Source organism: Nipponia nippon, unplaced genomic scaffold (genome assembly GCF_047370975.1).
Source record: "Nipponia nippon isolate SJK-2023a ecotype South Korea unplaced genomic scaffold, ASM4737097v1 scaffold_2, whole genome shotgun sequence".
NCBI classification, from domain to species: domain Eukaryota; kingdom Metazoa; phylum Chordata; class Aves; order Pelecaniformes; family Threskiornithidae; genus Nipponia; species Nipponia nippon.
Genome location: NW_028262336.1, coordinates 104,826,460 through 104,898,548, shown reverse-complemented (window position 1 = coordinate 104,898,548; position 72,089 = coordinate 104,826,460). Strand labels below are relative to the sequence as shown.

The 72,089-nt window shown below is 40.7% G+C and overlaps 2 protein-coding genes across 5 annotated transcripts; both read right to left on the bottom strand.

Moving 5' to 3' along the window:
- Positions 1 to 14,143: 14,143 nt before the first annotated feature.
- On the bottom strand, positions 14,144 to 46,404 carry CCDC169 (coiled-coil domain containing 169). The gene is made up of 8 exons (XM_087759198.1): positions 46,328 to 46,404; positions 37,311 to 37,393; positions 36,760 to 36,870; positions 36,627 to 36,667; positions 22,616 to 22,714; positions 22,363 to 22,416; positions 18,422 to 18,498; positions 14,144 to 14,338 (listed from the first exon to the last, which is right to left on the bottom strand). The coding sequence occupies exons 1-8, from the start codon at positions 46,402 to 46,404 to the stop codon at positions 14,236 to 14,238; spliced, it is 645 nt and encodes a 214-aa protein (XP_087615324.1). The 3' UTR covers positions 14,144 to 14,235.
- Positions 46,405 to 51,688: 5,284 nt separating this feature from the next.
- On the bottom strand, positions 51,689 to 68,565 carry SPART (spartin). 4 transcript variants are annotated; one of them, XM_087758688.1, is made up of 9 exons: positions 68,440 to 68,565; positions 63,089 to 63,921; positions 61,788 to 61,985; positions 60,640 to 60,744; positions 58,740 to 58,869; positions 57,754 to 57,948; positions 56,650 to 56,808; positions 56,476 to 56,566; positions 51,689 to 53,309 (listed from the first exon to the last, which is right to left on the bottom strand). In XM_087758688.1, the coding sequence occupies exons 2-9, from the start codon at positions 63,917 to 63,919 to the stop codon at positions 53,123 to 53,125; spliced, it is 1,896 nt and encodes a 631-aa protein (XP_087614814.1). In that variant the 5' UTR covers positions 63,920 to 63,921; positions 68,440 to 68,565; the 3' UTR covers positions 51,689 to 53,122. The 4 variants fall into 4 exon arrangements, with proteins under 4 accessions (XP_087614814.1, XP_087614816.1, XP_087614815.1 ...); XM_087758690.1 differs by lacking the exon at positions 68,440 to 68,565 and adding an exon at positions 68,241 to 68,364; XM_087758689.1 differs by lacking the exon at positions 68,440 to 68,565 and adding an exon at positions 68,100 to 68,239.
- Positions 68,566 to 72,089: the final 3,524 nt, after the last annotated feature.

Here is a 72,089-nt window from a genome sequence, read left to right as displayed (position 1 = left end):
CTTAAAATTGAGGAGGTGCATCCAAAAGCAAAGTGAGCCCACTGTTTTAAAAAAAAAAAGTAAATATTTACCCTCTAGAAGAATTGCTTGTTACTTCCCTTTTACTTTGCTTCCATGTATTTTACTGCTTTTTCCCCTACTCAGCATGATCAAAATTTCTCAGGTTAAATCAACTTAAATATATTGCTTCCTCTTCTATGTCTTTTACAAAGCAGACACTAACATTGAAACATTCATCTGTAGTGTTAATTCTTTACCGTTTTAATTATTCTGCATTAAATATGGGACTGTAAAACCAGCATTTAGAAACTTCGTAAACATAACAACAGCCATACCAATTATGAGTTTGAAAATCCTTTATCCTTCATTTTACGTGCTCCATAATGCAGTGACTACTCATAATCTAGCAGTTAGAGACCTTTCGCTTTGATTTTTTTTTTTCTAGAAGTCTTACATATTGGAAGTTATTTAAGGTGCATTGCCTCTTTTCCCTGCCAACACGTGGTAAAGTTTCAAACCAGCCCTGCTGATTTACATGGCAGTTCTGTAAGGAACTCTGCAGTGGCAGTCGTGGTGTTTTGTTTGGGGGATACATTTCTTGCTAACTCATTACTGGAAGTTTGAAAATGCTTTGAAAGAAGACAGGCCTCTCCTTTCATTCTTCCAAAAGCTGGGGGAGAAAGAGTGTGCGCTATCGTTACAGTCATGCAGTTTTTCTTCCCATCTAGCTAAATGTCGGCCTTTTAAAAATCCCGCTTAAAGATGCATTTTAACAACACGTGTCAAAGGCAGATTCTCAGGTGAGCTGGATGCTGTGGAAAAGTAGATGTTAAATAGTGACTTACAGACATAAAACCATGGAGGGCGTGAAGTTGAGAAACCACACGTGTGTTAATCACAAATGGACTTCCAGAAAATTTAGAGTTTAATCTCTTCTTTGTACTTTTGGTCTATTTTGTTCTGGAATGAGGGAAAAGTTGGTTTCACCTTTCAGTTCTTATGCAAGAGAACAAATTTAGAAAAATGTTTACATTTCTTCCTGAAGGTTTTTGCTCTGCCTATGGCTATTATAAAGGTGCTGTAACAACAAGAGCTCAGAAAAAAAATGTTTCATTTCCCTTATGTTGTGCAAATGACAGCATTGTGTGCATATCCAGTCCCCTCTGCCAGCACAGCTCAGTGAGCTTTAAGCTGAATAAGAAGCCCTTTACAACTCAGCTGGTTCTCCTTGCTGAATAACCACATTCTCCTAAAACTACCAGTTTTCTGTCTGATGAAAAAAAAAAAAATTTTCAAAGAAAAAAAGGGAAGCGAAGAGATGGAGGAAAGCATGGACCAGAGGCGAGGTTAGTTCACTTGCCAGCTCTTTGAAGAAGGAAGCAGAAGGCAGCAACAGCAGAGCTGTGTCATGTAATTTTTTTGTTGTTTCCTCTGCTTTTCAAAGTGCCTTGACTATTTGATCTCTAGCAGACAGGTGCTGTAGCCATTTTCCAGCAAAAGGCTTATCTTTATATGCCACTTTTAGAACTATATTTCATAGTGAACGGCAAGACAAACTTTCCCTATTGATCTTCAAAACAACTTGCAAGCAAAATGGCAAGCTATCACACTATCATTCTCTTCATTTCTCTCTCTGAGGCTCACTTTTACATATCTTTTTTTTTTGATCGTGCTCTCTCAATGAATGTTGGTGCTACTTGACCTTTAAATGTCAAAATCCATTTGAATGGCATTTACTGTGAACTCTGCAGCCATATACTATATATGAATGGCTAATATACATAAGAATCAAGAGATACATTTCATGATTCACAGCTAGGCTTATGAATTCATTTTATTATTCCTATCACCTCCCCACCCCCATGAAAATAAATTTTCAACTAGCTACTGCTATTTTAAGAAGAGAGTAGGGAAAGTATATACAGGCAAGCTGATTGACATAAGTCAGCTAACTCTTCCAGCTAAAGGTCTGAGTCTGCAAGCTGTTTCTTGTGGGTGGATCTCTGTGCTTAGATTGAGAAGCCTGCAGAATTTAAACTGAAATCAGCTATAGCTAAGCTATAAGGCATAAACCCTTACTTTAAAAGTTCTTCAAATGAAGATCCACCTACAAAGTGAAGTCACTTTACATATTATTATTACCACTTTCCGTTTGCTCCCAATCAGTTTTAACACACAAATGTTCTCTGTATTTTAATTTTTTGTGTTTGCCTCACATAATAAGAATAAGAAGAGGTTTCCACCACTGCATCTACCTGGATGAAATCTGAAATCTGAACCAGATATCCAATCTTTTTCCTTGAAAAGTTATGAAGAGGGGCAGAGCAGGGGAGCCAGTCATGAGGAGGGAACTGAAAATATTCCCAGTTCAGTCAACAGTTTCATTCAGGCTCATTTCTCTAACCCAGAGCTGTCTGGCAATGATTCAGTTATAATAGATGTTCTGTACCCATATCAGCTAGGACAAAATAGCAGATTTTGTCCAGTCCTCATGCCAGTAATAAAAAGAAGATAAAATGTCCCCTTCCTCCATCAATTACTGAAGCAGAACGTGACAGATTTTGAAGCCATTTATTCAAAATTATGCCCGTGGCATGCAGCAGAAGAGAGTATGGATTTCCACTTGTGGCTGTCCTTTTGCTTGCAAAAGTGGACAGGCCTGTTTTACCCATTGAAAGGTCTTTCTGCCTGCAGAGAAGAGGTTTAGCCTTCAGGAAGGGAGAATAAAAAATACTGATTAACTTGCCACTATTTCTCTCACTCACTTGGTCTTGACTGGCAGAAATGGCTGTCACAAAGAAGCAGGATCAGGGCTCTGCTGTACTATGGAAGCAGTCCGTGGCCTGAACGGCCTGCAGGAAACTAGTCATTGTAGAAATCTGGGTATAACATCTTGCTGGGTGGCCAGCCAATAAACACAAATAATTCCGTTTCTTGATGTACAAAAAATGCAAGCATACACAATTTCCACCATTCATTCAGTTTTCGTGTTTCCTCTTTCTGAGTTAGAAGGCACAGACTCATTTGCAGGTTTTTACTGGTGATGCCTGTCATGTTGAGATGGAGACACCTCTAGAACATGACAGAATTATAGTGCTTACAACACCCACAGGAAACAGTTGTTATCCCACAGGCAAGTGAGAAATTGAGTCACCGTATCACCATCATCTCCTACAGCCCAGTCAAGTGTCCTAATTATAACATCATTCCCTATTCAGAATCATCTAAGTAAAATGAAGCCTTAAAGGTAAGTACCTCAGTAGTATTGCGGAGCCTTGCTGGCACAACAAGCAATCTCACATTTGAATTATGGACATCTAGGCTAGATCACGACCTGCAGGATGACCTCAGGAGATACTGTAGGCCAAAGCAAGGACTGTTCAATATTCCCCTGATGAAGCGCCTTATCCTGAAGTAAATGGGGCATGGCCATTACTGGGAACTTTCCACCCAGCCATGCAGAGCTCCCTCCTCTCTGTTCGCTAGTACACATACTGACCCAGCGCTACATAGGTTTACTGAGCCTTCCTCCCAATCAAAGGAGCTAATTTGATTACTTAATGGCCTTTAGAAAGCAACTTTAAAACTAATCATCTATTCTTAGCTGAACCACTTCTCCATTAAAAAATGTTTTCCCAAGAGCTCAGCTCGGATGAATGGGATGTTGTCCACGGAGCTGTATGGCTTGCCTGCAAATTCCACTCACCATCCTGAAAAGTGTACCTGATAGTTAAAGGTACAATACAGCAAAAACAAAGAAAATCCTCATATTAAAAAAAAGCAAGAAAATCCTCTTTCAGTTAGGTAGCTGTCACAGGTATTGCAGATTTTTGTGGTTTTGTGATATATTAGCCTCAAGTTTTCTCACTTGGTGCAAATCTCCTCCAAGTGGGTATGCATACTGAACGTCCACTCCTTGCTGAGCACTGCTGCACTGGGAACACTGGTAACAACGGTGATGGCAATAGGTACTCCCAGCAAGCAATACCTCTGTTTCTCCATGCTGAAAACATTGCTTTTGACAGCTGAAATTGTGCCTTCTACATGAAAATTCAAAGACAAAACCAAGACTCATAAATAGAATACAAGTCATTAAAAACCTTTGGTATGAAGTATTTCCCCCAGGTTTGTTTTCATGGGCTTTTTTTTGAAAGTAAAGTATTTTAGTACAATAAGTATCAGCATTTGGTACTGTGTTTCCATTTTTTTCCATAGCAAATAGTGTCCTTATTCCAGGGAAGCTGCAATCCTAGGCATGGTGCACGTCCTCTAAGCTGACTTTGATTTCCTACCTTTTCTACCAGGGAGAGGGTGAAAAGGTTACAGAAAACCTCTTCAGCATTCCTTATTAAAGCGACCTTTTCCTTTCACTTGATTATGATTACTCTCGGTCTTCTTGTATACGCATACATTTAATAACAGAAAGTGGTATTTAAAAAAAACCAACCTATTTTATTTAACCATTCTAGCAGAGCATTTTCTGTTTGTCAAACACCAAAGACTTCTGGATGACTGTGGAAAACATGTATGTATGTTGTCAATGTATGTGCAATGACATCAGTGATGCATTTATTTCTGCACTGTAGAAAAGTCTATTAACAAGAAATCATCAAAAGGCTGAACTGTTCCAAAGACATTTGAGGGATCTGAAATGGCGTACAGCAGAGAATTTTCTGGTTAAGCGGCGTTTCGTCATGAAGTGGCCAATAACTGAAACGGAAGCTCTCCCCAGAAATAGCTTCCCTACTTGGCTTGGATAAGTTAAAGCAGAGTTGATGGGAGTTCTCCACTGTTCCTGGTCATCATCCTGATACTTGGACTACTGGCTGGCTGGCTTAGGCTTCCCCCCATTCAGCGTCTGAGCGCTGCAAATCTCATCCTTCGATTTCCAACTTTCCCCTTTTAATGTACAGAGAGCATGAGTAGCAGATTTAGCATCACAGATTCCCCTTCTGGAACATAACTTTCAAGCTCTATAAAATTTAGTTGCTCTTTGAATCTACTCTGTAAAGTCCTTTGAAAATCTGGCTCTTAATGTAAACCTTAACAACACATTCTGTATTATTTTCTGTTTCACTCCCTTTTTGATATGCCCCTGAAAACATCTCCAGGAATCCACTGGATACTGTTAGACAGTCTTTGCACAGATATATTGGGTAAGTACCTCATCTGGGCTTACACTCCACAGCTCAAAAGGAACGCCAACAGTGTACAGGTTTACTTTAGAACATCTTCTCTTTCTTTTTTCTTTATATGAGAATTCAACCAGTCCATTAAACTCGTTAAGCTTTATCTCGGCAAGTAAATAAATTATGCCCTCAGCAAGCCTCTTTTCTTCTGTAGCAGAAGTATCTTCCTTGCCTCTGAGCACATTTTTAGATTTAAAATAGTACCTCAAAGGTATTTCTTAAGTAAACCTTTCAAAGGCATTTATAGAGCAACCTTCCTCCTCTCCCCCCGCTTCGTACCAATGCTTGTTTTAAATCGAAGTTTATATGAAGTTTGGTACTACAATGTTTGTGTAGAAATGATGAACTTTCCCTCAAAATAACTCAAGCCAAATCTTGTATGGACCAGTTTTGTCTTTAATTGCATAAATCTATCATTTAGATTTTAGGGGGCATTGTTTTGGGTTTGTTTTGTTGTTTTTTTTTCTGTTGGCGGTGGGGTTTTTTTTTGCACGTCAGAGCTTTGGCTGATAAAGCAGCAGAGTGCTGTTTGTCCTCTGTAGTGTTAGCATCCTCCGTTTTCCATTTTCTGGATCTTTGAGCACAGACCGTTCCTTCTTTCCTCCTTGGTAAATGTCATGGGCACTTCTCCTAAATGCTAGTTCCCTGAGACCAGACAAGTAGTCCATAGACCCACACTAAGCAGTAAAACTCAAGAAATTTCCAGTTAAAGTTTTGATGGTGAGAGGAGAGAGGGCAGACAGTTCAAAAAGGGCATAGCAGGCACTGCTGCAGCCAGCGCTGGCATTAGGGAACAAATGGTGCTGGGAAATTGCCAGGCCAGAAAATAATAAATGAACTCTTCTATGGATCAGGCTTGCAGGTGACCAACTTTAATAAAATGAGATGAAGGAATAAGTTTGCAGTACTCTGAAATGCTACAGTGAGAACGTATGTGCTGCAGATACCAGAGAACAGAAGAACAAGCAATTAAAGCAATTAAGTAGGCAGGGGAGACTACTAGGAGGAGGGATGCAGGTATTTTTGCCAAGGTTTTTGGAATATCTGCCATGAAAACTGCTATAAATCCCTCCACTGAATACCAGCCCAGAGGGACAGTGTGAAGTGCCAAATCACTGCAGAGGCTTTAGCACAGGTTCAGATTTCTTCCACTCGTATTTTTCTTAGCTTTTCCAAGAAACGCTAATTGCAGTGGTGTCCACATAGTGATAAAGTAAGCCAACCATGGAGAATGCTCTGCTGTTCTGAGTCATGAGATACCATCAAACACTGATGTCTAACACTACAAGCATGCATGTTGCTATAACTGTTGAATTTTCTCCTAATCATCCCACCTCCAATATGTGTGACTTCAAGTTACATGTGAGCCCTTAACACGCAGGCCAGGGGCTGGGGCGAGGACAGAGCAAGTGCATGAACCCATCACTGTAAGGTAACTGGTACACATGTGCCATGCACTAAAACTGTAAACCCTGGACTGCCAGTAACAATCTGGGGCATGATAATCCTTTAATGAGCAACAGCAGGTGCTAAAGTGCTTAAAGTAAATCACTCCTGCATTTTAGCGAGTTGTTATTTATGTCATCGCTACCACAAGTGCAAATCTGACAGGACTGGCGGCAGCCAGTGACCTCTGCTACTGAGGGCTGGGAGCCGCAAGGGATCCCCAGGCAGGCAGGGCAGAGCAGGCAGGGCAGGGCCTGGCAGGCAGGGCCCGTCCCACCGCACCAGCCAGGAGCAGGGCAGCCGGAGGCACCGGGGACAGCCCCAGCCCCAGGCACCAGGCACCTCCCTGGGGATGGGGAGAGCTGAGGCTGGGACAGGCCATCAGCCTGCAACTGGGGTTGGGGATCAGGCCCAGTGAGGGGAACCAGGATCAGACACAGCCCGGGATGGTCAAGGCACCAGTCGAGCCAAGGAATTCGAGTGTGTTTTTGTAACACCAAGTTTTCGCTCTTCTAATTTTGATTGGGTTGGAAAGAGGTATTTTTCTGTCTCCGGCAAGCATTTTGTTGATTTGGATTGTTAGGAGTTCCCATTACTCCTCCAGTTTAGCACGTCTGTGGGTACACTGAGAAACACCAGCCTCTTAATGTTTTCATACAAATTAAGAAACATTAGCCGAGGCAGCAATGAGCACAGCACAATAAGTTTTCAGACTTGATGCTTCACTGCAGATGTCCAGAGTGGAAAGCACAGCACAGACGTACGGTCTTCCGCTCATCTCCTCACCAGCCACGCGAAGGACGCACGGTTCTTGCACCCCTCCGAGCCAGGACAGCCGCAGCGGCACAGGAGCAGCGTCCGTCCTCACTGTTCAGGTGCCAGTGAGAGACCAAAGGTTTGGCCTGAGACATGATTTCTAATGGCAATCTAAGGCAAGGCAGATAATTTAATCCAAAAATTTTAAGTGTATTTGGACAAATTATCCTTGCCCTAGAAATATGTTACACTAATGAAGTTACGCTGTCAGCCACTGCAGGCCTGGCAGGACTTGCAAACTATTTTAATCCTCCAAGAACACATTTGCCCAGCCAATAATTCGACTTGTCATTAGTAAATTCCTAGCTCAGCTTTTTAAGAGGCAGGAACACACAAAAGTATCCATCTCTAGATTATTGATTCCTGTCACGATTGCATGAGTTTTCTTCTAAGGTCTGTAGCAAATTGATCTATGTGCTATATTTTCCCACCTGTATGTTGAAGGTCCATAGGCTTTAGAGAGAGCCTTTTAGAATAATGCAGCAGCTTGTTGGTTTGATTTCAAAAGAGCATGGAGCCTGCCAAATCTCTTCAAAGGCAAGGGGAAAAAACAGAAGGTAATTTGTCCTTGTAAGTGCTGATGCAACATGAGAATAGATCCGAGGGCCTTGTAAATACGGCGCTTAAATAATAAGTCCTCTGTTGTGTGCTGGGCTGTTGCAAGAGGAAAAGATCACCCCAAAGCAGAGTCAAATTGCAGCTCAGTATTTCTTCTTGGCTCAGACTCTCTACTGATCTTGGGTGTCACTCTCCCTAACCAGACCAAGAAAAGTAAAGACGTTTTCAAGAACAGGATTCAACCTACCTAGCTACACGTTAGACAGGTTATTCTGAATTTGTTATCCTGTTTTCTCTTTCTAATCAGTGGAGTGAAACCCAGTAGATGTGTCCTCTGATCCATTTTAAGCATCTTTGTTGGGATGAGAGGAACTGCTCTCTGAAGGTTTCTGGTTTTTCCTATTGACTACACACGGAGTGCATGGTGATTAGCTCAGACTTAGGTGTATGAGTTTTAAGCCCCAAGTTGGGACAGATGATTCCCACACTTACATTTCCTTCTTTTCCCCTTCTGCTCTTTTTTAAGATGTCTCAGTATCCTATTCCTAATCAGCACAGGACGAGTCAAGGGGGCACTCCCTTGTTGCTTCATCCTTCCTCCAAAATAACCCTTCAGCTGTCCACGATTCCTCTGGCCCCAGCCCGCGTTGCTCTGTTACACCACATCATTCCTTAGCAGATTCCCCACAAGACACCTGCTAGTTGTGAGGAGGGATCGGGCAGCTGCAGGAGGAAGCGCCTGTTGTACGGAGTGGGGGGAGCAAGGCGTGTCCTCGGCCACACCTCACAAGGGGGCCTTCTCTTTCCAGGGCTGACATTTTTGCCTTTGACAAGATTTGCACAGCAACTGGTGACATTGCCGGGCTGTGTTCATTGGAAATACCCCGACATGAATCTTTACTGGTAATTCTTTTCAGTAAGACGCAGCAGCCAGAGCTGTTAAGTTTCTGCACCAACATAGCACCAATGTTATCCATTTTCACTGTAAGACAAAAGAAAACCCGTTTGCTTTAGGTCAGGCTTACTTAGGCTCATTGTGTTTTTACCAGTTGGCTTCCTTCCAGCACTGGTGTATTATCTTCGTACCACTTTTCAGCACCAGAAACATACTATTCTCCCCACAGATTCACAGATGGGTTCCTGAAGCAGAGTTCACCTTCTCCCAGGCAACACAGGGAGGGGTGAGGAAGTTACATGGGAACCAGAGCACGGGAACTTCACCAGCCGGGAAATGAAGCTCTGTTGCTTACACCAGGGAAGACAGCACCAAGCAAGTCTTTGATATGGAATCCTGATGGAGTAGTGGTGATCCCCAAACATGGGCCAGACCGTGGCAACAGAGCACTCCTAGCTGCAAAATTTGAAGAAACTGCATTGCCTACACCTGGCAGCCCAGTTCCAATTTAGGAACTGCCCAGGTACCCCTGGGCACAAGCACAAGCAGCTGATAAGCCTCTCCTAGCTAGGTGCAGTGAAGCACCTGCAACAAGTCAGTGCTGTGTTCTCAGCCCTGTTTTGTCCCTGGTTATAACGGGCAAAGGAACTTCAGCTGGGGGTAGTGCCCCTCAGATAATCTGCCTTTCTAGAGGGAGAACCAGAGATGCTCAAAATGGTCCTGTGCTAAGCAGAGCAGACTGTTGTCCATCTCAGTCCTTAGCTCTATACTGTGGGTGGACAGAGTGCAACTCTTGTTACCGCGTTACTACCATCAGGCATACATCTCTCTTGCCATTGCTATCAGGTGATGGGCCAACATCTCTGGTCATGGAAAGCATGTCTGAGAGCTTGGTAAAGAGAGTCACAAGCACCATGGGAAATTTCTATGCAATAATGGGAAGGGCACAGCTAAGCCAGCTAGCTGTTACCTGTTCTGCCAGCCGGAGGACACAAAACGCACCTTGATTCTCCTTCATGAGAAAACTTGTGGAGTCTTGACAGTCTTCTTCAGGGGATGCTGCCAGCTACACAGAGCATGCCACATGGAGGACAGGAGCATGGTGAAAACCACCTGTGCATCAGGCAGCTTCCCCAGGATGGGTTCAGAGGTTAAACCCATTCCGGTAGCTCAGCTGTTGCTGGTTCTTGCTGAAAGGACAGCACAGGCTGGGTGAGCCCTTTCTGTAGAGCGGTGCATCGGTTTGCACGCAGAACCATAGGGAAAGCCTGGTCCCGTCCGCATGCTGCTCCTGTAGACGTGAGATACTCATTTGGGCTCTACGTAGTTCTTAGTCAGCAGTTTATGGGACAGATTAGTGAAGTTCAGGAGAGCTGGATTCCAAGCTGTAACCTACAAGGAACAACATCATACAATGTTTGTATCTTTGGAAGAGAGGGTTAAGCTGATCTGCCAAGTTAAACAACATACTGCCACCTTTGAAAAAAACTCATTATCTGGTCTAGAAATGTCTGCCATTAGTGCGCCACTTGTATGTAAAGAGACAAAACTGTTGCAATTAGCTGTGATTTTCATTCATGCACTTTACTTTTGCTTCCAACCAGAGTTAGTTCAAATTACTGTTTGTTTGACACCAGCCTGGCAGCAACAGCAGAAGCTTGATAACATAGAGGTTCAATTATTTATTTATTTATTTATTTAATTATTTATTTGCTTCCTACTGAGTCTGAATCACATTTCTAAAAATGCCTGCACGGCATCATCCACTACTGGAAATGTATTAAGACTAAATTATGCATCTCATCTTGACCAGTGGAGATGGAATATCATAGGAATGAGGGAAGCTGTGAACTGTACCACCTAGTCAGTTATTTATATGGAGAACCTATTAAACAAAGTATTTAAGCAATGAAATATCTTGCTTATTGTTAATAATATCCTGAATATGAGGAAGCTCATCACCCAAGTTCTCTGGAGTCTGTGGTTGTGCTGCATAATTACATAATAATCAACCACACAGTCAATGCCTATCCAGTAAACATTTTAATTTTATTCTACCATAGAGGAATACAGTGGTGCTATACTGATTTATTAAAAAGAAAAATCACAACTCAATATCCTCTTAAATCACAAGATTTAAAGAAAAAGTATTTTGGGAAATAAGAAATGTTTGCTCACCAGCATTTGAGTTTTTAAATTCATATTTTCTAGCAACAATACAAGTAAATACTTAAAATGCCATAGCTGCCTCAAAATCATGACTCATCTGAAATCAGTGAGTAACCACGTAAGGGAAGCATACTCTTAAGTCCCAAGAGTTAGGATATCAAATTTGTCGGTCCATCAATTAAAGGTCCTTACACACTACAACCAGTACATCTGGAATCCCAATTACATTCTGTGCTGCCTGAAGAAGTCTGGCCAGATTCAACCCTTCAGCTCTAATCCTATCTTCCTCTGACGTTTGGCTGCTTTCACTCACTGACCACAACTATCAGCAATTCAGTTTCCCATTTTTGTAGAATATGATGTGCACAGACCTTAGAGGAGACAGAATTTACCTTGTAATGGTTACAACATCACAAAAGATCACCCTGTCACGAAATCAGGGAAAAACCAGACATCACTACACTCCCATCTCTACTTCAAATAAACCTAGCTCTGTGATTCAGTCTTCTATGCCTAAAATGATACTACATACTGTGCTTTGAAGGAGTAATTACTCCTGTATGTGCTGAAATATTCATACAGAAGATATTGTATACAGACATGTAACTGTGCATTGCTCCAAATGTAAACTAAACCCTTTTCACAGCACAGCATAATAGTAGTGAGAAAAGTCCACACAAGATAAAACCAGGAATTTCAAAACATGCATCCATCCAAAACCACCAAACCAAACCAAACCAAAAATTCCAATGGTTTAGGAAATCTAGCTTTATTCAGGTCCAAAGAAATAACACAACATTTTTGAAACCAAAAAACTACCTTTGCTGTTGCAAAGAAACTTGAGTCATCAAACTTAATCATCAGGGTGCCCTTATTTTCAGAAAGACGGGAGGAAAATGAAATGCCAAGTAATTTAAAGAGTTAGAGTACAGAACTCTAACCATTTTGCACAGCGAACATTACAGCTGGAGACACAATTAGAATGGTCAAACACGTGTTTTAGGGCTTAATTATCATACTTCTGAGTTTCAAATCCTGAGGTTGTTCCTGGCAAGCTGAAACAGGGGCTAAGAAGTATAGTCTGCTCCTCTCCTCAGGCCATGACTGTACCAAACTGTACCGATAAACATATCTTCTTAGGCTTCAAAAAAAAAAGTCTCTTTTTAAGTCCTCAGTCAGGACTACCCATGAGGGAAGCATCCAGGTCTCCTGCTGTGAATAAATGCCGTTCTGCCACATTTGTGCAATGCTTCCAGTTATTTTGAGGTGCTACAGGGACCAGACATGAGTGCACTGACTAACATTTGCTTCAGAGACAGCAGTAGTAAATGTCTGCTGCCTGAATCCAAGAACTGGATATTCTTCACTACTGCAGATGTCCCTTGTCTTTTATGCCAGTAGGACCATTATGGTGATTTTTTCCCTCTCCTCCACAATGAGAAATGCCAGCACAATCAAAATTTGGTAACTTTCCATGTGAAAAACAGGAACAGAAGAGTGCTAACCTAATCAGCTGTGCTATGCTTTCAGCTGTGACTGCAGGGAAAAAACTGGCCAGGCAGACCACCCTGCTTACAAAAGAATGATACCAGGTGCATCATGGTAACACTAGAAATATCTCTAATAAATCTCATACTACGCAAGAGAAAAAAATGGGGTTTCCATACTGAATATGCTGTACACTACTGCAGGTCTTCTTTCTCTGCATTTCAGAATGACATCATTGATCTTTTTGTATGAGTTTAATTACAGCCTCACTTTAATGCTGCCAGTAATAAGGAACTATTAGTACTGCTCTTAAAGAGGCAAAAAGCTTTATTAGATACTGCAAAGAGGTAGGGATGCTCTTAAAAATAATAAAGGGCAGTCAATCAATCACATTTGCTCTGCAAAGAGCTTTTAAGATGTAACCCAGAGGCTTGAAGCTTCATTACCAAAACATTTTTCCTGTTGCCACTTAAAAAAATTCTGCTGAATTTTATATGACTAAAATGTACGTAATGAAACTGCAACAATAATTGCATGCTTAAGAATGAAAATACAAAGTAGTTCTACCTTCATTGAAGAGATGACTTTAAAGACTGGCACTATTTTGGACCCTAAAAACACATGGATCAGTGCCACTGAAGAATACCTAGAGATTTTTATGGAACCCAGACTGTGAATACAAAGGTTCACCTGGGAGTTCAAATTTCAAATAGCAACATACCAGTATCAGGAAACATAATGTGTATATAGTGTTTAAAAGAAACAACCCCATCCATGAGATAGGCTCTGAAGAATCCTTAATAAAAACTGCTCAATTTTTCTTTCATTTCTCCGCATTACTAGTGCCTAAAGTAGCTGGAAATGGTGCTGTGCTTCCAAACTACGCAAAGAGAAAGTGGTGGTCAACACAGGATCTGTGGCAAGCCAGCTTTTAAAAAAGTTAAATTTGGAGGTGTACTGTCTTCTCTGCTGCGGTAAGAAAGCTCATGGAATATAAAACAACTTTATACGGTAAAGGAACTCTACGGTATGGTATCATGTAAGAAATCAGACTGGCTAGTAAACTATGCTGGCGGTCTTTTTAAAAGCCAAACGAAAGGCATATTCAGCTGTACCAACATCAGACACCTTGAGAGTCTCTCTTTGGTGCCTGTACTGAATGGGGATGCCCTTGGATGGAATTTTATCTGAGATTTACCATTCTGAGTGGTGAGACAATACTTCAGGTTACATCTGTCTGCCGATTTACCATTCTGCGTGGTGAGACAATACTTCAGGTTACATCTGTCTGCCTTTTTCTTCTTCTTGGTTGAGATGTCAAAAATGTTAGAGGCTTGTTTGTTTTCAATGGTTGCTGGTGCAGTCAGAGAGTTCAAGGATCTACCTAGTGTATAAAGAAATTAACTGTTTTCCAAGGCTTCCAGCTCCCTGACACCCAGAACCACTGATGAGAACCAGAGTGGAACGGGTGAGATATCACCAGAACAAAGATGGCAACTAGAAGAACAATTCCATTAGGCAGAGGAACACTTACATTAAGGCTGCCAAGAAGACATGCCAGTCTGGGTTTGGTATTATAATATGGCACAAATACCTTCATTTTCAATTTAGAAACTTTCAGTTAAATTAAATTTTTTTAAAAAGCAATTGGAAGTTCTTGGCATTAATATTAAATCAGTGCTTTAGTTTTGGAAGCTGCTTCACTCCTATGGCCTTTTTAATCGATCCTTTTTGGGCATTAACCATCTTCGGGTTTCCTGGAACACTGTATCTCCCTCTGAAATAAAATGGGTGAAGTTAGTCATCAAGTGCCACAATCCCTGTAAGCTTTAACTGCTAGAAATTTGCGTGCTTTTTAAATTTGCATAACTGATTACTATTGTCAATTAATAAACCTGAGAGAGGAAAAAACAAGTATATTTCTGGGTTTGCAGGGTAGCAGAGCATCTAATTATTCTGCATACAAACTCAATCCTCATCTCATGATTGCTGACTACTTCCTGCTACCTAAATGATGGCATTCAAACAACACGAACAGAATACTAAACATTTGCACAAAGAGAATGGTAACTGGCTAAGGAGACATTTTCATCAGTTACATAATCCCCATTAGGAAATGGAAAAACACGTCATGTATATGTAGTTACAGTTCTCTGCAGGTATTCCACTGTCCTGGTTTCAGCTGGGATAGAGTTAATTTTCTTCCTAGTAGCTGGTATAGTGCTGTGTTTTGGATTTAGGATGAGAATAATGTTGATAACACACTGATGTTTTGTTTGTTGCTAAGTAGTGCTCACACTGGTCAAGGACTTTTCATCTTCCCATGCTCTGCCCTGTGCGCAAGAAGCTGGGAGGGGGCACAGCCAGGACGGCTGACTCCAACTGGCCCCGGGGCTATTCCATACCACATGACGTCATGCTCAGTATATAAACTGGGGGGAGCTGGCCAGGGGGCAGCGACTGCTGCTCAGGGACGTGCTGGGCATCCATTGGTGGGTGGTGAGCAATTGTGTCGTGTATCACTTGCTTTGTATATTATTATTGTATTATTATATTATTATTATTACTACTATTCTATTTCATTTTACTTCAATTATTAAACTGTTCTTATCTCAACCCACGAGTTTTCTGACTTTCACCCTTCCAATTCTCTCCCCCATCCCACCGGGGTGGGGGGAGTGAGCGAGCGGCTGTGTGGTGCTTAGTTGCTGGCTGGGGTTAAACCACGATATCCACTCTGGAGACCCATGCTCTTGAGCCCATGATCTTACATAGGAAATGCTGCCAGCAGACTTCTGAAGTGGTACTCATCATGGATACATACACCACCTACATGAACCCTACTAGAACTATTTTCGTCTTGATCTTCTAAGAGAAATCAGTGGGAATGTAAATAAATCTCGGGGGGGGGGGGGGGGAGGTGGTGATTCCACAAACTGGAAAGGTCATTCTCACGATCAAGCAGCAATGCATCTCTACTCTTATGCAATGTACATTTGTTTCTCTCCCTGTTCATTACTACAATGGACAGACAGCACTTTACATCTCTAATGACAATATACAAAGTTTCAATGTCTTTCTCAAGCAATAGGCATTCTGAAGGAAAATATATCACAACATCACATAATTATATGCAAGATGGTAGCCAGAGAAATATTTTGTTATGTGGTAGAAGCTGTGATGACATGATCTATGCAAGCTTCTAATTTCTGGGCAAACAGCCAACAAAGTTGTCCACAGGGCTCACTAGTCTTCTTGAGATTGACACATCCTTTGTGCCAGCTCTTAAAAACAGTCATGGTCTTGAAGGGACAGCTGCTCCCATAGAGATATGGAGCTGCTTCCACTCAGAGCTTAGAAGATCAGAACCCAGGGCCCCAGTTTGCTCACTAATCAACTGATTATTCAAAATCAATTGATTAATCTGTAGATCACTGTAGAGCTGGACCAAGCAGACAGCATATGTCTGTGTGGAATTCTGCCGGCAGCAAAACCTCTTTCCACTCAAAACCAGCTGGACTTAGAAGCCAGGTAGTTGCAGCCAGTGCAGTGTTGAAACTGAGCTAATCAGCCCTGCTATATGCCTCAGTATAACAGTAAGGGCTCAGAATGGCATTAAATTGGCTGCTCATATTGCATCAGAGACATAAATCATCAAGACATCCATGGTTTTTCCCAATTGTCAGCTAGCCTATCTTCTTCTTGTCCTGTGAAATACCATAAAAAGGACATCTACTGAACTTGGCTTCTACATTTGGATGGCCAGGAAACACAACACATCAACAATTAGTGTTCACAATTACTACTCAAGAATGTTTCAGTGTTGCATTAATATATAGGTTGGGTTTTCCATACCTGTACCTACACTTAAAACAAACATTAAACATAGTTTCTTAGTATGGTTTGAAATCCAGTGAAGATGGGCATTTTCTGAAGGGCCAACAGAAGTGGGCTAAGAACGCTGGACAGAAAATTTTCAAATTATTCTCAAGAACAAGTTTATTTTCAATCATGCAGCTCTTCTCTTATTTGAATGAAATTATTTCTCATTAATGTCAGCTTGAATGAACAACCTTCAGGCTGTAAATCAAAACATAATTAAAAAGGAATAATATAACAATGGCTGTGTTAACCTTGTGATGATCAAGGGGCGCTTACTTACATTCTAGTATTTCCTTAAAATACAAACTATGCCAAATCCCCATTCTTATCTCCATGTTGCCAACTAAGACCAAAGTTTGCCCTGAAAGTTCTCAGTCACTGGTTACAAATTCCAGTGCTTTGCAAACTGGGTCCTTTGCTACTAAGGACAATTTAAAAGATGAACAATTCCCTTCATGTGTGTAAAGTACTTTGAAAAGTTAAAAAAAAAAATCCTCTGAGGGAAAATGGGTTGAAACAGGATATTTTGTTACAATATGCATCTTCTGAGACCAGTAATTACAGGACACTTTTCTTCTACACTTTATTTTCTTTTGTTTGATATAAAGAAAATTACGGAAACACACTGTCACATAATTTCAGGGCAAGTAATGGTCTACTAAAATAAATTATAAAAAAAACCCAACATAATTACAGATCAGTGCTAACCCTCAGCAAATCTCACTATCTGGCTGATGATATTTAATCTCCCAGCAGAGACAGTGAATTCTCCTAGTTCTAGCTTCCTGACCTTCTCCACATGAGCTATGTCAAACATCACTGGGGCCAGAAGCAACACACAGGCTATATATGGGGTAACTCAGACCCATACGGTGCTTTTTCTGTATTGAGAAACTTCAGTTATAGACTTTAATTCATATTGTACTGCATTAATTCATATTCTACTAATATCCTCTCCTGGAGCACGAAGATCCACTGTTCCAATTTATGAAATCCTGTGATTCTGTGCTCATACAGAATGAAAGAATAAAGCTGGTAAGCAAATATGTCTACATAATTTCAGGCTTATAATTTACTCATTACATTTTCAGATGTTCCCAATATGTATTGTGTATGCTCATTTTAATAATGTAGGTTTAATAAGTGGGTTCATGGTATTTACTGTGAGATACTAAATACATAGAAACCATACCAGCTCAGGAAGTCTCCAAATATAAAGTATTTGGGAGAATTCCAAAAGGAAATGTTACATCTGCCTGCTTACGCACTTTTGTAGGCATCTACTTATGGCCACTGGAGGCAGGTTACTGGGTCCAACACACTTTTGATGTGATTCCCTATATTCTTCGTACTTTATATTTTTAACATTTTCAGTTCAGTTAAAAAATAAATCTCCTCCAACTTCAAGCTTTCTCACAAGCACTACAATCAGAAATTCATTTTATTTCTATATAGCTCAGAGTAGGTGGGCTCTTTTGAAATTTAAATTTCTAACCCATATAACTAAATAGGAATCTGTTAAACAATGAAGCCTTTATATGTTGTCATATAAAATCACTCACATTATCATCCACAAAAAGCTTCACATTCTCTATTGGCTAAAAAGGACCAAGCAAGGTATTATTTAATTGAATTACTCTTAATGGACTAAAGGGTATACTTGTTGCTCCCAACTCTGCAGTAATATAGAAAAAAATAATCCATTTTAAACACAGGTTGAAAGGGAAGAGCATCAGAGGTATTGTAAGACTTTAAAAAGGCCACTTAAATAGATATATTTTCAATATTGCAACATACATAGTATTAAATAAAACTGATTGAAAAGCAGTATCAAAAATTATGTTAATATTAATACTTTGTCAGTAGGATTATGCTCAGTGCTATTTACCATCAACAGAGAATTGCAATATTCAAAACAGAGTACTTACTTAGCAAAAATAATAACCCAGAAAACAGAGGGAAAATAAGGGAAATTTACCTCAGTATCTGGTTTTCTCCCTTGCCTGTCAGAGCATCTGGTTTTTGCCTTTCAACAATTTTAAGTGTAGTTGAGGTCTGCAATAGCCAAATTTTTACAAAACAAGTTAAATTCTAACCATAATCACAGTTAAAGAAGTAAAATTTTTTCAAACTGATTTTGACCCAATATGGTCTTACTGTACTTAAAGTACTTTACGCACTTATTATACTGATGCCTTCTTGATTTGGGGAATTGAACACATGCCAAAATCCCTTGATGTGCAAAAATACCATTATTTATTAAGCTGGATGATGAGAGAATATGTAATTTCAATCAGCATATTTTTGGTCATACTGCCTATAACTCCACATTTTCAATGAGGAAGCATTATATTTCTAACATACTTCCCTGAATGGGAAACAAAACAAATTATAGTGACTTAGTTGTACTTTTGAATGATTAAACCATTAATTAAGAACAGGAACTACTTTAAAAAAATTAACACAGCATGGAAATCTCTGCATGCTCTGCAAGCCTACATTACTGGACATAGTGGAAAAAAAACAGTTGCTACCCTTGCTATTGCATTTAACAGAATCTGAGCAGGATTAAATCAGTTGGTTCTCCTGTTCCTTAGCTCAGAGGGCTCCCTCCTCACCCAGCACTTGCCGGCTCATCCAGCTGCCTTTTCTAAAACTGCCTCTCAGAGGGACAGCTATACCATGGACAGAAAAACAGAAAACACAGAAGGTTTAGGGCTCGTCTGGCTGCTGTGCACACCTGGGTGTCTAATGTAAGTGAACGGAATTTTCTCAGCTCCTTTAAACAGATCCATCAGGAACATGTAATAAGTATATGATAATCATGATATACAACCTATCAGCCACACGAGGCCAGTGAAGACTTTTTGAAAGCCTAGAGCTAGATTTGGAGCTACCTAAACAAGGCTCAAGGTTTGGATTATTACATTACATTACATTACATTACATATTGCATTAGAACATTACATTTTATAGCATGTGTGAAAACATCTTGCACTTGTGAGAAAAAATTCTGGCACTGAAAAGAAGCATGTCTCACTACTTGTAAGACAATGTTTGCTACTGCGCTTCCATGTATACAATGCACCAGGCAAGTATTCCTGACCCAGTCATAGCAAAGTCAGCTATAACTAAAGCAGAGTCTTTTCAGAGTGCAAAGCGTAAAAATGGAATAGGATCTGCACAGATTTACTTCCTTGAAGGCAAGAAAGTTTTTGCACTTAAGGAACTCCAGTATTAAAGATGATGACTAGTGTAACTTATCATCTTTCTGAGCAGATGTGATTCTGTCACACATGAGGCAAGACCTATGCTCAATTGCATTCACTGTTTTTTTTTTTTAATTTATGTAAGTATAGAGTTCCAGTATATACGATTATTATCCATAGCACTGTTTTTGCTGGTACAGCTTACTCCAGGCCTATCCCAACTAAAATGAGCTGTTGTTGCACAAGCAGCTTTCCAGCGGTACCCATCTACAATTGTGGGCTTTTTCTCCAAAGAAATCCCAATCACAAGTCAGACTCTACTATGCTAGCAAAAGTTTTTGGTAAAAATCTGGCCTGAAAGAATGGCCCTTTTAAAGATATGCTATCATTCTTCTTTGCCTGCTTCTAAAACCAATTTCTGAATACCACCAGAAAGTGCTTTGAGATTTGTGGAGTACAAATCCCAAACCAACATTTTTTCAGATTGAAAACAAAACAAAAAAAGCAAACAAGAATACACCATAAACCATCAGTGCCTCTAGCATGAGTTCTAAAGTTTGTGAAATCTTTAATTTATTTTAAAACTATCATTTAAAATTGACTATGGATCCAGACAAGTCAAACAACAAAAGCACACAGAAGATACATATATTTTGTAAAAAAACAGAAAAGCACTCAATAATAAAAAAGGTAAATAAAAGAAATGTCTGCTCAGAAGCATCTCTCTCTTCTGCTTCTGCCGCAGGCTTCAGGAGGGATCCAAAACAAAGTAGAAAAAAACCCAAAACATCTGGGATTTTTTAACACCTACCAGTAAAAACTTCCATTCTATTCTCATTTTTTTTACTGTGAGCTACAGAAAAGCACAAACATAATGAGGAAAAAAAGGGCTAAGAAACATTATATCCATTCTCTGTAACTGAAAGAGTGTCACTGGGATATATTGTTGTCACAGGATAACAATATCCTGTAGTGTATTTACTTTGGAATGTATGGAAAATGTTAGTCTATGGGTAAATGCTTCTAACTCAACTGCTGCCAACATTACTGTGCAGACTCTAGTGAAATTTTAATACATCTGAAAGAGTCTAGACTGAATGTAAGTTTACCACTACCCCTATTGTTAAAATGAACTGCTAAAAGGGAAGGCAAACATATGTAGATTTTAAAAGAATGTAAAAGCAACAATCAAATCAAAGTCATACGAGAACAGGACCTGAAGGGACTGGATGAGCCACTGATTATTTTGCAATCAACAGTCAACCATGATTATGCTGACGGCCATGTTGAGATTAGCAATGTAAAAGGTAGATGTCTAATCTAAACTACTCACCTAGGCTACCTATAGCTCAGGAAGAGAGACAGATAAGTCCCTGGGAAATTCATTTCATCTTGATCTAAAACAGGTGTGATGGTTTGCACCTTAAACATGCTTCTCCTTCCACAGATTACAGAGGATCCGTCTACAACTACTTTAGATTGGCTGTTCAACATTCAGAGAACTAAAGATAGGAGGATTAATCTGAAGATTATTATTTTATTCTCATATGATTCTGAAATCCTGGGGGCAAATAACTGATTACTGAAAATATAATGCACTAACTACCTGGGGCGTTGGTGGCAAAATCCTAGTCCCTAATGCCCCATTTAAGCGACATGCCAGTGCATATACCTGACTTCAAATAATGTTTTATGCATGTTTAAGTCCTTTTCTAGGCAGCTAAACATGGGCACTCCTCTTGCTAGCATGTTCAGTAATAAAATCATCTTTTATTTCCTACCTTCTTCCTCCAGCAGTTCCCAGTTTCACTGGTAATGCAAAGATATTAACAGTTATCATGGGCATTTCCTGGGCTCTTTCTTGGTTTCAGGCTGGAAAGTTAGTTTAAGCAATTCTTTCAGATTTCCCAAGGCAGCAATGAACCTCGTAAGAGGATCAGTTGCCCACTGTGCAAACACATGGAAACACTGCTAATTACAGCCTTTCACCCCAGTTAGCTGTGACAGGGATTCAGGGACAGTCATTCCTGAGTATCACACTAAGCTGTTACTTTTACATTATTCAGGAATTAAGAGCTCTTTCAGAATAAGAGATACTAGAAATCTTTACAGGTTCCTTTACAGGTTTCTCCAGTTTGTAGTATCAACTGTTATGTATTACATAATTTGCAGCAATAAAATTTAACCTCTGATTGCACAAAAACAAAGTACCTTATCTCTTATTTTATAAATTTAATTATGTGCTGTATTGTCATTCTGAGCTGGCTGGCTAGTTTGTCTTTAAAAGAAAAAAGGGAAATATGAAAAAGAGGAATTGCTACTTAAGGTGGGTGTCACTACTGCTAATAATTTGGTTCTGTTCTTTTCAACTGAAACATTAAACTAGCATAGCAGTCTTGTGACTAAAAGATGGGCAAGCAAATATCAGAAAATGGCTTCAGCTTTCTCAGTTAAGGGCACTTTGACTATCCTTGGGAACAATGAAACTCCAATTGATACAAAAGCAAAAAAAAAGATTTAAAAATAAATAAACTGTAGCAATCTTTCAATTTCTAGCTCGTAAAATTGTTAAAAAGCAGCTTTTGTAATGGATTTGGTAGATGAATGAAGTGATAAAAGACTTTGACCTAATGGCATTAACAGATGCTGTTGCTATATTAAGAAAGCACAGTGATTTTTAAAAGTTATTGAGTTGCACCATTTTTCTTACCTGTAAGATCTCTGAGAGGTACATGCGCCGCTCATCATTAGCTTTGTGGTAAGCCTACATTAAAATAAGGGATATAGGCTACCATTAAGCAAAATATTTTAAAAGTTGAATCATACAGGAAGAAACAAATATACAGCAGAGCTTTTTTCCAGGGACATATTTTGTGGAACTATTCTATTGTGTGTTCCACACACATTGTCTGTCAGACAACATAATGGCTTTTATAGATTAGAGGCATACAGTGATTACAAACCTTTGCTTCTTGCTCCAATCTAAGTTCATAGTCTTTTAGCTGATTCTGGAGACTTTTCTTCTCTTCTTCTAGTTGTTTAAGAACCCCCTTTAAGGCACCCTGTGGTTACAGTAAATAAAACCATGTTTTACAAATATTTCCATTCTGTATAAAGATACCATCACCACAGTCCTTATTCTTCAAGCATTATGATGCTTGTCATTCTATTTGCTTCTTGTGCCCTTTGTTCTGGCTGGCACACTGCAGCGACAAAAGGAGTTAACTATATGCTACAATTGTCAGTTATGCACTACACATTTCCACAGTGTTAAAATGATACAGATGTGGTTTTCCACACTGCTGCTCCTTGATAGGTTAGCAAAGTCACCTTGTGGTGACCAGCTAGAATTGCTCCTTACTTCTAACCAAAGTTCATTCTGATGGCTTCTTTTCAGTAGGAAGAAGATTTCAGATCTTACCTGCACATCTGTTTTCAAACCACTTGCTGAGAGAGCTGCTCAACTGGCTGAAGAGGCACATGGGATGTCAAAGGTAACCCATAACAACTTGGCCAGAAAGCAGTATTTTGTGGGGAGGCTATCTGTCTTAGGTGTGTAGCCATTTACCTTGTCTACAATGGGGATGAGCTAGAGTAACAGTGGTAGAGTCCATTTTTGTTACTGGCACTGGCCAGTTCTTTGTTCGCTCTGTAGTGGAAGTAGAATGCACACCCAAGCAGGTCCTCCTCCATTTCTAACACAGGAAACTGCTTCTCATAATCCCCTTCATAAATTGATCCACTCCATCCAGTAGAGACATTCTTATTGGGAGGCTCTAATAGTAGATGGCTTTTTTAATTCCTTGCCTCAGATTATTCAAGGTCAGTTTGTACCTGCTTGTTCTTGTACTGAAATTATCTTTAAGATAACTGCTCTTCTTCCTCCCTGGTGTTTGCCCCCAGCATGCACAGACAGAAAACAGGAACATCTTTTTTCAACATTCACTTTACTAGGACAAATAAGCTGAGCTTTTAAAAATGGTCTCTCACGCAGCAGGCTGTCCTTTCATCTCATCATCACAGTAACCCCTTTGCACACCAGGCTGGACCTCCGCCTTCTTACAGTTGGAGAACAGAACTGTACTGGAGTATGCAGTACTCCAAAAGCCATCTCACTGCCTTGAACCATGTTAGTAATACTTCTTTTTCTGTATAGAGAAATTTTAGGATTGCATTTTCCTTTTTCACACCTGCACGGTGATGGCTCACAGTCAACATGGGATCAGCTAGAATACCCAGATTCTCCTCTGCAGCTATGTCCAGGTGACCAGCTCTCAATTCATAACAGAATTTTTTTACTATTTCCTAAATCCTTTGGTCTACACTATTAAATTTTAATCCCATTTTTAATAATCTAGTCTTCAGTGTCATTCTGTTTCTAAACAACATCCAGATCCCTATTATATTACATAATTGGTATCAGGAGAAAGATATCATAATCTATTTCTACTTTGTGTATCAAGGTCATGCATTAAATGTTAAGATTAGTCCTAAAACTGGTCCTGGAAGAACTCTGCTTGTACCCTCCCAGCAGCCTCCTTCACTAGTCACCGCCATCATCTTCCATTTGCCAGCTCTTTAATCCTTCAACAGATCTAGCAATTTTCATTTTATCCAAATTAATCAGCCACTTACCATGTGACACAGTATCTTTAGCAGAGGTCACACTGAACAAGCTTACTGTATTTATTGTGACAACAATTCTATTGTCTCATCACAGAATGTCAACAGGTTTGCTCGCCATGAGCCACTTTTGATAAATCCGTATTTCAGTCTGTTTTTGCAACAATTATTCCGTTCCTTCTCTACCTTAAAACTAAAAAAAAAAAAAATTGCTTTTCTCCAATGTACACAGTGTCGTCATCCACAGCTTTATTAAAACCATGTGCTATCAATCAGGTCAGTGATGAAGCAAGCCAGTTCTTTCAGAATCCTAAGGTATGGATTACCCATTTCCCTCAATTTAAGCATATCCAGGGTCTTGAGTTTTCCTTAGGATTTGGTTACTGTCATTTTCTCTTCCAAGCACTTGCTGGCATTAGCTATTTCTTCCTTTGTCCTGCATTTTGTTGTTTCTGCCTTTACTGAAAATTTAGGCAATATATACATGTTTAATTTAAAACGAATGAATTCATGATCACTTGATCTGACAGTTTTTATGACTGGCTTTTCTGCAATGTTCTTCTAGATTTTCAAAATCTAAAACGGCATTCCCTCCTTTTTATCCAGCATTTTCTGATAAAATGTGTTAACTGTCACATCTGCTGAGATCTGTGCCTCGTCATTATTACTAGAAGTTGGTTTTCAGTCTTTATTTACAAGTATCACATATGATACAATTTCTGGAAGTAATCTAATAATATTATATCCAAATTCATCCATCCAAATTTTATATTTATATCTATATTTGACTGTATGGATGGGATTCAGTCTGAGGTGAGGATATCTACATTTGAGTGCCCATATGTGAACTAAGCTCCTACTAAGAGTCACAGTCGATACAATCAATGATGCACAGATTCATTCAGCTGAGCAGCTAAGGAGCTCAACTCAGTTGCCATCTGAGATGCCCTAGAGCATCCAAGACATTCACGTGTGGCAGGTATGACATGGGTTACAGGAGACGCATGTCCTTCTGGAGCAGCAGTGGGCTACTCTGCACTGAAACATCTGCAACTATTCCACTGAAGATGCCTACTTAGATAAATCTAGATACAACTCTCTATACTCAGCTGACTGTATTAATTAGACCTGCACTCCCTGTACTAGGAATTAAAAGTTCTAGCCAAGAGGTAGACTTCTACATATAGAAAAGAAAATATTGCTGTCCTAATATTTAAGTGAGTCATATTGTTTCAATATATATTTCAATATTATTTCCCAGTATTACTGTGATTAAAATTTGTTTTCCTATCCATCCTCTAGATGAATTAATTCAAACAGATGATGAAGAAAGAACAACTTTAATGTAAAAGTCTTTCACATCTGCTACATACCACATCTCTCTCTGTTTTGATCTTTCCTGCCAAGTGCATACCTTTAATATTTGTTATCCCATCATGTTTTCATTATCAATGTTATTACATTTCAGGCTAATCAGGTTCTTCCATTTGTCTGCTTAGGCCTCCTGTGTAAAATAAGTATCTGTTTCAGAATTTTTGTTTCTTTTTATTTCTAACTCAAGCATCTCCCTAGTCAGAATAGCTGAATCCTTTCACTTTCTGTACTGACTACCTGACCGTTGCCTTAATAATCAGTTATTTTTTCTCATGACCTTAACACTTTGCTATGCCTTTATTTACCAGATTCTCCTGGTAAACATGGAAAGGAAGATAATATGACTCTCTCCAAATATTCTCCCATTCTTTTTTCATGGAAATTTTTCCCTATTTATCATGCTAACCTCAGATCTAGAAGGCCAATATCCATGTGTGGTCTATTTCTCAGAGAGTTTATGAATGCTTGCTAATGGTAAAAAAATTCCAAGCCTAATTTAAGCCTTAAGGGATCAACACCGAGTCTGGTCCTGTTTAACATCTTCATTAATGATCTGGATGATGGGGCAGAGTGTCCCCTTCAGGAAGGTTACAGACAACACCAACCGGGGAGGAGTGGCTGATATGCCAGAGGGTCGTGCTGTCATCCAGAGGGACCTCGACAGGCTCGAGAAATGGGCTGACAGGAACCTCATGAAGTTCAACAAGGAGAAGACCAAAGTCCAAAGCAGCATGGTAGAAAAGGACCTGGGGGTCCTGGTGGACACCAAGTTGAACATGAGCCAGCGATGTGCCCTTGTTGCAAAGAAGGTCAATGTTATCCTGGGCTGCATTAGGCAAACCATTGCCAGCAAGTTGAGGGAGGTGATCCTTCCCCTCTGCTCAGCACTGGTGAGGCCACACCTGGAGTCCTGTGTCCAGTTCTGGGCTCCCCAGTGCAAGAGAGACATGGACATACTGGAGAGAGTTCAATGAAGGGCCACAAGGATGATTAAGGGACTGGAGCATCTCTCATATGAGGAAAGGCGGAGAGAGCTGGGACTGTTCAGCCTAGAGAAGAGAAGGCTGAGGGGGGATCTTATTAATGTATATAATTACTTGGAGGGAGGGTCCGAAGAGGACAGATCCAGGCTCTTTTCAGTGCTGTCCAGTGACAGGACATGAGGCAATAGGCACAAGCTGAAACACAGAAGGTTTCCTCTGAACATTAGGAAACACTTTTTTACTGTGAGAGTGACCAAGCACTGGAATAGGTTGCCCAGGGAGGTTGTCTAGTCTCCCTCCTCAGAGATATTAAGAAAACGTCTAGACATGATCCTGGGCAACTGGCTCTAGGTGGCCCTGCCTGAGCAGGGGGGTTGGACAAAATAAGATCCAGAGGTCCCTTCCAACCTCAACAATTCTGTGATTCTGTGACCTTCATTTTATTGTTACAACTGTGCCTTCCATCTCTCAGTCAGTACCTTGGTCAGACCACTTCAGCTTCCACTTTTTTGGGCATCCATCCAGCCTAGCAGTCTTCTTTGGTCTGTTCCAGAGTAAACTTGAAAATGTCATTTGTCATTACACAAAAGATTATGTCATTCTTATATGAGAATTTTGATCCCAGGTCCATAACTTATATCCTTGACTTTGGACATCATCAGGCTGTTCTATTTTCTGGATGTGTAAAGTGATAGTCCTACCAATGGTTTCTAACAGATAGCCACCAAACATATACATCTGCCTCTTACATCTGCGTGTTTGAAATCTCTAGTCTTCTCCTTTCTAGCCTCTACAGATCATTGCATCTTTTATTCTTTTTCATAATTTTCTGTATATGATGTTACTTATTTGGCTCCAAATTTTATTTTTCACAAAAACATTTCTGGCTGTTACTGAGATTCCCCTAGGAATGATTTCCATTAAAGTCAAGATTTTGCAGGACCATGGCAAAAGGCACAATACTTTTAAAACATGTTGCCAAGAGAGAATTACCCCTCCCACTGTTAAAAAAAAAAGATACAGAAGAGCTGTATCTTTCAAGAATGTTTTGCACATGACTGAAGTGTTATTAACTTTAATCCGTTATAGCAGACACACTGGAGACATGAAAAAAAATGAGGTTTTTTTTGGTTTTTCCTAATTAAAGGAGAAGTATCTTGCATGCAAATTAAATCTTTGTCCTAATACAGAAGGCTTCTACAGCCAATACAGTCAACATTGGCCAATTCAAGGAGAAAAAGTAAGCTGCAGATTAAAGAGAAGATTTGGGTAAATTCCACTAGGGTCATGTGCTATTTCATTACATCATCAGTTTCTGTACAGAATTAAACAAGACAGACAGAGAAGGCCTCACCACTGTCAAACTAGGAAATTAATTTTTTTTGCCTTCCTGACCTGACTGCACATTAAAGATTATAACCATGTGACAGCATATTTTGTACAACATATTTTGTACCACCTACAACATATTTTGTACCACCACAGCAAGCTTAAATACAGTAAATACAGAAGTTCATGCCGCTCTCCAGATTTGTTCTATGTAAATCCACAGCCCACTATTTATTTCCTCACTAGATTGTCCATCAGTGTTATGCAAGACAGCAAGACTTGGTGTTGCAGCTGTTGTTAGTCACAACAGAGCAATTTGGTATCTCCTCAGTGATGGTACTCGTCTAATTTCTTTGAGTCCTTTCACCTACAAAGTAAACTACTTTTAGAGCTTTTTTCATTTAATCTTTTCAGACGCGCTGTCTATTTTTTGCTGCCAATGCAGCTGGTCCAGTGCAGACGCCTGGGCATTCATTCAGCTCTGGAGCAAGGATGATATCCAACGGCAAGCAAAAAAACGGTGCAGTACACTGCTTCTGATGAGCAAGCAGATGAAAATAGGTTGATAATGTGACTAAAGTATACAGTTACCATCCCTACAGTATCTGGGTGCCTCATACTTTGTAATGTACCTATGCTTACAGTTCTCCTGTGAAATAAGAAAGTTATAAATTACTCCCAATTTACAGATTGGGAAGTGAAACCCAAAATCAAAAAGGGACTAGAGTCTTAAGTTGCACTTCAGGCAGAATTTAACATCCTACTGCTAATAAAGCAATCTATGCAATGTCTTACATTCTTCACATCTGGTTTTGTCATATAACTTAGGTAGGCATCTGAGCTTTTGCAGTTGTGGTTGCCCATAAGCACAAGCTTAATCAAGCTGCTTAGTTTGCTGCTGAAAGCCTTTATAGAATTTCAAAGCAAAGCTTCCTGGTGGTCACCTCCCTAATGGGGCACAACTTGAAAAGCATGCTCCACCCACATTACATGAGGGAGGAATTCTCTTCTAACAGCCTAAAAATTAACCCACAAAGAAATTAGATGAGTTACATTTTAGTCCTCTGACAGTCTAAGAGCTTGAATTCTCATATCTCATATCCTGAGAGTGCCCTTGCCATTATACTTAACTAGTGCTGAGATAATTTTTGAAGCCAGGCTGTTAGTCAGTCAGAAATGCAAAATTTATATGGATGGAGAAGGAACAAGTGAGAAAGGCTGGGAGATCATGCCTACTTCTGGAAAGAAGGCAGGATTTCAGACACAATTCTTGGGCGTTTCTTACCAACTTTTCCATCTCTACTACGCACTCTGTTGTGAATCCCAATCTAGCTGCCTTTCTCCCAGTTAATACCTAGGAAACTTAGGCAGCTAACTCAGCTTTCTGACTTCTGTTCCTGTGTCCACACACCTAATTGATGATGCAGAGCTCAGTATGGCAATACTGAAGTTCGTATGGGAATCGAGTGACACAGATGTTCCTACTCAACTAAAAGACCTCTCCAAGTCCCCAAACACTATAAAATGCAATTTCAAAAACAGACACAAGAAAATTTTAAATGGTAAAACTTCAAAGAGGTTCTAGAGACCCACTTTAGCCAGGAGTGATTGTAAGTTACTTCTCACCCCTACTTTCAAGGCAGTAATTGAAGAACTAGCTGAAACCTTATATACCTGAAGTCTTTAGCTGCTGTACAACAATACAAATCAAGAAGTGAGACACACCAGCATATGAACTCAGCCAAATCATTAAGGGCTGGATTTGCCTTTCCTGAATTCTGTGGGAAGTAAACAGAAAGAAACCTCACTGAAACATTCAATTCTCGATGTTTATGGTTGTATGATCAGCTTAGTGCTTAACACAGTAAAACAACACAAAAGCAAAAGCTCACAGAAAACAGAGTTTAAAGCATACAGTAACAGAGACTTGCAGCAGAGCTCCTGGAGCACAGAAAAGTCTCAATACAAAGCAAGGACCAGGAAGAACCTCCCCGGTATGCAGCACCCCCTCAGAAGGAGAAATTGCCAAGAAAACCCCAGGATGAACCAGTAAGATAAAGATTGAAAAAGCTTTTTAGAAGTGGTTTAACTGAATATTTAAATGTTTTTTTAAGTTAGATATATTACAGGTTCTTCTACTAAGCCTTGAATAGCTGCACAATGTATTCCTGAAAAGGAGACATAAGCTGACTAAGGGATTTAACCTGAATTTAAGATCCTTAGTTTTCAATAAAAGTCGTCCATGTCAAGCCACTCTGAGCAAGCTGGTAAGCTAAAAGACACTGAGATTTTAAATGAATACTTTCTTTATGTAACGGAATTTTGCAGGGCTTAGCAAGATTCACTCTCAGAGCAATGATACATTAAGTCTTGTGTCCAGCAGTGACCAAAGCCCAGAGTTTCACAAAGGGAACACCAATTCTCCAGTTCTTTTTTTCACACAATTTCTTTTTCATTCGACTGAAGTTACATATTTGGCTTAACACTTGCCAGAAAATGAAATTATACAGAATGATACTGCAACTGAATTTTAAGGCCACCCACATAAGTTGCTCTCATTTTGGATTTTTCCTTGCCCTGCTACCACTGGCAACAGAGGTGACAATTTTTATTAACCACTTCACAACATACAAGGTGACAAAACCATGACATCATCAAGAGGCTCAAACTTGCTTTCATAAAACCACAGCTCATGCAGACTATTGATCCTTATGGCAATTTGCTTCGGCTCTAATCCTCTTTAACTTTTCTCCATGAGTTAGAACAGAAGCAATACATCTGTCAGTTGTGTAGAAAAAAAAAAAAACAACACAAGAAGCCTTTGCAATCCATTCTACTTGACATTTTAAATCAAATGGAGTTTTGTTTAGAAAATAAACTCCCTTCCCTCCAACACTAGGAGCTGACGTTCATCAGCTGATTTAGCTGAATCTTTTAACATATCATTTTAAACTCATCAGGAGCAAAAAGCAGTACTACATCTTTAGTTTTACTGTAACGGAATTTGATTTTATGTTAGTATCAATAAACTCACTAGTCATATATTACTGAAAAAATGATATATAAAAATTGTTTAGCATATCGTATTTCTACATACAATATGCACTCGAGATATATATATAGATATATATATATATACACATTAGATCCTGTAAGGGCTTCAGTACAGGTGAAGAAAGGCTCCCTGTAGTTGTCTAAATGCCAAGTGCCCCCTTGTGGTTAGCATCATCTTTATATTCAAAACCACACGGAGAGCTGAACTAAATGAACGCAGCATGTCCTGTTCGCACCAGTCATTGGCAATGGCCAGGGTAAAGAAATCAGCCTGGAGACTTGTTGGGAAGTTCGGGCTCCTTCAGTGTGATAGGTGTGGGACACTGCTACCCTAAATCCTTATGTCAGTGGACTCCACAGCATTACTTATAGAGGTTATCTGCTGACTCGGGGAGGAAGAAGTTAAAACGGAGACCTCCACTGCTGTGGTTCAGATTGACAAAAGAAGTTGTTGCTGACTCTGAAACGTTTCACTTAGCATCTCTCCTGGTAGGCCTGAAAAAGGCTGGAGACTGCTTCCTTATACATTTTCTCTGGAAAATATCCCAGGGTCCCAGTCAATTGCTAAGGAATTCTTGAGAACAGCCAACTAACAACGTCACTTGATTGCAAGATTTTTCCCTGATGGTTTTCTTTGAAATACAAAGTGTATTCTGCCTCTGGGAATACCACAAAGTGATTTGAGTAAAATAGTCTGCTGGTTTGTGCAAGGCCACCAGGAGGAACAACTAATGCCACCATGACAAGGAAAGGAAAAAATGCAAATCAAAAAGGTCTCTTGAAGGCACCCAAAATACTTGTCCAAGGAGTAGGAAGGGGAAGTGTGTGAGGAGGCAGGATACAGCTTAGGGCAGTCAGACCAGACTACAGAACTGTCTCCAAAATACTTCCAAGTTTCACAAAAAGATAGGATACCAGATTTCTTCTTCCCATAGAGCTACTGGTGACTTAACACAGCAAGAGCAACAAGGTTCACTTAACAGTGACTTGCCACGAGAATTGTCAACATTTCCTATGCCATTATAAAGTGCTGATGTTCTCTATAGGCAGTTATCAACACCTACTGAAATACAAAGTCCTCATTGTGTGTTTTCATAAACCCATGATTCCCCTCCTGTCATGTTGCCAACGCCTTCTCCAGTGTGACACTGCCACAAGTTCTGCTTACAGTTTAAAACTGACAGCAAAAACCCTGAGGTGGTTGTGTGAGGGTCTCAGTTCTGTGGTCACTGTGCTCTCAGAAAGGCAGCTTTGCAAAGCAAGTATCTGGCCCTTAACATCAGAATTTTCTCACCTATGGTGCTGGACATTCCTGAAAATGGTGATTTATCACAGAAACCGTGGTTCCTTGCTTAATCTTAACTAGAGCGTTGCTAAGGCAATGCTATCATCAGGAGTGTGCTCTTCTGAACTGATTTTGCAGTATGCTTTTCAGTATTTGCATACTAAAGCCACTATCTAGGGATTCTTTCTTGTTGAAATGGTGAGAGAGAAAGGAAAAATTTTCTTTCTGCTTATATGGGAAATTATGCTTAGCAGAGAGCATGCATTTCACCAAAACTCATTTAATGAGAAAACGTGAACAAATGAATGCAGCATGTTTAAGAGAGGCAAGTAAAATTCACATCATGTTATACTTTGGAGAGAAGGCATTCCTTCTGTGATTATTTCTGAAGTACTGTATGGCATTTGTATTATTCATTGGGCCATAAAGGAAATTACTGACTAAACAGTTTTCACTGTTGGAACTCCCTTGTGCTTGTCACTGTTTAGGTTATTTTTAATCTGCGCTCAGTACACAAAAATTATTTTCTAAACCCTGGCTTTAAAAATTTGTGTGCTCAAGGTATTGATTCTGCATTTACTGTCATGTGACACCTACATGATTTTCTTGAAACAAAAAAAAGGATTATCTCAAGTCAGTATAAGGACTTCAGAATGATAATTGTATATTTAAATGGTTTAGGGGTGTTTTTAATAGCAAGGAGTCATTCATCAATACGATTCTAATTCTAAAACAAAAATGGTGCAAGCCATCTGCAACAATTATTGCAGTTTATCAACACAGAAAATCCTCTGTGCTTCCTTGTTCATCACTCCAGAATTTGCATTTGTATTCTTCTCTTCCATTCAGGTTTTTATAGCTTGCTGACTGCCCTGATGACTAATCTTTGTTTATTGTCCCTGTAGTGCTTGATATCGAGAAAATATTTTATGCTACCTATCTCTAAATGGGATGAATTACTCTACGGACATATTTTTCTCCTTCTATTGACTATGGTAGGACCTTCAATGACTAGCTGAGTGAGATAAATCTCTTCAGTATCTTGAATATCTCCTCTGGTAAATACAGCTGAAATTGCATAGGAAGTTAAGAATTATTAGAGGTCCTTCTAATACCTTTAACTGCATAATTCTAACTTCCTTGGGAACATGCGTTAAAAAGACTTGCAAATACTATTTAATTTTCTAAATATGTTGTTCAAAACAAAGTCTACTGTTCACTGTTGCCACATTCTAGAAATTGTATCATCTTGCTGGAAGAATCACTTTGCTATCTTTGCACAGAGCTTCATATGCAACTTCAAGTTGAAAGCTGAATATCATAGTGTACTTTTGATTTAACACACACACACACGATTTTATATATACCCACTCTCAGCATTTTTACTTTGAGCAAATGTAGATTGATGACTGGCTGCAAAGCTCTTTGTTTTTCTACACCCACTCACCACATCTGTTCTTTATTCTCATCTGTGGAGAAGCTAAATATTCCCCCCTACTCCCCTGAACAACTCTCAATAACATAAAAAGGATTTGGATAAACCTATATGCTTAAACACCACAAAATGATCTGCGTATTTTTTTTACCAATGTTTTATCTCCTAAAATTTAAAAGAAAAAAAAGCAGCTCTGCATTCTCTGAGTATCTGTAAACATTCACTGACTTTTCTGATAGCTTCAGTGAAAAAAAACAGCAAAGCCCACAAAATACATCTATTTTCTTCCCCTCTTTCCATCTCCCAAAAATCAAAACAAGGGAAAATGAAACATTTCACTAAATCCCTAAGCCCTTCTTTTTTCCCCTCCAGCTAGCAAACGGAAGAATGTATTCACTCTAAGATGAAAGGCTGAAGGAAGGACTTAAAGCTGGACAAGAAAAACCTACGGCATGGCACATGGGCTCCAGACTTCCCTAGGTGTCACTGAGTAAGTCTAGGCCTCTTAAAACTGTTTTCTAGACTCCTTCTATCAGTATGAGTCTTTCAGTTGTGCTGTCATTCTTTCCTTTGTGGGAACAGTAACCAAACCTCTCAGAACCACAGCTCATAGGTGAGGAGGCAAGGCAGTATTTAGCAGGGATTAGGAATGTTCTGGACTGGTGCAGCCCAGCTGCTGGTAAAGGAGATTATCTCACTGGTAATGACTCTTCAAGCGTTTGGCAAGGTGTAATTGGATTTGTTAAGAGAGTACTTAGCAATTGGATGGAAATAAACACTTCTAATACCGTAAGCATGCATGCCAGTCTGTGCTTCACAGGCTGACAGGAAAAACATTGTTTGAAGCAGAGTCTATTGTAAATTTTCTAGATCAGTGTTCTGTCTTCAAGACTTTTCTTCAAATATAATGCCAGTTGTATTTTCAACTCCATGAAACAGGAAAACGGGATGGGAAAGATTTTGTTCTGTTTTGGAAAAAAAAAAAAAATCCTGCCAACCTAGAAAACGCCATGTTCTCTAGGACAGTACTGAAACTGGCAAGAATGTTTATTACCTGAAAGCCATGGATCAGATCAGAAAGAGCAGTTAATTATTCACACCCTGCTTACAACAGATAATCATTCCCACTAATAAGGCATGCAGTCTCCTCTAGGCTCAGTAAACTCCCATTAGTCTTCAGAATCTGAAGCACAAAAAGTAAGATGGAAACACTTCTGCAAGCATAAGCAACTGGAATAAAAATCAACGGAGCCCTGCCTCATGATGTTCGTTATTCCTGCTTATGTTACAAGGCATCACATCTTTATCTGCCTGCCTTATTTCTAAAAGTGGATAAGAAGCAGAAAAGGTCTCAAAGTAAAAGATTTCAGCAGGTGATAGACTAAGAAAAAAGCAGTCCTGAATCTAAAATTGTTTTCACTTCATTTACTACGTTAGAAGACTAAATGGCCAAAATATTTGCTGCTTTTTTCTTGCCATTTTCTCCTCAAGATCACAGAAAATATTTTATACTTTACTGAAATACAGGTCATGAAATATGAGCGTATTAAGAAATAAAATTTTTAAAATGAAAATAGATACTTTGGTGTTGCAAAAATGGTGCATTTACTGTACAATGAGGAATTTTCCTGTAACTGTATTATGCAAAATGTTACTGCAACTGTTCATCTATGTTATCACAGTTGATGCAAAACTGGGAGTAGTGACTCATACACCAGAGGGTTGTCTTGTCATTCAGAGGGGCCTCAACAGGCTAGAGAAATAGCCAGAGAGGAATCACACATTCAGTTTCACTGGGGGAAATGCAAAGTCCTGTCCCCAGGGGAGAAATAACTCCACGCACCGGTACATGCTGGGGGCCGACTGGCTGGGAAGCAGCTTGGCAGAGAACAGATTTGGGGTCCTAGTAGAAAACAAGGTGACCACAAGCCACCAATGCACTCTTGCTGCAGTGGGCTCCATTAGGTAGAACATTGGCAATAGGCTGAGGGACGTGATATGTCCCTTCTCTTTAGTACTGGTGAGACATACCCAGAGTGCTGGGTCCAGTTCTGGGCTCCCCAGTGGAAGAAAGAGATGGATTTACTGGACCAAGTCCCGCACAGGGCTACAAAGACAATTACGGGACTGGAGCATCTGACAGATGAGAAGAGGCTGAGAGAGCTGGGACGGTTCAGCTCGGAGAAGAGAAAGCCCAGGAAGATCTCAGCAATGTGTATAAATACGTGATGGGAGGGAATGAAGAGGGAGCCAGGCTCTTCACAGTGGTGCCCGTTGACAGGACAAGAGGCAATGGGCACAAACTGAAACACATGAAATTCCATCTGAACACAAGAAAGCACTTTTCTTACTGTGAGAGTGGTCAAATACTGGAACACATTGCCCAGAGAACTTGTGAAGTCTCCATCTGCAGAGATATTAAAAACCCAACTGGACATGATGCTGGACAACCTGCTGTAGCTGGCCCTGCTTGAGTAGGAGGGGTGGACTAGAAGACCTCAAAGGGGGCCTTTCCAACCTAAATGATTCTATGATTTTGTGATCAAGGTTTAACATTTTTCCATTTATTCATGGAACTAGTCCAGCTACTCCATCTCATATGCCTTACTGCAGGTCCAGTCACACAACCTTCACTCAGTCAAAAATTTCACTACATGATTCTTCCCAACATTCAGGTCTTACGTATCTCCTATTTAACCATTTTACTCTATACTTTATAAATTTATAAGCAACTGCATATTTGAAACAATAAAAAAGTAAGCAGGACTGATTGTTTTGGTTTCTAGACCAGGCTGCTGATACATTCTGTCATGAAAAAACAAAGATGTATATACAAGTTCTTCAACTACACTGTGATTTTTTGTTAACCAGCTAAATGCCATAGTACTCACCACAGGCATTTGATCAAAGGTGCGAACAATGGACAATTTATCTACAAATAAGCAGAAAATTTGACCCATTGATGTAATTTCAACGTATAATCACTAATTCTATTGAAAAACAATTATGAATACCCATTTCTACCTGCTGGATTGCCACGAATAAGCTCCACCTTATCTTGAAGAATATTAATTTGCCTTTCCAGCTGTTTGTTCAATTCTACTTGTGTCTCATATCTGGTTTTCCATTCATTACCTTAAAAAGAAATACAGGGTTATTCTGTTTCCCAGATTATTTCAAGTAAAAGTTAGCATTTTTTCAAACTGTTCCTGCTTTTTTCTGGAGACTGAGAAAGTCTCCAGTTAGTAATCCTCATAATGAGGATTTTTGCATACAAAAGAGCTTGAAAATATAAATCAAGGAAATTTTTCACTGGGCTCACTGTGGCCAGAATATTAACCAACTCTATGAATTCATGTTATTCATAGTTTCATTAATAATTAAAGCTAACATGCAGCATGTAAGTAAGCATTCCTTAATTTCACATTTGGAACATCACACCTATAATAGTCATGTTTGAAAATGGAAAACTTAGATTTCTAAATAAAAATTTGCATCTCTGTAGGGCCTACCCAAAATAATTAATTTTCTGTGTTCCCTAATCAATTAGCAAGACTCCGTGGCAATTCACTTACCTTCATCTTCAACACTGCTAAGTCTTTTTTCCAGTTCTGTAACTGTGTTTCTCAGTTCAAATATTGAGATTTCAAGCATTTGCCTGTGGTATTTAGAGAAGTCAATAAATTGGCTACTGCATTAATCTTATTATTAAAAATAATAAATTGAATATATTTTCAGATTAAATATCTATTAGTCTTCCCTATGTACTTACATCATCTTGCACATGTTTTTTTATGTATTTTTCTCTATGGATACTACAGTGCCTTAAAAACAATAGAAGCATTTCTACTTCGTGAATAAAATTACTTCCATAAAAAAACAAGACCAACATTTCCTAACATTTAATAACTGTCTAGCAGATCATCAGAATTAAACAAATGTAGATAAGACGCTGGCTTTAATTTTTCATCTAAAACAAGATGCCCAAGGAATATATTTTTCTGAAACAAGAACATGCCTGAGAGATGTGCTATTTGAAATTCTGAATTAATTCTTCATTTTGACTCACTGCTCAATGATTAATAGTTATTTTCCAAACTGTACCTATAACAAAACCAATCAAAGCATACCATGTATTATGACTACCAGAAAAGAAAGCCAGTGATTGAAGTAAGATGAGTGTTACAAAAAAATACAGGAGCTAAAGTCACCATTTTTTTCAGTACCTTAAACTTCATCTTGTGGGAAAAAGTATTTTTGCCCATTGATTACTTCTGTGTACTGGTCAGGCAGCCAGACAACTGACAAGTACCATGGAGACTGCACTCTTTCTGCTGTGGAAGGTACGGCCAGAAGCAGAAGTTGGCAGAGGACTTACTCTGATAACAGCACAACCCACCTGCATGCATCACACAACGTGCTGAATGGCTCTCATCCTTTTAAGTGGCAAGATGGCAGTTTAGTGGTCTACAATTAATCATATGACCTCAATCACGCCACGAGGAAATTATTGCTAACTAAATTATTGACCATATTTATGCCAACAACAGCCTGATTATTTTTGGAGATGTCTACAGAGAAATGCTCCTGCCTGTGAGATCCCAGGAAGTTGGCCCGCACCAGCACAGCTGCAAGAAAAACACAGCGCAACACAACACAAGAGCAGTTTGTGGTTTTGTCCTTTAAAGTTAAGTTTGGAAGGCCAAGATTTCAAAAAATAACCAATGGTTCTTGGGTGCCTCCATTTTTCAGTGCCCAGATTGTGATATTTCAAAGGAACTGAGAACACAACTCTGCAAATAAGGCCCTTTGGAAAATGTTTTACAATACCAATATGACAATAGATGTCTTTTAAATCTTAGCCTGGTTGATTAAAACATGCAAGAGAGAAAATCATTGTGCTGTCCTGTTTTTGGGTGTCGTGTTTTTTTAAAGGGGGGCTTCCATGTCAACATGGATCTTCTCTTTCTGAACATGTTCATAATCAGAAATGCTCTTCTTCTTTCCTATGAGAAATCAAAGCTTTGATGATAGAGCTGATCACTAAGAAATGGTATTACCTGTTGCACTCCTCATGCTCACATTCAGTTAATGACATTTCTTTCCCATAGCTTGAAACATCAGATTTCAACTGAAAGCTGAAGAAGCAGAAGCAAACCAACCGACCTTAAGAAACAGAAAAGGTATGCCTGGAATGGGGAGGGCTGAAAAGCTGAAACAGCAAAGAAATACAAAGAAACATAGAATCATTTAGGTTGGAAAACACCCTTAAGATCATCAAGTCCAACCGTTAACCTAGCACTGCCAAGTCCACCACTGAACCATTTGCACCGCATCTACACGTCTTTTAAATACCTCCAGGGATGGGGACTCGACCACTTCCCTGGGAAGCCTGTTCCAATGCTCGACCACCCTTTTGGTGAAGACATTTTTCCTAATATCCAATCTAAACCTCCCCTGGAGCAACTTGAGGCCATTTCTGCTTGTCCTATTGCTTGTTACTTGGGAGAAGAGACCGACCCCCACCTCACTAAAACCTTTCAAGTAGTTGTAGAGAGCAATAAGGTCTCCCCTCAGCCTACTTTTCTCCAGCTTAAACAACCCCAGCTCCCTCAGACGCTCCTCAGAAGACTGGCGGGGCTCTAGACCCTTCAGCAGCTTCGCTGCCATTCTTTGAACACACTCTAGCACTTCAACATCTTTCTTATAGTGAGGGGCCCAAAACTGAACACAGTACCCGAGGTGCAGCCTCACCAGTGCCAAGTACAGGGGGATGATCATTTCCCTAGTCCTGCTGGCCACGCTATTTCTGATACAAGCCAGGATGCCATTGGCCTTCTTGGACACCTGAACACACTGCTGGCTCATATGCAGCTGGCTGTCAACCAACACCCCCAGGTCCTTTTCTGCTAAGCAGCCTTCCAGCCACTCCTCCCCAAGCCTGTAGTGTTGCATGGGGTTGTTGTGACACAAGTGCAGGACCCAACACTTGGCCTTGTTGAATCTCATACAGTTGGCCTCAGCCCATCGATCCAGCCTGTCCAGGTCACTCTGTAGGGCCTTCCTACCCTCCAGCAGATCAACATTCCCACCCAACTTGGTGTCATCTGCAAATTCACTGAGGGTGCACTCAATCCCCTCATCCAGATCACTGATAAAGGTACTAAGCAGTACTGGCCCCAATACTGAGCCCTGCGGAACACCACTTGTGACCGGCCACCAACTGGACTGAACTCAATTCACAACTCTTTTGGTCCAGCCACCCAGCCAGTTTTTTACCCAGCAAAGCACATACCAGTCCTAGCCATGAGCAGCCAATTTCTCCAGAAGAATGCTGTGGGAAACAGTGTCAAAGGCTTTACTAAAGTCTAGGTAGACAACATCCACAGCCTTTCCTTTACCTACTAAGAAGGAGATCAGGTTAGTCAAACAGGACCTGCCTTTCACAAACCCATGCTGACTGGGCCTGATCCCCTGATTTTCCCACACGTGCTGCGCGATGGCACTCAGGATGATATGCCCCATAACCTTCCCCGGCACCGTGGTCAGACTGACAGGCCTGTAGTTTCCCGGATCCTCCTTCTGGCCCTTCTTGTAGACAGGCATCACATTTGCTAACCTCCAGTCCACTGGGACCTCCCCGGTTAGCCAGGAATGACGATAAATGTTGGAAAGTGGCTTGGTAAGCATTTCCACCAGCTCCCTCAGTACCCTTTGGGTGGATCCCATCTGACCCCATAGACCTGTGTATGTCTATGTGGTGTAGCAGGTTGCTAACCATTTCCCCTTGGATTATGGGGGCTTCATTCTGCTCCCCATCCCTGTCTTCCAGCTCCGGGGGCTGGGTACCCTCAGAACAACTGGTCTTGCTATTAAAGACTGAGGCAAAAAAGGCATTAAGTACCTCAGCCTTTTCCTCATCCTTTGTCACTATGTTTCCCCTCACATCTGATAAAGGATGGAGATTCTCCTTAGCCCTCCTTTTGTTGCCAATGTATTTATAGAAACATTTTTATTGTGTTTTACAGCAGTAGCCAGATTAAGTTCTAGTTGGGCTTTGGCCCTTCTAATTTTCTCCCTGCATAACCTCACAACATCCTTGCAGTCCTCCTGAGTTGCCTGCCCCTTCTTCCAAAGGTCATAAACTCTCCTTTTTTCCTGAGTTCCAGCCCAAGCTCTCTGTTCAGCCAGGCTGCTCTTCTTCCCCACCGGCTCATCTTTCGACACATGGGCACAGCCTGCTCCTGTGCTTTTCTGTTTTCCTTCTTGAAGAATGTCCAGCCTTCCTGGACTCCTTTGCCCTTCAGGACTGCCTCCCAAGGGACTCTGTCAACCAGGCTCCTAAACAGGCCAAAGTCTGCCCTACAGAAGTTCAAGGTAGCAGTTCTGCTGACCCCTTCCTTACTTCTCCAAGAATCAAAAACTCTATCATTTCATGATTGCTGTGCCCAAGACGGCCTCCAGCCGTCACATCACCCACCAGACCTTCTCTGTTCACAAACAACAGGTCCAGCGGGGCACCTTCCCTAGTTGGCTCCCTCAGCAGCTGTGTCAGGAAGTCATCTAGGAGTTACCTCCTAGACTGTTTCCACTGTATTGTATTTCCAGCAGACATCTGGTAAGTTGAAGTCTCCCTCAAGAACAAGGCCTAGCAATTGTGAGACTTCTCCCAGCTGCTTGTAGGATACTTTGTCTGCCTCTTCATCTTGGTTGGGTGGTCTATAACAGGCTCCCACCATGATATCTGCCTTGTTGGCCTTTCCCCTGGTTCTTACCCATGAACACTCAACCCTATCGTCACCTTCATTAAGCTCTAGACAGTCAAAACACTCCCTACCATACAGGGCTACCCCACCGCCTCTCCTTCCTTGCTCATCCCTCCTGAAGAGTTTATAACTGTCCATTGCAGCACGCCAGTGTAAAGTCTCCAGTGTAAAGAAGAGTAATTTAAGGTAAGTTTTCAGTGCAAGAAACACACTGGAGCACAGTACGACAGACATCTCGAATGGCAGGGGAGAGCTGGGTCTTCCAATCCCTCCTTGCCGCATTGCTCTTTTTGTCCCTACCAACATTAAATTAGATAGCGGGGACGTAGGCAAAGAATAATGAAAGTACTGGTAACTTGCTGGAGAAAAAGGGTGTGGTGAAAGCCTCAGCAGAAGATAGACTTGAAACACGTGAGTCAAAAAGCTTAGATGCAGGAAAATCAAAGGAAATCTGATTGCTGCTGCCTATTTGCTCCCACTCCAAATGACAACAGGCAGATGGCTAGGAAGAAGAAAGACAAAATCTTACTACATTGCTGGTATCATTCCAATACAAATAGATAAGGTTTCTGTGAAGCAGATTTCTATCAGCCTCTCAGTGCTTGGAAAAGAGGAAATTATGACGACAGTGAGTGTTAAAATGGGATTTTTGGAAGGAAGTAACACTATAAATTAGACACAGTGAAAGCTGTAACTAGAGCTGAGCTGTATCAAAATGAAGTTGTTTTCCTTTTCGAACAATTCCTAACTAGGTGCTTAGATGGATGCAGAGGGATAACACAGGAAGAAGGAGTTTTTTAAATCCAATGTTTTCAGTTTTTAATTTCTGTTACCATTCCAAGACAACATTTCTTACATTAGATTTTATTATTCTTTCTGCACCATTAGCAAAACTGCCAGCCCACTTCCAATTATATTTTGTCCTGATGAAAACGTGTACAGAAATGATAAATTGTCAGGTGTCAGACTGTAATTGCTACACTGACATCAAGTCTTATTTTCATTTGGCAATTGAAACCATTTTTTTTAAAAAATCTAGTTATTATTAAACATTTAATACTCCAATAGCACCCAGAAAGCAGCCAGAGTGGAACCTCTCTGTTTTAGTCAGTGCATATGCAGTAAATTACAGTCCCTGCACTGACAGAGAAGGGATGTAGAAATAAATCACTTTGACCAACTTGGTAAATACTTCAGCTTTTTAATGTATTGGAGTATTTTGCATTTCTGGAGTTATTTCTAACTGTGATATGAAGTGAAGGTCATGCCACGTATCTGTTACTGTGAATTTAATGCAGCTGTGTATAGCTGCCTGCCCAAGCAGAGACTTGGTCTGTACTTAGAGGGACTGTGGTGTGACTTCACCTGCAACCTCACGTCTTAAACATAATCAGACATATTCAAGGCCTATGAATCTTTCCCATGTCAATGGACAATTTACAGTCATCACAAAAGAAAGCCCATAAATCCTGGAAGCTCACATATAAGGCATCAGGGGAACTTAACTACATCCTTGCATACTAAGCATAACAAGAAAGCTCTTGTGAAGAAAATGAGAAAAAAGTGCAGTTCAGATAAGAAGGCTGTGATTGAAATGACAAAAGAAAAAAAAGCCTGAGTTTCTTTTTAAGACAGTTTACAGGTGTTATTTTACTTGAAAGTGACAGCCACTTAGGATGAAAGCCATTTTCCTGCACATTTTGCTATCCAGATCTGGATATCTGGTACACGTATCAGGCAAAAGACTGCCTGAAGCCATTTTCTATAGTGGAGAGAGAAACCAGTGAAACATTACAGGAGCAGCTCAAGGCAAATCATCAGTTCTAGGCCATCAGCTCTATAACATGGCAGACCTTTACTGATTCCTGTAGAAGGCAAAATACACAGATGCCTTCAGAATCTATGAACAAAGCAGAAACAATACTGCGCAGTGCAAAAGGCACCACAGGGAAGAGCATATACAGCATTGAAAGCTACAGACTTCTGACACTTGCAGTCAGCAGTGTGCTGGGAAAATACTGCAGCTTTCCTTGCCAGGAAAGCCACAGAAGCTGAAATCTCACAAGCTGAATTCACACACAACTCCGTGAGCATTAGTAAGTAGCTGACATGCATAAATATATGGTTTTAAGACCTCTTTGTCTATTAAGAAGTATACTGCAGTATTATATACCGTCTCTCTCTCTCGAAACATTTGCCATGACATTTCCCAATCAAAACCTGTACTGAATATTGATTACAGTAATTCAGAGTCAGATTTAAGCTGACGTTCATTAAAGCCTTTGAAAGATTTCACAGTATTACATCCACAATCATTGAGAATCAGCAGGTGCTTTAGGCACAGGCCCCTTACGGACATGGATGATTCAATTTACTCTTTGAAGTAAAAATCTCTTCTTCACGAGCGTTAAATGTGCGTGGTAGGTGGGCGGTTAGCAAACTGCCTAAATGGTACAATAAGCAAATAAGCCAGTAAAAAGATGACAAGGGTGAGATGGCTGTGAAGGAATGCAGACAGCTATCTGCAAGCCAGTCATCCTCAGCTTGCTTTATACTCAATGGAGAGAAACAGGCACCTCCGAGGGGGTGAGTCATCTCATGCTAAAACAGCCAGCCAAAGTAGGTCAGATGAATCACACCTTCAAAGAGCCTTGCTGTATTCATTGACTATACACGCCACTGGTTTAGATGTAGATGTCCAACAACCCTGGTCATTAACAGTTAGGTTGAATAAATAACTTCTATGAAATAGGCAATAATGATATTGTCTATTTGCACACACAAGCTACACACAGGAAATGGGTGCAGAATCTGCCTGGAGCAGCAAGTCTTTTACGGTCATGCCATCAAAATAAAGGTTTTTATTAAATATATATTTTCCTTTCATCAGCAAATAAGGCACCGCTTCACAATGTGTCCTGGGCTTTGGGCCCAGTCTTGTAGAAGATTCTCAGGGATATTAGCAAGAACTTAAGGTACATAAAGAATCCAGGTTTAATTAATTTAAAAAAAAAAAAAAATCAGAGCAGTGAAACAAAGCTGAAACATCTGCTTTTTACCCGAACACCTATAACATCAGGATCACGTGTCAGGTTAAAGAATTGGTGCATGCAGAGGATAACTGGTATATTACACTGACACACTACTGTTGAGAAGACTTAGTAAAAGGACATTTGCTTACATGTTGGTGCAAGTATGTCCAAGATCCTTTTTGTGCTGTTTTGAACACAGAAGCTGCCTACCCATTTTGACTCTGTTAATATTGGCTTCCCCCTTTCCATTAGTGAATAAACATTTTATGAAGTCCACAGTTACAGGACTAGTTTGAAAAGAATGTGCAGCCTAGACACTGAAAGAAACATTGTCCAGGGGAAAAAATCAGTATGGAATAGAATGCTTGAAAATGGTATGTAAGTGTAAATATTAAGGGTCTGATTTAAGGCAGCACAGGAGCTTCTGACATTTTCTACCTTTTAATTTATTAACATTCAAAAGGCAATCATGTTCTTTAACACAGGGAAAAATGTGAAACATTCTAAACAAACTGGAAAAAAAAACCAACCTAAAATCCCACCACTGCATGAGCATCAACAATCATCAGAGCACTGAAACATTTGCTGCATAAGCAAGGGGACTAACTGGTAGCAGTAACAAGTCCTCATCTTCTCTGCAAACTGCACTAGAGAGATACCATACCTTCCTGTAGGTTTCAGAGATATTTACTGATAGTAGAGAAGAGTGAAATCCAGCTTTCCAGTTTTATTTAACATTGTGGAAAGAAGTGTGTTTCAGGAGCACCTCGTCGTCCATTTAATTCTTCTTCCCCCAAACAGGCATGCACCCACATGAGGTCTTTTCTGTGAAGAAGCCCCATTGTGGCTTCCAATCCCAGCGTACTGGTTTTGGCTGGGATACAATTAATTTTCTTCACAGTAGCTCATATGGTGCTGTGTTTGGATTTGTGATTAAATCACTCTTGGTAACACACTGATGTTTTAGTTACTGCTGAGCAGTGCTTACACATCAAGGCCTTTTCTGCTTCTCACACTGCCCTGCCAGTGAGCGGGCAGGGTGTGCACAAGAAGCTTGGAGGGGACACAGCCGGGACAGCTGACCCCAGCTGACCAAAGGGCTATTCCATACCATGTAATGTCATTTTCAGCAATAAAACTGGGGGGCTGGACTTTGCTAGGGCTGCTGTTGCTTGGGGATTGGCATTGGTCAGCTGGTGGTGAGCAATGGGGATTTTTTGCATCACTTGCTTTTCTTGGGTTTGTTTCTGTTTCCTTTTTATTTTTTTTAACTTATCAAACTGTCTTTATCTCAACCCACAATTTTTTTTTCACTTTTACCCTTCCAATTCTCCCCCATCCCACTGGGAGGAGAGTGAGCAGGCGGCTGTGTGTTCAGCTGCCTACTGTGGTTAAACCATAACACCCAGTCCTGTTTCCCATGTCTGTTCAGTACCAGCCTCATTTTTGGCTAAAATTATTTATCCTACTTCTTCAGGCTCCCTGTGCTCCTCCAGCCCTTTGGCCAGCTGTTCCTATTACCCACCTGTGGCAATATTCCTGTGCCCCACGCTGCCTCACCAGTCCCAATCGTGTTCCCAGCACAGCCGAGTCGAGCTGTGGGACCTCCTGGGAGACACACGTCCTCCCCGGCCGCTCCCCACCCACCGCCTCAGCAGCAGCACCCGCCTAAGGCCACAGCCGCCATTTTGCCGCAGGGAGGCGGCAGGAGCTCCCGCCCGCACGCCCCGGAGCAGCTGGGCGCTTCGGTGGTGCGGTGCCCGGCCTCAGCCCCGTCCCCCGCCGGGCACTCACTTCTTCCGCCTCTCCCGCCCCAGCTCCAGCGCCAGGCGGTCGGGGTCTGGCGCCCGGCGCCCGCCGCCTTCCCCCATGGCGCCGCCCGTCCCAGGCCCGCAAGCAGCCCCGGCGTCGGCGGCCGTTGCGCGGGGTAACGGCCGTTGCGCGCCGGGCGTCGGCCTGAGGGAGCGGCGCGGCGCGGCCCGGCCGCCCTCCTGCGGCCGCAGCGTGGCCAGAGGTCGGCAGGCGGTGATGCTGGGCTCCGGCCCGGGCACCCCTCGGGGCGGGAGACCCCAGTCTCCGCAGCCGCCGTGGCTCTCTCGCTGCCCAGGGAAACCGGAGCGGGGACGACGGGGGCCGGGCGGGAACGCCCGCTGGCAGCCGGCGTCGCCTTCACCTCCTCCAGCCGGGACGTGCGCTGCGTCGTTCAATCTGCCCGCATTGCAGGCGCTCTCCCCAGGCGCTGCTTTAAGGGCACCTCGTTTGATGTTTTTTTCTTCCCTCTGTCCAGGGAAGTCCCCAGCATGTGAAAAACACGATACAGCTTTGGCCCAGTTAAAGAGTTGTGACCATGTAGGATGAACTGTTGGTGTGCTAAGCTTTTCGTGACCCGGGAAACACAAATATGTGCAGATTTTTTTTTAAACACTTCTTCTGGATGGAAAGTAGCACGGTTTTAAATAAATGCTTTGCCCCACATGTGAAGGCAGGCACTGCACGGTGGGGCCTGGTCTTAAAAGAGTGCCTAGCCTGTATTTTAGCACCCCTGATAATTGTGATCTGTGCTGTGCATAAACTAGTTTGCAAGAACCTAACTTGAGACAGAAGAGCTTAGAATAATTGGTCTTAATCATCACTGATTAAGTCAGTGGAGTCAATTAGTCAATATATACTAGCTAATATTTTCATTACCTTGCAATGGTCTGGATTCATGCTTGAAAATATTTGATGTTGCATTTTTTAAACAAAGAATTTCAGATTGGTTCAAGGCTTTCTCGAGGTAAAGCTTTATGTGGTGGACTGAATTAATCTAACAGCTTAATGCTGCACGAGCGGCATCACTTCTGTCAGGCTCTCCCTGTCGCCTTCTCCAACTGCTTCAGTGCCAGCTCTGACATTCGCGTAACTCTCCAACGAGCCAGTACAGCTCATGAAACCTGGAAAACCTACATGGGGGAAAATGCTTGCACTTTCTGCTGGTTAGTGAGCTGAAATGGCTCACCAGCTGCTCAGAGAAGCACTGGTGTTGATGCAGGGGACAGGGTGACACTGGGAGTGATCAGTGTGCTCGTAGATCAACTCACCATTTCATGGGACCTAGTGCTCACTAGAGAAACGATCCGTTCACTTGCTCAGGAAGGAGATGGGCTATAATTTTGCTTTACTGGTGTACTATGAAAAAGCAAAGGGTATAATTTCTCAGTTATTCAGAAGTAATTCTGTTGCATGAGCAGCAAGCCAAATGCAATAGCCCTACAGCTTGTGGGGTAATGGAGGCACTGCTTTCAAAGTTTAAAACGAGGGTTATATATTACCATTACTTTACTATAGCATAAATCAGCATTGCCATCCAAAAGTTGGTCCTGAAATTTTATGCATTTAAGTCCTAAGGTGGTAGTTTGAGCTACTGAAATGGGTTGACCTAACACCTTACTGATACTGCAACAGCAGGCCAGCAGGAGCTAATGGCTGGATGGAGAGTGAGAAGCTTGATCACAAGAAAAAAAAGTCATTTTAATTTCACTTGTCTGATATACATTAGGGCAGGAGGTGATTTTTGACAGTCTCAAGTTATAATTAATGCTATCATCTAATCAGTGAATTATCACTTGAGGTGTGGATTAAATTCAAAGTTGGCTGAAATACATTAATCAAGAAACGAATTTAGAAGAGTGCTGCACTGTAACTGCATTTAAATTGAGCTGCTCATTTTGCCTTCAGGATTCACTGAATGCTACCTTTTTAAGATACATGTTGAAAACACATTCCACATCAAACCAATAATTTAAGTAATGGCTTGGACCTAGGCTAGCATCCATAACTAACTCAGTGTGCTGAAGCTTAACAGCTAGGGTGTTAACCAGTAACCATTTTTCCTGTTACCAGTTTTTGTGAGGAATTGCTTCAAGATTAACTTAACCGGCCTGCTGAGTAGTTCTCAAACTGGAGGGCGCACTCAGAGAGCTCAGAAAGATCCCTGGAATCACAAGGAAGTCTGAGAACAGAGAGCACAGGGTAACTGAGGGCTGTATCCCAGCCACAGTGTACTCTCTCTGCCCCAGGAGGCTTTTCTTTAATCTCCTCTCCAGGATACGTTCACGTCCCAGCCTCAAGTCGGGGATTACTAAGTGTCCTAGCTAGGTGAGCTCTCAGGAACTAGGTCACAGTGCACGTAAGGATGAGCCCAGACCACGCTGGTTGGGTTGGCACAGGACAGCAGGTCTGACTGTGTGCTTCACCAGATGGTTTGGGAACTGGTGTGGGAGAAGAGCAGAAGTGGACTGAGGTCTTGTGTGAGTGGGTAAAACTTCATCAGTATTTTTAACAATCACGGCAGTAACATAGTGACACTTGCAACACGTGAGAATTTTCATCCATTTCTTCATTCTGAATAAATCGGTTAAAATTAGATATATGGATACCTATAAAGGTACTTCCATTGTTTTAAGGCTTTTGATGTTCTTTTTGAGATTAAAACTTCTAGTAAGAAAAGTTAAGAAACTTGGTCACAACACAATGTGGTTGGAAAACAGAATTTTATACTTAAATACATATCTTTGGATTATGTGAAGGCAATAAACAGCTAGAGTTGCTTAAAAGCAAGGTAGACCAGTTGCTGAAGACAAACATTTGGATTATGACATAAATTAATTTTTACAAAGAAGTAGCTATTTCTGTAGCACCGGTAACTAGGGTACGATGACTGGCTGTGTGGACAAGGGGTAACTGATGGATGTTGTATATTTTGACTTTACCAAGGACTTTGATACAGTCTCCCATAGCACCTTTATAGCCAAATTGGTGAGTTATAGATTGAATAACTGGGAAATAAGGTTGGTGGGAAATTGTCTGGGCCATCAGGCTTAAAGTGTGGTGATCAGCAGTATGACTGCTTGACTCTGGGATCAATACCTGAGCCAATACCCTGAATTCTTTATTAACAACCTGGAGGACTCGGCACACTCTCAGCAACTTTGCCGATGATGATGAATTGAGGGGAGCAGTCACTATGCAGGAGGGCACGGCTGCCAGTCAGAGCGGGGCGTACAGCCTGGAGAAACAGGCTGCTGAAAGGAACCCAACAAAATTCAACAAAAAGCAAATGCAAAGTCTGACATTTGGAATGGGAGAAGCCCAGTACAGGCTGGGGGTGGTAACTAGAAAGCAGCTTCACATGAAAAGACACGGGGGTCCGTAGTGAACAAGCTGACCACGAGCCAGCAACGCACCTTGCAGCAAAGGCGGCCGAAAGACTCCGGGGCTGCATTAGCGAGGGAGTAGCCAGGAGGCTGAGGGAGGCGATTCTTCCCCCTCCGTTCAGCACCTGTGGGACCACACGCTGGAGTGCTTAGCTGCGGGCTCCCAAACAAATCCTAAGGGCTGCCAAGCTGGTCAGGGGCTGGCACACGTGGCCTACGTTCAGAGTGGAGAAGAGAAGGCATAAAGAGATCTTAGTGCTGTCAACAGCTACATAAGAGGAGGGTGTAGAGAAGATGGAGAAGCCAGACTCTTCTCCAGTGTGCACTATGGAAGGATAAGCAGCAATGCACCCAAGTGCTTATGAAAAATTTTGGCCCAATGTAAGGGAGAAATATTTACCTCTCCCAGAGTCAGACCTGACAAAGGGTGCCCAGAGAGGCTGCAAAGTCTCCGTCCTTGGAGATTATCAAAACATGAGCAGAATTGGCACAGAGTACTCTGCTCCAGCTGGACCTGTTTTGAGGGCGGACTACAGATCTCTGTAGTCTGGGACATCTGGACGTCCCTTCCAACCTACACCATTCTGTGGTCATCTGAATAACTGAGCTGGTCAGCATGCTTTGATGGAAGGTAGTTTTACTGGAAGATAGTTTCACCAATTCTTATTAAAGGATTACAGATTTAGTTTGTCAAGGAATATTAAGAAATAGGCTATCCCAAAGTGTTTTTAAATCAGTGTTAAACAAATTGGAATCTAGAGGAATCCATTCAAATACAGGGGTTTAGACTTGAGGTAAGAACAGTGGTTTATACCTACAGAATGATGATGATGCCAGAGACAGCCGTAGCTTAGAATGACTTAGAAGTCATTAAAAGTAACCTTCTCAAGATGAGATTTGAGACCAATATTGTAGTGGAAAAGACTTGCAATAAATTAATTTGGAAATAGCAATGCATTAGGAAATCAGGTAGCAGTTCACTCTGTAAACAGCAGTTCACTCCATAAACAACATTAGTAAGACTACTTCTAGGACTGCCATACATCAGAAGACATTCAGTGTTCAAAGGGAAAACAAAACCAAGCTGGGAATAGAAAATGAACCCAAGGTATGAGGCTTAGGGAGTTTAGTGTGTATACTGTATAAAAGGCAGAGCTGAGATAAGGCAGTAAGCGTGTGAGGGCTGTTGCATATGGTAGAAGAGCTAGGGAAAACCGTATGGATTTGCTGCCCAGGGCCAAAGTAGTGACAGTTGAAGCAGGGTAAGTTCAACAGCATAATACTTTCAGCAGTGAGAATTAACTAAACTTTGGGACAACGTGAAAGGGAAGATCATGGATGTATCACATTAAAAACTGTAAAATGGGGTAGGTATTACTGAAAAATTAGCTTTAATCTGCTTTGACACAAACTTGAAAGACTGAGTACATGTGAAGAGAACAAAAGCAAGTTGAACAGGACAATGCTTGCCTGACACTGATGGCATTTAAATCTTTTTTTCCTCAGTATGCTACAACTTGGTCTCTTGAAGACTGTAACACTCTGATCTTAACTGTTGTTTTAATACAACTTGTTGTTCTGATGGTTTATAGATAAAACTAAAGGGCATGAGCTATATGCAAAACTAAAATGGGAGGGAGGAGGAAGATACAAATACACGCATCCCTATTGTAAATGCGGTTCATAACAACAAAAATGCTTTTTCTAGTGTGAAGTCTTTAGTAGCCTTAAATTGGTTACTCTTGCTGGCAAGTGACAGACTGTAGTAACAGAAATTGTTGTAGCATACTTTTGATGGACCTTTTTAGTTTGAAATATTTTAAGCTCTACTTGATGAGCTTGTTTCTATCTTAGACATACTCCAATACTGGTTTTATTACTTCAGAAGAAGTCCTAGTCTTTTCGCTCATTGATCCATACAGTAGCTTCACATCATAAAAAGGCCAAGCACAGATTTACCAATTTTAATTTCATCTTTATTTCCATAAATCAAAGTTACACTTCAAGTGGTTAGATCCTTTGTTTCACATTTCTCACCCCAAGTAAACACCCACAGTAGCTACCACAAAATGTGCACCTATTAGCTGTTACTGTATTTTTTCAATCTGATGCAAATCATTTTCTAACAACCACTTATAGTTATTCTCTCCATTTACATGAAATGGAGATAAGTTGTAAATTGATGGTGTTCTGTTTGCTGCAGGTCCAGCCAATATTAGAATGTGTAGCAGCTTTAAAACTCAATAATGAACTGTTAAATAAGTAGCAGTTGTAAAAGCATCTTAAGGTTTCTACGTATGGAGTTATTTCACACTGCACTAGGAACAGGATGAAAAACCTACACAGTAGTGTCTATTCCACACACATCTCTTCATTAAAAGGGCTTGTCATCATACCCTTTAAAGACAGACCTTGTGCAACTATGAATTTAATAGAATAAAGATGCTGACTGTTAGAACTACTTGTTGAAGCAAACACATTGTCTTCCATTAGGAGACCATGATATATACTGTGAGTCTTTCTGGATTGGCTGGTAAGTACAGAATGCATAGAAGTTCCTAGTGTCCTCGATAGAATGTTCTTACAGAAAAATACTTTAGTTTATGCAAAAACATACTTATCCTCTCTACATAAAAATCTCAATTTCAAAGAATCTTTGTATATTCCTTATGGAGTCAACTGGAGAATACATTTCTCTAGACTTGTAAATACCCTCTTTTAGAAGAAATGCTTGATATCTTTGGTTTGCTTATGTGCTGGATGGAAAACATAGTTTTAAAGGGAATAACTACCTAGTTACCTGAGGTTCATCTTTCATTTCTTCTAACATGAACTTTGGATAAGATTAGCTGTTTCGTAGCTGAAAAGGGAAATTCTCTACAAAACAATGAAACACAAAGCATATCTTAGTGCATATTAAATAAGACAAAGCTGGTTTAGTAAAACTAACTCTTAAGGATAGTTAAAAACCAAAACTAGTAGTCTTATTTGTTCCAGAATTAGTAATCTTATTTGTTCTGTATCACCACCTTCTTTACAAATATAAAGCGTTACAAAAATATTCACAATAGTATTTCTATATTAATCTATTATTCCATATTATATTTGGAAAAAGTGCTTACAGAGGCAAGTTTAACTGCAAACATTGTTCCAGTTGTCTAAAGCCCTGATCCAGTTGTTTAAAACCCTTGTTCGATACAGAACAAGGAGTTAAGACAACTTTCATTTTTCCTTCTACAAATGCCCTCCCTGCTTTTACATTTTCATGTCAAATTAAGTAACATTTGCTTGAAAAGTACAGTGATTTGTGTTAAATCGCAGATTAGCAATGTAGTTACTTCTAAACAGGAAGTTTCATCTCTAACGTAAGGCTTTGAGAAATATTTCATTGCTTTCATTTTTTATCCTTCTTCTCATTATCCAATACTTTATATTCATCTAACACAGCATGGCCGGTTTCCTTCGCAGTTCTCTTTACAACAGCTTTGATACCAATATTGTCAATGTTAAACACTGTCACACCAACATTGATTGCAGAATTCATTGCGTTGTCTGTAGCATGTCCAGCATCATCTCCATACCTTAAGAAAGACAGCAGTTTTGTAGATATGTATACTTAGTATTTTTCTCTCCACTAGAATTCTTTTGAAAGCAAAAATTTAAGCATTGCCAAGAACAAATAATAAGCACACAGCCTGAATGTCTAAAGAATAAAATTAGACATTACCAAGCCATTTGAGTAAGGGCTGCTCCTCTATCAGACAGATTACTCTCTAAAGATACCAATATGCTTCTACCCTTTTTCCTCAAAAAGCCTTCCAGTCTTTCTCCCACCTTCCCCTCTAGTTTTGAAGAGAAGAGTAGAAGGCTTATCTATAGAACCGTAAGAAGGGGGGCGGGGAGGGGAGTTGTGTGCAATAACCACTAAGTACTTTTCCACCTAAGTTCTCCGGTAAAATTCCTAATACCCTCTATTCCGCCATGTAAGTCCTCACAGCTAGACCCTTGCAGCTGCTAAACCTTCTCAGTCTGTACCATGGGTGGCAGCACTGAGGGCAAACACTGTCTTGCCTTCCCACCTGTTACAGAAAAAGGCACCGGAATAACCTCAGGCATACTTTTTCTCAGTTGGTACCACCACTGCCAGAGTAGTGCTTGGTTAGTACTTGTCCTGTATCACCTTTGCCTCTGCCTACATGGCATAATATGATACTACGTCTGGTGCAACAGCAACACACTGGCACATTAATTCCAAGTCCTAAGAGCAGACTCACTGAGGTAGTGCACCACTGCACCCAAGCAAATTAACCCAGACAGTCCAACAGGTCTCCTGGGTACCGAGAACTGCTGACACAGCTATGCTTATATGTTGGAGGTAGCAAGGTCCCTACAAAAAAATGTTATTGTGCAGTGAAAACTTACCTGAAGTAACCTGGAACGAATACAGTGGCAAAGGAAAAGGAGGGGCAGGGCAGAAAAGGAGAAGTCAAACCCCAAAAGGCTCAACAAAACTGTCTTGAGGATATGATGAAAATTACCAAGAGATAAAACCTCTGGTCTCTCCACTGGGCTGTGGGTCGACCTTCTTCATGGTTTAGGGGGCAAGTCAGCAGTCTCATATTAATTACTCAAGCGTGAAGAAAGATACGCATATACACCAGTAGAGAGAGCATACTGAAGGAGGACAAGAGTATAGTGAGAGCAATAACTCCAGCTGTTCCAGGCAGCCAGACATTTCCCCAGAGTACTGTAATCAGACGAACTAGGCCAAAGGGAAGTATTTCTGGCAGCATCAGAATCCCAGCAGTTACCACAGTTACTTTGTCCCTGTGCTTCTTATGACCAGAGATTGTTTGAGGACCTCAGAATAAGGCTAGAGAGAAGCGCAGCATATCAAAGAACCCAAAAATCTTGCATTATCAGTGCAGCAGCCATGGCATAATGGCTGGAACCAACAATGAAACTGAATAAAAAGAATTAGTGCTTTTTTGTTTTGTTTTTAATTCTCTGATAGAGTAACAGCCTTGAATCACCAATATCTGGTTTGCAGACCACAGAATTAATCTCACAGCAAAAGTCCAGTATTTGTCAATTTGATTAGTTATTTTCACCTCAGGAACATCATAAGCCAGTTTTATACAACATCAGTAAAACAGGTAACCTCATTTAAAGTGAGACTGTATCTTATCCAATACAGTTAGACTAACAATTTGTTAATATTTGATAATTGATTTTTCAATTTGCCTGTCTCAATTGCATCTTTTTTTTTTTTTTTTTTTGAAGAAAAAGGTTGGGCAGGTGTAGATACTGCAGTTATTTATATCATTGTAAAAACCCACTAAGGTAGTAGCATGGCACTTCGGCAGAAACATCACATCTGAAGTTATGTTTTCCCCCAATTCTGATCAACATACACATATGATGACCATCTCTCTATAATTCCATCCACAAAGGTACTGCAGCTAAGTTTTAGCTGAGTTTTTTGTTGATTTAGAGACACTGTGATGATGCTCCTTTAGCTTTGTTTCCATTAAGTGGAATTTAGCTTATTCACTGAAATATTTTGAGTGGCAGAAATCTTTGTCACAAACAGAAACCAGCTTCCAAAAGAGATATTCTGTAGAATTTTAATAATTTATATGGATAGATTCCAAAGATCAAATATCAAATATTTTCGACTGTATTGTCATTAATGGCAACATTTAATTACTTATTGTTTTTCACTCTTGGTGGCTGTTGACTGCTGATCTCCATATTTCCTATTTTTATATCGAAAACAAAAACATTAATGTGAATTTATGTGAAAAAAGTACCACTACAATACCTCCTGACATTCCTACTGAAAACAAACATTAGCAATAAAGCACCACTGACTAGAACTTCACTACCTAGCCTCCTATTTGAAATGCATCACAACACAACCCCAAATGCCAATCCACTTAATAATGTATGCTGATGTTTACCTTGTTACCTTCTGCTAGTAGCCTGTATGCACTTTCAGCAATCCTTTTTAACATCTATTTTGCTACACTTATTACCAATTCCATTTAACCTACATGCTTTTGCTTACTCTTCACTTTCTATTATACTTATTGCACTTTTTTGAGGGGTACATTTCATCATTTTGCAGTTATTTCAATGTATTCCCTTATTCTCCACAGCATCTTCCAATACATGTACTCAACTTTGTTCTTTCCATCATCTTAATCCCAAATGTTACTATTGTCTTCCCCCATTACCTTTTTCTAAGACCATCTGTATAGTCGAGGCTATCCTATTATTGCTATTTATGCCTTAGATTTCCTTACACAATATTCTTTTTTGTACCTCCTCGCTTTAGTCAGGCCTGCCGATAGTTTAAGTTGTTCCATTTTTCTTCAAATTTAGCTAAGTTTACATAAATTCAGGATCAAAGCCGAGAGGTTTAAAACAATAAATTTTTTCATAGTGACATTAGACTGTAGAGCAAAGATATAAATCCGAACAGTATTTGTAATATAGCCTGAAGCTGTACTACTTCTAGAAGAGAGCTAAAAAAATACTTACCACAATCATTTACTCACTTCATATTTTTACTTACAGGAGATGCTCATTACTGTGCACTTAGCAGCTTATCATGTGCTGCATAATTAGAACAAAGCAGGTATTTCAGTTAGCTTCCCTGCACTTTCATAAGCATTTTTTGCCAGTATTCAAACACAATGATAATATGTTGTAGGAGATGAAGCCAATAAAAACATAACTTACTTGTATTTCACAGTTTTTACAGTCTCAGTTGAAACACTTTTAGCAATGCACTTAGCTGCACTTTCTAAACCTTGCCACACTGTTGAAAACCCTTGAAAAGAAAAATGAACAGCTTATTTGAGTTCATAGCATTGAAAAGTACGCAATTAAAAAAGTATAAGGAGTTTTTATTACCTTGAACTCCACTTGCTGCTACCACCAGAGCACCATCAAAAGTGGATTTGCCGTCTTTATCTTTCTTAAGGGATTCTGGAACTAATTTGCTGCCATGCTTCTTCACGTGTGGAGCCAGCTCCCTTCCGACACAGCTTGCTATAGAACACACTCCCTCAACTACCATAAAACGATAGCAAACAGATTATTTAGTAAGAACATAAAACATCTTTCTTTAAAAGTCCTTACTCCTAATTAAGTTTCACTGAAGTCTTAAGTGTTGCTCCTATTTAAATATGCTTATTTGAGAGACAGACTTTAACCTATGCTTAAGTACCCAACTGATAGAGAAGCAACCTTATATTTCAGATTCTGTACAGCTCCAATTCCTAAGAAACAAGTCAGGTTGGTCTTATGGCTAAAAAGTACTTTAAAAGAAATACATACACATCACACACTAATTTCAAGAAACGGTTTCCATTGCTTTGTTATTATCCCCAACTTGCAGAAAGGGAACAAGCTGTGTTTCTTTCCTGACCTGTCTTCTGGAGAAGTCTTTCTTAAAATCATTCCAGCTCTCCAAAGTATTTTTATAACATCCAGCACAATTTGCTTTTAAACTTGGATGAGTCACTAGACACTAAATATAAACATTAATGCAAATAAGTAACAGAATGAAGTTACTGAGAGCTGCTAGGGTTACCAAGCACCTCTAAACACCAAGCCATTTCTATCTGCAAGTTTATACATAGTCTAATAGACTTGTTTCAGGTGTGCCTATTTAAAACCATGCATACACACATTCTCTACTGGTACAATATGTATGTTAACAACCAGTGACAGTACAGCTTTTAAAATAAATGGTTATCAACTTAAGAAGAAAGAGAGACACCATTTTGAATTAACTATCTAAAACTTAAACAAACATGCCAAACTTAAGACTGTACAGACTATTCTTTTAGGAAAGAAAAAGATGTTCCAAGGCCATGTAATAAATATTAGACCTAAAGCACGTCTCTCGCAAGAGATAACTAGGTACAAACTACTGAGAAACCAGCTCTCATTTTACAGAATATTTATTTTTTAAGGCACAGATATAATATACTATGAGACGGAAATTTTTACCTAAGAATTGGCTGACTTTCACAGCTCCACCGGTAGCCTGTTTTGCTACGTGAAGCCCCTTTGCTACAGTTGGGCTGACTTCCAGAGGTTTTTCTTCTGGTTGAATGTGTTCTCGCAGTTTAGAAGCTCCTTTGTGGATAGCTTTACCAGTATATTCTGCTCCTTTTACTAGGCCCCAGCTTACCCAAGATGCACCTTCAAGGCAAAAATTGTGCTGCTTAGAATGTACAATTTTTATAGACTATGATTCCTACAGCTTTCCTTCCTCTGCCTCTGCAATGCTGACCTTAGAAACATTCCTGATTACACAGTCTGCAATTATTCTCTTCCCTGAATGGGCCAGCATGAATTCCTGCAGCGGTTTCTGCCCCTACACCCCCCACGTTTTTTCAATTCACTTTATTTAAGTTTAATACAGCCAGCCCTCATCCAAACATCAGCTTAATACACATACTCAGTTCTTTATTAGATATCCAAGCCCCAGCTGGGTCAGAAGTGATAGAACTGCACATCTCAATGCTATTAACATTCTGAAAACGCACAACCCAGCCCTCCAGCCCTCCTAGCAGATTCATATTTATTACAATCAGCTGCTGGTCATTAGCATATTCCAAAGGTTCTCAGAGGGGAAAAAAAGTTTATCTGCAGAAATCGCAACACAGGCCTGCTTTAATATAACTGCTTATACAGGAGGAAAATTGTTCCATCACAGTGGTTTGAGTCACAGGGGATGATATCCTAACATATAGTGAAATGAGGAGCCTAACTCATTTGCAGTGAACAAGACTGTTGGCAATGTATTTAAATTCTGCACTGTTTTTATAGAGCCTACCAAAGTATCCTTTAGATGATTACAACTGGAACTGGTGAACAACTACTTCTGACCACTCGGCTTCTACCAGCACACATGCATTTAGGTGAAAATACTGTTTAAATGTTAGTCACAGAGGTTTATATTCAACACAGTCCTCTTATTACAACAGTACCTGATAAGATTCCACGGGCAACTTTCTCACTCCATTCTGGCAACTCTTTCTGGTTTTCCGCTCCTTCAGGTTGTGGTTGTATATGTACAGTCTGAGGCAAGTTAATTGCATCGCTAGAGGCTTCTGAAGGCTAACAAGTGAAAGTAAACACCTGAGAATCTGCTTTGCAACATATCATCAGGATTTCTGTTTTACATGTTTTAGATCATACAGATCCATTATCAGAAAACGCTAATGCTGTGTATTCCTTGGGTAAGTGTACAGAAATTCAATGGAAATTTGTGATTCAATTACTTTTGCAGAGAAATGCTCTGCATTCAAAAAAGCTGATCAGACAACTCAGCATTTGCTGTACACTTTCTTCATCCAGTTACAATGAAAAGACCTGCATGCCAACACAGCCATATGGTCAAGTAACTAAGTAGGAAAAACTTACAGTAGAAGCTAACTAGCAAAAAAAGACAAGAGTCTTGTCCATCTATCATTTTATTTTCTCCGAGGGAAGTCAACTCTGTTGTTATTCAGTATGGGAACTGCAGTCCAGCTGCACTAAAAGAATGCAGCTGTTCTGGTTGTTTTGCTCCTCATCCTTCCCTCCCAAATTCAAAAATAAAGGAGATTATTCATTCTACATGCTGTCGATGCTTTTGCAGACTGGCACAGCCAAGGAACACATCAAGCTGTGCATGATACTGCTCCCCATTTAAAGTTGGGTGGGTAGGTTTGGTGTGATTCCATGTCAAACACTAGAGTTTCTGGAGCAGACCTTAATCATTCAAACATGGCAACCACCACCACTGTCTGGTTAGCGTTTCTAAGAAGTGTAACATCACTTTACACAGTTCACAGACAATATGTAATTAAACCTTAATTAGAGAAAGCAAAAAAATTGTAGTAGATTTAGGTTTTGGTTAGGATTCTATTTTTAAGACTTTTCCAATGTAAAACTAAAAGAAATAAACATTTCAATGGTTGAAAACACTGCTAGTTAATGACGGACAGTAAGAAAAACCTTTTGGTTTACACTAGAAGAGTCTATATGAAAGCATTCATAGATGAAACCTATGAATAGAACAGAATACACAATACAGAATAATATTTTATATTTGCATGGAATTCTTTGATTCCTCTGAAATACTTACTGGAAATAAAAATAGGGTATTGCACAAAGATGGCTGTTGCAGTAAAACAAAAACATTAACAGAAAAGAGTAGAGTAAGTCTTGGAAAGTTGCTAGGTTAACAATGTATCACTGGCTTGTACTATATCATAAATTACTGCTTGACAGCAGTGCAAAATCTCATGTTTAAGAAATGTCTTTAGCATGTGACCAAAACACTTTGGGGGCTGGGCAGGAGAAATGACCGTAATACACAGCTACAACTGAAAAAACAACAAAAAACTCCCAATAAAAAACCCCAAAGTATGATCCAGATATAATTTAGTTACACCACAGTTTTTCACTATGTAGAAAAACGTTCAACTAGGCTTCTAAGGACTTTGCTAAGGAGCAGAAATGGGTTCTCTAATATGACAGGTGACTCTATAACTACATTAAATATACCTGTTAATTAGATCCTCATGAGTACTATATAAAACAAATATATTAAATGGCCATCAGAGTAGGCTTTGAAATATTTGTGCTCTATGATAAAGTTTTCAAAATTCCAGAAATCTGCTACTGATTTGCAAAACATGTTAGCCTGAAGTAATTGAACCAGCTCTTCACAAACAAACAAAAAAGAACCAAATAAAAAAAACAAACACCAAAGGGCACAGCGTACACTGCTGCTTTCAACCAAGTCTGGAATCTCAGCAGTTCTAAGATGTATTTCAGTGACTTTTTTTTTTTAAATTTTTTTTTACTATAAAATTTTGGAATCACTACCCTGGAATTTACCTGGACTTTATGGCCAGACATCTGTTTAAATTTATCTTCAAAATGTGCTCTCTCGGTTGCTGGGAGCTGTGAAGATAACCCTACTCTCTCATGGGATCCTGGCACCTGTGACATTGTATCAGGGAACATTAACAAAAACATGGAATTTTAGGACAACAAGGAACTAATGAAATATCCAATTTGAACTACTTCTATGAAGGAAAGATTACAGAATTTTATCCAGTAAGTCCTGCACTGAAATATCACATAATTCTGTAGTACTTTTCCCTTTGAAATAAACCTTACTGGCCTCCTGTGCTACTGAAATTCCCTGCTGAACTCAACAGGATTTATAACGTAACAGAACTCTGCCCACATGGCATGCTGCAAACTGGTCCTTTATCATCACTGCATTCAAGTCATGGTGATTCAACAAGATTCTGCCTTTCATGAGAAGATATAATCTTGCTATGAGCTTTTAAGCAGTTATAGATTACCATTCTTCCTGAAATGGTACTCCAGTGCTCTTACAGTAATATTTTTTCACCTTGTTTCCAGTCACTGTATCTTACTGCACCTTTGTTAGAGAAAATAGACAAAAAAAAAAATAACAAAAGCACCCGTAGTCTATCTGTTCATATCTTACTGCAATAAGGCACCAGATTTATCCATTTTGAGATCCCATTTGAAGGCAGATTTTTGAGGTACACGCTATTTTCACAGGTCTTCTCTGAAGCAGCTCAATATTTTTGAACTGTAAACACATTTGGGCACAATATTCCAAGAATGGTATCATCAAAACTACACAGAGAGCATGTGCATTTGTGCATGCACACACAAGGAAGAAACGTGCTTTCTCCTGAACAGAAAATTTCATTTTGGGTCCTATGTTCTCTTTTGGAAAAATAGGAAAAATATACAAAATGGTCTCCAATTCCTCTCTGTGCTTACAACTTAGTATTTTAAAATTTCTGTCCTCCCATCTCACAGAGCCTACAGTTTCATTACTAGGTTGCTTAATCTTGGCTACTTTATCTATTTCTCACCAGTGAGCTTACCAAGCAAGACACAGAACTTCGTAGTTTTACACAGCTAAATGCACATGGGAGAATATATTGATCGTTTCGACCTTTCCTTATTGGCTAAAAGAAGGCAGCCCAGGAATTTACCTGGATTCGAAGGTCAGACATCTGTTTTAAGAGATCCTCAAAGAGCTCTCTGTCAGCTGCTGGAAGTTCTGAAGACAGCACTACTCCCACATAGGACCCTGGTATCTGGGACATCATGTCAGGGAACATGTAGACTCCAGTATTGCAGCACAGAACAGGAGACTGGTTACACATTAGAGGATAAAACCAGTCACAAATCTAGAAAAGATAAGTACATAAAGGAATTAAAGGAACCTTTTAAGAAGAAAGGCAAGCAGAACTTGCTGATAAGCACCATAAACTTGGTGTTCCATAAAGTTTAGTAAGAAAAATAAAAAAGCCTTATGCCATCTTGGGGTAAAAAACCAACCAAACAAAAAAACCCACGTGACTGTGGAAATCTCATTCTTGATTAGTTCTGACAGTCTAATATAGAGAAAATATTATAATTTTCACAGGACTATAATTCAGGCCAGTAGCCTCTTAACTGAGGTCTAGTCTTGAGGCCCAGGTGTAGAAGCAGATGAAAAGCACTGCCAAACAAGTCAGGATTCACAGCACCTGTAACTTCCTGTAGATCTCAGGACAGGTTTATATGATAAAGAGAACGTATGGCTGTTGCTGGACGACTGTTGAAGACTGCTAACACAAGTGGAGGTGAACCTGCAGACCCGAAACCAGGAAGCAGTTTTTGTTTGTTCCTCCAAATTTCCCCTTCACTGGTGAGACTTCCAACAGCCAATCTTAGCAGCAGCAATGAGACTGAAAGTCAGAAACCACACCAGAAACACAATGTACATTACAGAACATGCCCACATGAAGCAAGCATGGACTGAAAAAATCCAAATAATGCATCTTTTTTATTTGCAGTTCAGAGTCTGGATTAACATGGGCCCTCAAATTCCAAATTATCAGTTGTCCTAACTGCAATACCTTATCACTAGTTGAGACTTAAGCGGGTAGTGCGCAACCCCGTTTTACACTGACATCACAGCAGGTGAATCAACATATCTTCTCTATGTGAGGAAAGGGTAGTTAATTTTATGAAATGAAAAGCCATGTTCAGTCAACTCCTTTAGAAAATGGAATTTGCCAGAACAGTCAGCACTCGACAACCTTGGGCAGACACAGAGGTGATTTTTGCAGAAAAAGTCATAAAAGCATATATTTGTAGAAAACCATTTTTCCAACAGCTATAACATCCTTCATATTATCACACAGAGATTTAAGCTCAGAAGAGCAAGAACTTAAGAAGATTGCCTTTTAAAGTTTTATGACAGTTCTTGAAATTTAATTAAAGGAGAAAATTATTTTCCTGTTACCTGAAGAAACGCAGGTGGACGATTCTGGGCCATCTCACTATCTGTATCCAAGAACTTCACAATGCGTAGATATCCAGGATATGAAGGAGCACTAACCTGCCCATCAGGAGTCACAAAGAATATCTGTACTCCTTGGGGAATCAAGATCAGCTCATCTGCATCCACTCCCAGGTTTTCAAGGGGAGGTGGCTGAATACACTTACTGTAGTAGTCCTCACCTACAGAAGAAAACTCCCCAGAGTCTGTGCCATAAGACACAGTAAAATGGCCATTGGTAGCTTGAGGAGTATACGCAGGAGGTGCTTCATTTGGCAGACAAAGAGGTTTTGCAGCCGATGGACTCATAGCTGGAATTTGCCCCTGGCTCACAGTTGCAACACTTCCATCTGCTGCAGGTGGCTGACTTGGTACAAACAGAGCATTAGGGGCTGGGGGTCTTTCCGGCTTTTCTTTGGAAGGAATGGATGGGTACAACTTGGGCACGCCAGCAGGGGCATCCATCGCAGCAGGACTTGCTTGTACAGTTGGGGTGTTTTGTCCTAGAATGTCGAGTCGAGTGTGAACGTTTCGGAGGGTCTCCCTCATCTTCTGTTGCATTTGCCTGGCAGACTCCCACTGGGACCCTACACATGCAGGACCCTGCGATGGAATGCTGACTCCTCGGAGCAAGTGGTCAAGTCCTTGCTTATAATAATTTCTTGCCTCCTCCTTCTGACCCAGTTCATCTGTATTCAGTGCTTTATTGATAAAAATAAAGGCTTTCCTGTACTCTTCGCTAATAGCTTTAATATTTGCATCTTCTTCCATAACTGGATCCTGTAGTTGTTCCATTACTGCAAATTGGAATAGATTAGTAGGAGTATTCACAGATGAGGCCAAACAAAGTTTACCTTAGAATAAGGTCCTCTAATCGGTTTCTAACAATGACTATACTCTGTGTATTAGCAGAAAGCTATCTAGTTGCTTGGTACAGTGTCTGGTACGTTACGGTTATCTCCTATTAACCTTCAGACTTAGAATATATGATTCCAAGTCAGCAAGGAATTTAACTCTATAACCATCACATCTAGTTACATCACAGGCAGGTATTTCTTAAAAGTTAAGCATTAGAACAATATGGATATGCCTGATATTAAACTTCCCATCTTAAACAGTATTAAGATCGGTAGCAAATGGTGGAGTAAAAAAAAAAAAAATTAAAAATCTAATTTTACTTTTGGTAATATTTAAAAAAAAATCTTCAGGATATTAAGAAATTCAGTTAACATTTTGTCTGTTTAAATAAAGGCTGAACTTACAAACTCAGTAAAAAAAAAAATTATATATATATATATATATATATATATAAAATCTGGAAAATATCCTTTCTCTACTCCAACAAAAACAAAGAAACTTAAGAAGTGCAGGTCATGAAGAGATTTTAAAGAGGCAAATATGGAAATGCTGTGCTCTACTCCTAGATGCTTTATGATCCATAAGAGCTGATCGCACTTATGTGACTGATGCATCTGCAGTCACATGACAGAAGTGCCATGTAATCTGGAACGCATCTGTATTTTTATGATGCAAAAGAATCCAATTTCACGCAAAAGACGAGATGCTGATTTCAGCCCAACAACAGACACATAGCTAGGAATATGACAGGGATGGCTTGAGAAGGCAGCCCACATGGAACAGGTCACGAGCAACTCAAGCCACCAGGCTCACTGTCCATTCATGTAGCAGAAAAACTAATCTTCATCTGGAGGAGATGTTTCTGGTTGATTGCAGTCACCTGCTGCCAACAGGCTCAACAACTTTGATTTAAGCTGAAGAACAACAGTGGCATAATAAGTGTATATTTAACAACCACCAAGGACATCAAGTTTCGAAGGTATAAGCATGCTTCTGACCAGCACAACAGCAAGCAATTGGAATGAAAGTAATTGCAAAGAACTCTTAATAAGTTCACGAATACAGCTGGATCCTTATGTGAAAGATTATACTCAACACTGTCACATATTTTATGATCTAGATGTTAACCATTTAAGATATACACAGTTCAATTACTTGCTAGCAAAAAAACCTAGGGACTCCCAAACCATATCATCTTGTATCAACGCTTGTATTTACTAATGAAAAATCCATTTTTTCTTGTAAGAGGGGTATAAAGGTAAAAAACAATTTAACAGTAAAGAACTCTGATTTTAAAATTATTGCAGGTTTCCAAAACACAGAAAATGTTGAGAAGAATGAGAAAGACAGAGGTTAACCTAACATCACAGTTTACTTCTCCATGAGCAAAATTTAGTTTTGACATTTTTAGTGCCTGTGTATCCAATTCTGTAACAATTTCCTTCCTAAGGCTTTAAGTAAACAATTAATTTGTTTACTTATTGAATACAATTGCAGTACCATAGTCTACTTTGCCCCATGTTTTTTGATTTGTTTTTGCTGGAGGAGGGTAAGGCAAAGGTACTTCACAGATTTTAAATAATTCTTTTGCTAGTGATTGTTAGTATGTAAGAAGAAGAGACATCAAGTAAAATCTTAAAGTAATAGCTACATTTCAACTCAATAGTGAATCAATTTACTATTTACCGTACACTCGTCATACTGTCAACACCACTGTTCTTGCTAAAGCTCAGTCTTTATTAACACTAAAAAAGGTCTGTAAGAAAATGGAGATGTCAGCACGACCAGTGTATACACGGCACTAGTGCATGGCCATGCACGGCGGACATACAAAAACTGGCTCAGCAGTTCAGAAGAGTGGGAGTGTTACAACTCATCTCTGTTTGAAACGTCCCAAGTTTGCAGTATGTGTACAGTATAGTTATGAACAAACTATGCATTTGGGTGGCAAAACACTTGGAAACGGAAGAAAGAATTCACAGCAGATTTTAAGCCTAACACAAGATAACTAAAAGTCAGTCTGAAGAGCTGAATTTAATTCATTCTCATTCTTTTATTAAAATAAATATGAAATAATGGATGGTATAAAGTAAGTAAGCCAACTGGATTGCTCCCTCACAACACAAGAAGAAATGTTCTCTGAAACAAAACATTTAAGTAGCAATCTGATCATATGCAAGGAAGATCCTCAGTCATTATTATTTTCAGTGTATGATCTTAATATAGTATTTAACTGTCCTGCATGTTTTAATATTTATCTGTAATCCACTTCTGTACAATGCAGAGTCTTATTTCCTGTTTTAAAGCTGGAATGAATGGCAGATTTATTACTAAACACAAGAATGCCGCAAACCAACCTTTGGTTCTACAGTCAGTACAGACTGGCCCAGATCTATACTACTTAGTACTAAATAAGCTTTAGAGGAACTTGTTTTGGAGAAAGCTGGTCCAAAACAGAGCTAAGAAAGGAGCTAATAGGCACTGTAGATAATCACAGATCAATCCAGTGCTTGAGCTCATTCCTTGGCCCTTTTTCATTTATCAGTACAGATGTACTCTGTGGTTTTAAGTAACTTGACCAAGGGAGGCTACAGTGCAACAGGGAAACTTGAGTTCAATTTGATATTGTAAGCTAACATCTCAACTATCTGGCTGACCATCCTTCCTCTGAAGCAGCAACCCCACTTCATTAAAAAATAATGTATATTAAAAAAATACAGCTTGATGGTGGATCTTACTGCCAGAAGGTAAACATGAAGCCTAAAGCTTATTAACAGGATTAAATCTCCTGATTGACAGAGGTAGGATACTCTTTCCAGCTCACTGTTTCTGAAGCCTGGGGGGTATAGGGAAGGAAACAGCAAAACTAAACCAAACCCCTTAATCCAAGAGCTCTTCCTATATGTCACCCTTTTTTCTATCAGCCACTGATTTAAAAGGAGGATGAAGGAGAACTACCATGCAGACAGTATTAAGCCTTATTTCTGTAGGGAAAGAGCAATTAAGAAAGTAGTAGTAACTTTCAAGAATTTAGAGAACAAACGGAATTCAAACAAATGTTATAAAGGATTTAAACTAATACAAGCCAGGTCCTAGCTGATAATTTTACATTTTTTTTCCTTTAGTTTATTTAAATTAGTTTGTTTAAAGTAGCCCTTAAATTTTTCATTAATTGGTGGCCTACTACTAATTTTTAAGCACCTAAGGCTAGATAATATCCAAGACCAGACAATAGAGAAAGTCAGTGATCTGACCCAACATGGTAATTGTTACTCTCTTAAAATTACTGAATACTTCGGTAAACTTCCATCTTCTGACATTTCAACCTACACCCGCTTCTCAGGCCAGTATCCCAGCACCTACATTCACCCAGCCAGCACGTCTAATTTTCCTCCTCTCGGTACTACTACTGTCTTAAGCCTTTTTTTGTTGGAATAAATGGACCTCCTTCCTGACCCTTTAGTCTGTATTTCCATCACATGCTCTCAACGCGGAGCTTTTAGGCTTTGAGTGCCTACTTGGCACTTCTCTAAAAACAAAACTGAAAAACCAGTAGGGCAGGTAATTCCCTGCATCACGCAGCTGTGTGTCCAACACATACATTTTTCACAGCGTGGAAGTACAAAGACATCGCCACTATCTACCATTCTGTGGCCAAAGATTCCAACAACATCACTGAAAATTTAGGGTTACGTAAGTTAGCTATTACTTTTTCATGAGCAGTGTGCCTGCTGGTTTCCAATCACTGCCAACAGAATTTTCCATATACAAACGAGCCCAAACTGCCTGACGTGAATCTTCAAAAAAAACAAACAACAAAAAACCAAAAAAAAACCCCAAAATACAAGGAGCAATTTCCCAAAGTACTTTGACAAATAACCTCCCAGATCCATAAGGAGACACTCAAAAAATGACTACCATTGCTACTTTAACCTGGCCTAGTCACACCCCCCTCCACCCCTCCCCGCTCTCCCTGGCACCGGGGCTCGCGTTGGCGAGGCGGCACCTCCAGCCCCCGCCGGCCCTGACCACCGCTCGCCCGGCAGCCCAGGGCAGGAGGATTCCCCGCTCCTTCCGAGTCAGCCTGACCGCACCGCGGAGACGCGGGGCCCCGCACCTGCCGGCCGGCCTCAGGCTTCTCCGCAGGGAGAGGATCCGAGCCACCGGGCGCCTGTCACCACCCACCGGGCCCCGCCCAGGCCCGCGTCCCGGCTCCCCGCCGCTTACGCAGCTACCCCTACCCGCGCCCCGCGCTGACCGGAGCGCCGCCTTCGCTTCGGGACACCGCCCCGCCACTGCCCGGGGGCAGCCGAGGCGGCGGCGGCCGCGCTGTGGTGCCCGCCCGGCCCCGGGCGACCAAGCCGCCTCACCGCACTCCGCCGGGAGGGGCCGCGCCCCCCGGCTCCGCACGGAGCCCCCTCCAGCCCGGGCGGGCCCGACCCCGCGGCCGCGCTCACCGAGCCAGGAGCTGCTCGCCGAGCCGAGCCCCGGCCCGCCTGCGCCACTGCCTCCCGGGTCAGGCGCCGGCGGGCGGGGCCGCCGGTACGCGACCGTGACGTCACCGAGCGCCCGTGGCGGGGTGCGCGCGGAGGCGGGGCGGCGCTGAGGGAGCGGCCTCCGGAGGGGTGGGAGAGCCCCTCGGCAGGGGCGGCTGCGGGGCTGGGGGCGGGAGGCGTGAGGAGAAACGGTGCCGCCGGGGGCGCTCTGCGTAGTTAGAGCAGCTTGATTCTTGTAGTAACAACGGTTTAATTAATAAAATACCGGTTGTGATCCGTGACTTCCCCCGGCTTGATGTCCTGTCAGGAGAAAGGAGGACGCGCTCTGCTGCCGCTCCCCCGCCCCGGGAGCAGCGCCGGCTGCAGCACCGGGCCCAGCCGGTGTGTCAGCAGCGGCCTGGGAGCCGGAGCCGGTGGCGCTGGCAATACCGGGCACCTGAAAGCAGGCTTCAGAGCTGGCGCTGGCACAACTGCCAGGATATCTTACTCTGACCAGAGCTTCTAGTTAGCGAATTGAAATCAATGTTCAAAAATGGAAAAATAAGGCCTAAAAACTATCATTCTGAAGCTTAAAAGTCTCCCCTTCTATGTCACGTGTTTCAAATTTCATTTTGACTTAGTTTAAATGTGACAAAATGGCTGACTTCTCTGCTCGGAGAGGTGCCATGTTTGCAGAGGTGGCTGTCTCCAGGTGAGGCTCGTTTCCAGATCTGGGGAAGGTGGAGCTGGCTGCCTCCCCGGGTACCTGCTGCTGCGCTGTGGGAGGGAGAGCTGCATTTGTGCGCTGCTGGTATGAAGAACCGAAAGATAAATGGTCTCACTCAATTTCCAGCACTTGCCGTAGAACATGAACACTCATGTTGTCAGTGAAACTTCTCAGTGAAACAGCTGCTAGAATTTCTGAATATAATCTGGCAGTATATTATTTATTTGCCACTTTCATAATCAATGCTAAAAATGCTAAAAATCTTCTGCAGCTTGACTTTCACGCAGAAAAATTCTAGCCATTTTAAATCTAGCAAAGGTGCCTTCCGTGGTGCATGGTTCTTTACCTGAGCTAGCTCTTCCAGAGCTTGCTGAGTGCCAGCCCTGTTGGGGCTAATTAGCTTCCTTTCTCACATACTGTCATGTGTATGCTGATCGTAAATCAACCTTTAACATACTCAGGACCACAGACTGTAAGAAATTCACGGTAAACATTGTGTTTGGGTAGTGGCAGCCCTGTCCAGCACAGTTCCGGAAGATGGGTTTGTCTCTTAGCTTCATTTAGCTCTGAAGTATCTCTGGAAATTCGTCACACATCGCAGTTTCTAGCACAACATTTATCTAAGAATTCTGTGTTCCCAACTGCTCACTTGCCCGCTCTTCACACCTTTCCCTACTGAGAAAAAACAGAGAACAACCTGGAGGAGAGACAGGCCATCCACAAATCAGGGAGAGTTCCTCTCTTCAAACAATGATGAGGATGACATTTGTATATGAAGTAGTATGCAGATGGATGAGGGTGGTATATATGGTTTGGGCTGGTGGAGAGGGCCCTAAACATTGGTTTAAACAGATGATAGGTTGGGCTCAGGTCACTAGATGACACTGAATTATGTTATGTGGCTATATGCAAGACTTACAAGGAACTAAAACCCAGTTTTATGATGGAAAGTGACACTCTCTTTTCAGGCAGTGCTGCAAGTCAGTAGAAGGATGTTTTTAATTTATTTTTTTTTAACCATGCAGGTGGTCACAGTTTGCCCAGGGATGCTGTGCAACCTCCATCCCTGGGGTCTTCAGAATCCAACTGGACAAGACCCTGAGCAACTTGGTGTAGCTTCAAGAGTTGGCCATGCTTTGAGTGGAGGGTTGGACTAGATGACTTTCAGCAACCCCTTCAAGCCTAAATTTTTCTGTGATTCTATGAAATAAATGCTGGTCTCATCCTTAAACAGAGAAAACCCCCAAACCCAAAGCAATCAAAACAGTGGCCTTAAGTGGATTCCTAGGAAGGAGTAGGAACAACACACAATTCTTCTCAGAGCTCTTCTACTTCAGTTTGGTTCCTTCTTAAATACGCGGTTTAATCAGAATGTAGAAATAGATTAAATAAACCAGCTGCAAGAGTGCTGAAACACAGATCAGTCTTGAGACGATGTAAGTGATGAGGTGATGATAGATTGTTTTTTTATTTCTGTAAGAGCAGAAGCTGCAAGTAGTTTGTATAGATCAGTTGAGAGGATGCCTCCTAAAGAGAAACACTTACGTCATTTTTATTGGTCAATAGAGCAAGCTCAGCATTTTCAGTAGTTCAGCATTTTCTGGAAACAGGCCTAAATAATCCCTTTTACCAACATTGTTTTGTGGAGGCAGGCCGTGCTAGGCCTTGAAGTTGGTGAAGGGCACAGCAGCGTCACAAGCGAGGGAGGGATGAGCTGAACAGATGTACGCCGAGGCCGCCTGGCTGCGTACTCTGAGCTGTCAGGAACACACAGGCACGTTCGGCGTGACATTTCCTTCCATGCAGATGCTGCTCTGCCATATCAGGCCTCCTCACAGGGCAGCTTGTCGCCGCTGTGAATTTGTATAAGCCCTAGTACTTTTGCTTTAAGTCAGAATTCGCATCGTTAGAGGGCTGAACCTCTGTCGCTACGCGTTCCCTCCTATAGCTGTAGAAATAAACTGCTTCTCCCTGACCTGAATCCACAAAAATTAAACTGTGTGTTTATTCTGCAAGTCTTCATCCTCATTTGCAAATGATAACTGTGTTTGTGGTTAGCTATATCTTTAGTGATTTCAATTTAAAGAACTGTGGGCTTGCTTAATTTTTGTATGCACTTTCACAAAAATAATTTTCCTCAAATACCTCCTTTTTTATGCTTTAATAACATATAAATAAGTTCTACATAAGCTAGGCAATATTTGTATATATATATACGTATTTAGGTATATAAGCATCTATATATATCCAAGTTATTTAAACATTGTTCAAACAGTAAAATCATTGAGGGTTCTCAAACTGATCTGTAAAGGTTAGCAAACATGGCGGGGTGAGGCTGTGAATAAAAAATATGCGAGAATTCTCCAAAACCACTTAGTAGTATGCAAAGAAATTTCATTGACTTACACCAAATGCCAGTATGACTGTAACCTGGTTAAACATCTGATGGGAATCATGCTGTGTAGACAGAGTGCTTTTAGTCAGCAGCCCCCAAAATACTGATGGAAGCACAATAAATCACTGTTGTGTGGGTACAGCTGAATATATAATTATTCTACAGCTTGTAACAATAGTAAAAACTTTTGTGGTAGGTGAGTAGATGATCTTATCTGTGGCGATTACTTTTTTTCTGCCTTCAAACCCCATAATCATGTGCAGATAAATTGTCCTCAAGGCATGCGAGGAAATGGCAGTAACAGCTGTTTGACAAAGGTAATACTGCAGCTTTCTAAAATTATGCTAGCTACTGACCTCAGAGTGAACCGGCACTTTGTTAAGGTGCAAGAACACGTCTTCAGCGTGTACGTGCAATGTTGATAGGCTTGAACTACAAGCAGGAGTAATGCACTTAACAATGTAGACAGCAGACGAGCATGAAACATCTGTAAAGGGTAGGTGGCTCCTG

What these genes read in the sequence shown, in the direction of transcription:
- CCDC169 (XM_087759198.1), bottom strand. Translation starts at nt 46,404, where the DNA reads ATGGGGGAAGGCGGCGGGCGCCGGGCGCCAGACCCCGACCGCCTGGCG. An exon ending in GGGCGGGAGAGGCGGAAGAA is followed by an intron (nt 37,394 to 46,327) that starts GTGAGTGCCCGG and finishes TAAATACCACAG; the next exon opens with GCAAATGCTTGAAATCTCAA. An exon ending in ACCTCTCAGAGATCTTACAG is followed by an intron (nt 18,499 to 22,362) that starts GTAAGAAAAATG and finishes TGGCTATTGCAG; the next exon opens with ACCTCAACTACACTTAAAAT.
- SPART (XM_087758688.1), bottom strand. Translation starts at nt 63,919, where the DNA reads ATGGAACAACTACAGGATCCAGTTATGGAAGAAGATGCAAATATTAAA. An exon ending in TGTCTGGCCATAAAGTCCAG is followed by an intron (nt 58,870 to 60,639) that starts GTAAATTCCAGG and finishes TTCACTTGTTAG; the next exon opens with CCTTCAGAAGCCTCTAGCGA. An exon ending in TGCCCGTGGAATCTTATCAG is followed by an intron (nt 57,949 to 58,739) that starts GTACTGTTGTAA and finishes TTTGCCTTGAAG; the next exon opens with GTGCATCTTGGGTAAGCTGG.